This window comes from Coffea arabica, chromosome 5c (assembly GCF_036785885.1).
Source record: "Coffea arabica cultivar ET-39 chromosome 5c, Coffea Arabica ET-39 HiFi, whole genome shotgun sequence".
NCBI classification, from domain to species: Eukaryota; Viridiplantae; Streptophyta; class Magnoliopsida; order Gentianales; family Rubiaceae; genus Coffea; species Coffea arabica.
In genome coordinates, this window is record NC_092319.1 from 35371846 (window position 1) to 35443236 (window position 71391).

At 33.8% G+C, this 71391-nt stretch overlaps 6 protein-coding genes across 20 annotated transcripts; 2 read left to right on the forward strand and 4 right to left on the reverse strand.

Annotated features, from left to right (window-relative positions):
* Positions 1-6442: 6442 nt before the first annotated feature.
* LOC140007714 (uncharacterized) lies at positions 6443-19174 on the reverse strand. 2 transcript variants are annotated; one of them, XM_072050800.1, is made up of 10 exons: positions 18816-19174; positions 16975-17128; positions 15382-15556; positions 14505-14620; positions 12554-12613; positions 10885-11032; positions 10379-10445; positions 7797-7868; positions 7603-7668; positions 6443-6861 (listed from the first exon to the last, which is right to left on the reverse strand). In XM_072050800.1, the coding sequence occupies exons 1-10, from the start codon at positions 19041-19043 to the stop codon at positions 6727-6729; spliced, it is 1221 nt and encodes a 406-aa protein (XP_071906901.1). In that variant the 5' UTR covers positions 19044-19174; the 3' UTR covers positions 6443-6726. The 2 variants fall into 2 exon arrangements, with proteins under 2 accessions (XP_071906901.1, XP_071906902.1); XM_072050801.1 differs by lacking the exon at positions 15382-15556 and having other exon boundaries at positions 14505-14555.
* Positions 19175-22368: 3194 nt separating this feature from the next.
* Positions 22369-30299, forward strand: LOC113720135 (BTB/POZ domain-containing protein At5g17580-like). Of its 5 annotated transcripts, none has more exons than XM_072050803.1 (4): positions 22369-22676; positions 28099-28241; positions 28319-28388; positions 28542-30299. In XM_072050803.1, exons 2-4 carry the CDS (start codon positions 28207-28209, stop codon positions 30162-30164), a joined length of 1728 nt encoding a protein of 575 aa, XP_071906904.1. In that variant the 5' UTR covers positions 22369-22676; positions 28099-28206; the 3' UTR covers positions 30165-30299. The 5 variants fall into 5 exon arrangements, with proteins under 5 accessions (XP_071906904.1, XP_027100898.1, XP_027100897.1 ...); XM_027245097.2 differs by having other exon boundaries at positions 28115-28241; XM_027245096.2 differs by having other exon boundaries at positions 28136-28241.
* A 1690-nt stretch (positions 30300-31989) lies between these two features.
* Positions 31990-44722, reverse strand: LOC113720134 (uncharacterized). 2 transcript variants are annotated; one of them, XM_027245092.2, is made up of 10 exons: positions 44357-44722; positions 42517-42670; positions 40924-41098; positions 40049-40164; positions 38098-38157; positions 36429-36576; positions 35923-35989; positions 33344-33415; positions 33150-33215; positions 31990-32408 (listed from the first exon to the last, which is right to left on the reverse strand). In XM_027245092.2, exons 1-10 carry the CDS (start codon positions 44582-44584, stop codon positions 32274-32276), a joined length of 1221 nt encoding a protein of 406 aa, XP_027100893.2. In that variant the 5' UTR covers positions 44585-44722; the 3' UTR covers positions 31990-32273. The 2 variants fall into 2 exon arrangements, with proteins under 2 accessions (XP_027100893.2, XP_027100894.2); XM_027245093.2 differs by lacking the exon at positions 40924-41098 and having other exon boundaries at positions 40049-40099; positions 44357-44715.
* Positions 44723-47905: 3183 nt separating this feature from the next.
* LOC140007289 (uncharacterized) lies at positions 47906-49924 on the reverse strand. The gene has a single exon (XM_072050003.1). The coding sequence runs from the start codon at positions 49922-49924 to the stop codon at positions 47906-47908; it is 2019 nt and encodes a 672-aa protein (XP_071906104.1).
* Positions 49925-57410: 7486 nt separating this feature from the next.
* On the reverse strand, positions 57411-65860 carry LOC140004274 (probable plastidic glucose transporter 1). 9 transcript variants are annotated; one of them, XR_011815078.1, is made up of 13 exons: positions 65536-65857; positions 65325-65448; positions 64905-65105; positions 62027-62126; positions 61355-61467; positions 60515-60608; positions 60276-60432; positions 59615-59761; positions 59418-59491; positions 58976-59064; positions 58454-58568; positions 57784-58145; positions 57411-57631 (listed from the first exon to the last, which is right to left on the reverse strand). XR_011815078.1 is itself a non-coding variant. In XM_072050805.1 (12 exons), exons 1-12 carry the CDS (start codon positions 65795-65797, stop codon positions 57948-57950), a joined length of 1674 nt encoding a protein of 557 aa, XP_071906906.1. In that variant the 5' UTR covers positions 65798-65857; the 3' UTR covers positions 57527-57947. The 9 variants fall into 9 exon arrangements, 7 of the variants coding, with proteins under 7 accessions (XP_071906906.1, XP_071906907.1, XP_071906913.1 ...); XR_011815077.1 differs by having other exon boundaries at positions 57755-58145; XM_072050805.1 differs by having other exon boundaries at positions 57527-58145.
* Positions 65861-68776: 2916 nt separating this feature from the next.
* Positions 68777-70884, forward strand: LOC140007715 (BTB/POZ domain-containing protein At5g17580-like). Its single transcript, XM_072050813.1, has 3 exons — positions 68777-68826; positions 68904-68973; positions 69127-70884. The coding sequence occupies exons 1-3, from the start codon at positions 68792-68794 to the stop codon at positions 70747-70749; spliced, it is 1728 nt and encodes a 575-aa protein (XP_071906914.1). The 5' UTR covers positions 68777-68791; the 3' UTR covers positions 70750-70884.
* Positions 70885-71391: the final 507 nt, after the last annotated feature.

Genomic DNA, 71391 nt, shown 5'->3' on the forward strand with positions numbered 1-71391 from the left:
AGGAAAATATAAAACAAATAAATAAGAAACAAAAAAACCAAATCTTTTTTCACTACAAATATCATTATAGGTTTTTAAACCAAACCTTTAATAGTATTTTCTATTTCTTATCTATCTAATTTTTTATGTTTTGAGGAAAAAAAAAAAAGAAGTAATGAATGGGTAAAATTTTCAATTTATTAGCTTGATTTTGATTTTTTACTATTGACTGTTAGTTTTAATGAAAAAAAACTAACAGTGACACATTAACCTAAACACTGAAAGGATTATATATAAATTTTTAAATTATAGGAAGTTTATGCCGTAAATATCCACCCATAGGGGGATAAAAAATAATTTACCCAACATCTTAATAAGAATTACAATCCTCAATATCCCTCCTATACTTTTATCATTTTATCCTACATTTAGATGAATGTAGCATTTGTCATTGAAGGTTGATGGCCATGATTTAGCCAAAAAAAAATGTAAAAATCAGATCATATTTTATATATCGATTTTAACATCATGTATGAATCCATAAAATTTTGTTTCATAGTTATAAATTATTGAAAATGAGTTACATTTTAAAACAATTGAAATTACACCCTGTTGAATTGGACAAAAACAATCAGAAGCGATTTTTTTTATGACTATCGTGCCCTTAGTCCTTTCTGCTCATATTCTCTTCTTATAGTTTAATAATAGGGATAATTTCACAAACCTCCCCTGAGGTTTCTGACACTTGCACTGAGGCCCCTCCAAGTTTTAAAACTTTCACCTAGCTCCCTTGGCAGAGTATTGGGTTCCATTGCTGACATGCAGAGCTCTGAAATGACCTATTTGTCCTCAGAGGATGGTTTAGATGACTGACGTTAACTAAATTGACAAATGCATTTGGAGGTTGGTAATTACATTTAACTAGAATAATCAAAATTTAATGTCTAATAAAGGTGATTAAAAAACCATTACTCCTAGGCAAAACATATTACAATATCTGCCAGTTTCCTATAAAGAGTTGATATGTTATGGACAATTTATTTTTTTTTTAACTTTCACATATTTAATTTATGTTAAATACAAAATTTAATAGTTTTCCTTTGGGCGCTATTTAACTAATTTTTTTCATAAAGAAGTGGTATGTTTTCCATAAAGAATTGATACAAAACATACTACAAAACCTGCTAGTTTCCCATAAAGACATGGTATGTTATGAGCAATTTTTTTTTTTAACTTTCACATATTTAATATATATTAAATACAAAACATACCAGTTTTCCTTTGAGCGGTATTTAATCAATTTTTTTCATAAAGAGCTGGTATATTTCCCATAAAGAGCTGGTACAAAACATACTACAAAACTTGCCAGTTTCCCATAACGAGCTGGCATGTTATGGGCAATTTCTTTTCTTTTTTTTTTTTTTAACTTTCACATATTTAATTTATGTTAAATACAAAACACACTAGTTTTTCTTTTGACGCTATTTAACCAATTTTTCCCATAAAGAGTTGGTATGTTTCCCATAATAAACCGGTACAGAGTATGCTACAAAACCTGTCAGTTTCCCATATAGACTTGGTATGTTATGGGTAATTTCTTTTTTTCTTTTAACTTTTAAATATTTAATTTATGTAAAATACAAAACATACTAGTTTTCTTTTGAGCTGTATTTAACCAATTTTTTTCATAAAGAGCTTGTATGTTTTCCAAAAAGAGCGGGTACAAAACATATTATAAAACCTGTCAATTTCCCATAAAGAGCTGGTATATTATGGGCAATTTCTTTTCTTTTCTTTTTTTTTAAACTTTCACATATTTAATTTATGTTAAATACAAAACATACTAGTTTTCTTTTGAACTGTATTTAACCAATTTTTTTCATAAAGAGCTTGTATGTTTTCCAAAAAGAGCTGGTACAAAACATATTATAAAACCTGTCAGTTTCTCATAAAGAGTTGGTATATTATGGGCAATTTCTTTTATTTTTTTTTTAAACTTTCACATATTTAATTTATGTTAAATACAAAACATACTAGTTTTCCTTTGGGCGCTATTTAACCAATTTTTTCCATAAAGAACTGGTATGTTTCCTATAAAGAGTTGGTACAAAATATATTATAACTTTGATAATCATCTCTACCTTTTTATTAACAAGCAATTTTGTACTAATATAGGGAGGAAGAGGGTATTCATGGAATATAAATGTCATCTCTATCATGATAGTAATATTTTAATCCTAATTGGACTGAATTGTTACCAAAATTTGAAAAGCAAGGGAGCTAGGTGAAATTTTTAAAACCTGGAGGAGTCTCAGTACAAGTGTTAGAAACCTCAGGGGAGGTTTGTGAAATTATCCCTTAATAATATTAGTAAATATAGGACAAAACATCTTCCAATTAGGTAAAAAAAATGGAGTACATTTACAAGTACTACATGGTACCATAGACTAGTTGTTCCCAAAAGTAAGCTATAGCCTACAAAATCAACATTGAGATGTCATTGAGGTGAAAAATCAACCTCTTCTGCAAATTGATTGTACAGCATTATTTCAAGACAACAGTCAAGAAGGGACCATTCACCTTTCAATTAATATCTTGGCAAATCATTAACTGAACTCCTGACAAAGTTCTGATTCATTTGTTCCAACTCTTCTCGAAATGCAAAGCGAACAATTTAGCACGGTACTTGAGAAGTTGGCATAGGGTCCCCCATCATCATAAATTCGTGTCCCTTTTGAACACTTTCATGCAAATTAGAAAAGGGTAATTTCTTAAACATCTTCTAAGGTTTGTAGCAATATCATTCAGGACCTTTCAAGTTTTTAAAATTTTATTGACCTCTCTTATCAACTTGATAAGATTAAATATTCTTATCAAAGGTCATAAATTAACAACATTACCCTTGCTCTTAATAACTATTTAATCAAAAAGCCAAAAGAAAATAAAACTTTAAAAGCAAAAAAATGTAAATTCAAAAACAAATTGCTAACTAATAATGGTCTATATTTTTAATCTTAGGGTTATGCTGAGATATCAAAGGACGTGGATAAATTAAATCTAATCAAAATCAACCACTTAAGAGAATTTTGGAGAGTAATTAAGACTTTAAAAAATTTCATGCACAGTTAAAATTAACGAAGTCAAGATGTTTTTTTGGAGAAATATATTTTAATTCATGGTGTAGTTTAAGTTATATTAAAAATTAAAATAATCTCTTCATATGTGTGAATTTGCAAGGTATAAATTTTGCTTTTGTTTCAACACATCTAAAATAAATAGTTTACGTCAATAAATTTACACCTTATAAAAATTTAAACTTATCTTATTCTTTATTGTTGTTATAAATTCCATAAATATGATAACATAAGGTTAGTATTGGAACAAAAGTTTTATCTTTCTTGTATTTTCTCCAAAGGGTTTAAAATGTTATAAGAAATGTCAATTTAGGGGAAATAAGTGAGATTTTAAAAACTTCAAAGGATCTGAGTGGTATTATGAAAAATCTCGGAGGAGGTTTCTGAAATTATCCCATTAGAAAATCATATACACTAGATTGAAAGTCTCATATGAGATTCTTTTGAAAATAATTGCGCACAGACGGTCCCTCACATTTGTAGATTACTCTTTTTCAGTCATTATATGTAGATTAATATATTTTGGTCCACCACATATTTAAGATACTTAGAATGACCAAACATTTTGGTATTCCACGAACAAGTTTAGGCAATTCTTGACTTAAATTGACCTTGGGGTAATATCTTTAATATTTTTTAATGCAATAATTACCCAAAGTGTAAAGCAAATAAAGCAATTTAAAATTCTTAAGATATAAATTTGGGTTAATTTCAGTTCGTTATTAAATGTTGGGACTTGGGAGTAATTCTACTATTCATGCTAAGCCGTTTAACCCTAAACTATAAATCACATACTATGAGGAAAGAGTAACTATGACTTTGAAATTTACAATTTGCTATAAAGTATAAAGAAAGAACTATAGGTACTTTGCTTGTGAAACTCCAATATACACTCTAACCACGCTATCCTATGACTAGAAAAATAAGGTCCCGTTTACATTGCTATTTTAGTAGTTTTGTAGAGAAATGTGTTGTGACTATTTGATGCATGTGAAGTAAAAAAATAATTAAAAAATGTGTTCATAAAAATATAAAACTTTTTTATTCAAAATACCACATAAGTTAATTTTGAACCTCTTGCAAGATGCAAGCTCCATCACATAAACTGAATAAATAAAATTTTTTGTTCAAAAAATAATCTTATCAATAAAATACAAGACATCAATACATTCATCCTAACTGTATTAAAAAAAATACTAACTGTATAAAAAATTCACTAACAATTACGAGAATGTAACCAAGTAAACAAATTAAAAAAAAAAACAATTAGGAGAAAACCTAGTTGATATTTCTTGCAAATTAGTTTTCACAGTGAATATTGGTTCTTTCTTTGTGATGGTTAAAATAAAACATATATAGGCAATCCGTACGAGGCCCTTCAAAGGTTTCATTTATTATTTGCCAAAACTTTCATAAAAGCAGAAGCGTGTAGATAAAGTAATTAAAGTTGGTTCCCCTTTAAAATGTTATTTGATCCCTAGGAGGGGCTTTTGACTGCTGTGCAGCAGCTCAGTTGACGTTGATGGAAATTGAAACCATGCCTTTAAGGCTTTGGTGGGGTGGGAGCCTCCATCAAATTGCCTATTCAAAAAAATTTAGACCGTGTATTGATTCGATGATGGTTCTGTCCCATCGATTTCCTGTAGGTCCAATTAGACTGTCCCATAGTTAGATTAGAATAAAATAGAAGTAGGAATGACGATTGACAAAAAAAAAAAAAAAAAAAAACTCCCAGGTTTCCCAGCAGTTTGGCTAAACTGGCTTGGCTTCCGTTACATTTGGTATCAGGACCTTCTAAGTTCTAACTCCATTTGATTACTCCTTCCATCCCAATTTGTTTATCTAAACTACTGTCTCAGTGCACCATTCGCCTGATTTCCTCTTCTAGTAATGTCATGACTAATATTTTAGAAAAAATATCACAAACATTTTGGGATGGAGGGAGTATTATTTTAGAATTTCTAATTTAGTTTTTGAGATTGCATATTCTTTATAATCATTTTAAAGGCAAGAAGCTAGAATAAAGAGCATTGCAAATGATCTTTGTGCCTGTAATTTACACTCAAATTAATATCTTAATATACATGTTTATATTTGTTGCTTGACGTTGTTTGAGACACCTTTTGCTTTCACTTGACAAAATAACTATAACACTTGAAATCATATTAATGGTTGCCACTAAACACTCTTGGTGACTAAACAAATTCTTAAAAAAAAAAAAACAGAAACAAAGAAATACGTGAAACCTTAAAAGGGAAAAAAAAAAAATCAAGAGTGCTGATTTTTTTCCGTAAGTGAAAAGATTTGAATATAAGATTTCTTACTTACAATTCCTCCTATCTTACCACTCAATTCTTTCCCAGTGCTGATTATCTTCTAGGTGGGTAGCAGATTATGGCAAGCAAACTTGAATGATGCCCCCTTTATTTAAAAAAAAAAAAAAAAATCTTTAAAGATGACCGGTTTGTCAAGAGTGCCGGTATGCATTTTTATATAGAATATATTACTAAATGGTATCATCTACCATGCGGTATACCACATTTGTGGTATCTCATGGGATGTACAGCTATATATACCCAAAAAAAAAGGTACACTTTTTGCAAAAGTCAGTACAAATGGCCTTTGCAGAAAAGAGCCAAAATATGGCATCCAAGCGAACCTTTGCCACAAAGATTTCTGTTTACTTCTCATGCGTATGTACCTCGTTTTGTATTTCTTAATTTCAGCAGCATTTTTGAACAATTGACTAACCATAATATATTTCAAAACATACTTTTTTAATTTATGGTTTTCTAATATTTTCATTATCAATTAACACTGTAGTCGAAATATTGGCACTCAACATTGTAACAGACCTCTCATTATCATTGCCGATTTTTTGACCGAGTTTTTTTCCCCTTCTTTTGGTGGAATAATTCGATGAATTAATTGCTTTGGCGTCATATATCCCAACTTAGCTTTGTTGAACTGATGGGAATACTGAGAATCTTATTTTAGATGAATTAACTTCAATAAGAATTGCCCAAACAAATTGTATGTTATTGTAAATTGGTTTCTCTGACAAAATGAAGCATAGCAAAGGATTGTTACTGCATACGCTTTATCTAGAGAAGAGGCAAACTCATCAAATCTTATTTTAGATGAACATCAGATTGAAGATTTCTTGGTGCTCAATATATATGTATATGTGTGTATATATATATATATAGACATGTATAGACACACATCATGATTCCAACATTAATGGAAATTCTCGACAAAGAAACAGCATCTTTATATTTTTTGACTCTTAAAAAATCGTTTTGAATTAGGACAAGAAGATGCAAAAATGAGCAAGCAGCAAAATTAGCACGTTGTTAAGCTGTTGCCTGCAAAACTCCCCCCAGAGTAAAAAAAATACAAGATGGTCACAAATTCTATAGTACAGTCTATATTGATATCCTTGTCATCTCTATTTTGCACAATAAAGCTGTCGCTGATACGCAGGTAGGAGCTGTAAAGTCACAGGTGGTATTGAAACCCTTTTGGCATGAAGGCAAGCACAAAAGAGTCTTTTCTGCACCGAATTGGGGTGAATATATCCTCGACAGATTGAGTTCAACAACAAAATGTTTCAATCAACCTCTTTTTCGGGTCCAACGTACATAGTACAACATGCTGAAATCAAGATAAGTGTACAGCCAACTAGTCTACCAAATGTTGGAACTATTCTAGATAAGCTCATTCCAAGCAATTGAGTTGAAGCAGCCTAATAACAACACCAAGGAGAAGGAAAGAGGATGCAATTAGCAAGAGATATTGTGTTAGGTTTCAAATGCAGTCGTGTAACTAGCATGAAATTAGGATATCAATTCAGCAACTATAATAATTATACAAGAGCCCAACAAATTCCAAATTCCAAACTCCATCTAACTGCTAACAACAGGGCCTTTAACTGCTACACTGTTAATCGTGGTGTTTGAACTAACTAACAACTTCCTATTAGCTAACACTTCTTTCCCGGCTTGTAAATTGCGGAGCGGATTAGAAATCTAACACTTCCATAAGACACTATCACAAACATGAAAGCATACAACTGCATATTTTTCCCTTTCAAGGATTCTCGTAGATATGAATCTCGAGTATATGTGGAGGCATATGGAAAAACTCATTAAGTCAGTGTTATTACATACTGTCAGTACAACTGATCAAATGTTGCATACTGTCATTAAGTCAAAGTTATTATCCAAAAAATAAGAAAAAAATCATTAAGTCAATGTGATCACATAACTACTTACAGATACAGGAGAACTCCCACAATAATAGGCCAGTTTGTTTCCACCTTTTTTTAATATATAAATTACCAAAGCCATAAAATGTATCATGACATCATCAGAAAGACACTGCATGTTCCTAACTGAATGTTACCACATAGAGAGTGAGACAGCTGGTATAAAAGAACTGCATCATATCCAGACTAAATGGTACAGTATGAAGCACTACATAACACCTGAAGATACAGAATATTCACAACTTTGCTGGTTTTCTCAAGCTGAAGTGCACGTGCTACAGTTATCTGAAGAGAGAAAAAAGTGTCAATGGGCATCCAAGAAATAGTTATGATCAATATTCAGCCACAATTCGTTTTCAGATCAAAATTTGAAATTCAAACAATGTGAAAGGATTAGAGCTTCAGAGAGTGACCTCTGCCAAGAAAGCTAATGAACCAAGTATCACCATCAGAAGAAGAGTATAAAAACCAGGAAGCACAAAACCCTACATGAGTACACGAAAAAGAAATAGTTGTAAGAAAGCAAGATAAAAAATGATACATCATGTAGTTGGTAAACAGCAGATGTCTTTTAAATCAGTGCAATGTCTAAAACACGCAAAAGAAGCACACATCAGACGATCATTTACATACTTTTGTCCATGCCATTCGAAGCAAAAGATTACAAATTACAATCTTTATTCAACAAAAGAACCTAAACCAAGAGATATGATTAAAAGCTCGTGTCATCTTAATGCTTAATTCACTTAGAGAATAGAAAGGCTACAGCATTTACCTACTGAGTAAATATATATGGCCAAAAGACTCCACTTGTACATTGGATCTGACCTTTTACATTTTCTTGCACATAAAAGGACCTTCTAAACAATTTTCACAAGATTAAAATGTGCCCATAGGTATATCTATCTCAGGATGACAATCGACAAGCAACAATAGATTCTGCTGTTCGAGGTTAACCCGTGACCATGTAAGAATTACAACTCCAACAATCTACCTTTTTTTTCTTTTATTTGCACTTGCATTTTCTAATCTTTTATGTGGCAGTATATGTTGGCTTTCTAAATTACATTCAGTAACAAAACCATCCCATTAGTACCTTATACAATTTGATTTTCTAGTCAAGTTGTTGATTATATTTGAACTCCAACTTTCATATTAGCTTTATCAGTAAACAAAGGCATAAGATTATCTGCTGATAAACTTCCTTAGAATTTTGCTTTTACTTGAGTAGTTTATGCCAATAAAACTAAATAAGTTTGAAATTGCTATAATCTGTTAGGCAAAAAGGAAAAAATAGACTACCAAGCAAAGCCACAATAAAACCAAGTAGATCCAATGCACTCATCAGACAACCATAGTAGAAGCAACATTTTTTGTATGATTTATTGGGGTCAGGATTCTATAAAAAGAAAGTAAAAAAGGAAAAAAGCTCTTGTGTAATTCTTCTCCTTATTTCTGTCCTTGTGATGGCAAGATATAAGCTGCATAGTTGAAAGGAAAAACTCCGGCATTCAGGTCCGTTGAAAAGTTAATAATATTGTTATTACCACTGCTTGAGGCACACTCCATTTGTGTGCTACACAAGGGTGTGCTAAATAAGCAGAGAGAATGTAATTGTTGATTTAGGAGGTGATATATAGTCAATCTAGTAACTCAAAACCAGTTAGGAATTTTTTGAAACCACAAAAAATGACATGACACTAGTCTATCTTCAGGCTATAGATAGAGTAAGAGAAGATTATTGAAAGGAAAAGTCTACAATAAGTCTTTTTAATGAGATTGTATGTCCTAAACCTAAATGAAACATGAGATTGCATGTCTTCACAAAAGCACAGAATCTTTTTGAGGATGACGGCAGATAGGAGTAATTATCCCAAACTCTATGCCCAAGCCAAGAAAGTGTATATTTTGGACAAAAGAAACTACATGAGCAATAAAAGTGAAGGGGACTGAGTCTTGTTATGCAGGAGACTAAACAGACTAATCCTTCTCTCTTACAGATACCTTAGTCTCTTTTTTTCCACGAGGGGGATGAAGGGGGTTAACATACTGAGCTATCCCTTCTCTATCATTTTTTTGTGAGTTCTGAGCTCCTAAGCACCTTGCTATAAAGTTCTTAGGGCTGTTTAAAGTAGCTTCCATTCGCTCATTGTTATTTCCTAATGCCTTTAGTGCATGGACTGATATTATACAAAAAGCAAAAGAAAAACAGTACTTCCCTAATGAGAGCCCCAACTAGAATACAGTGGTGACCAAAATATCATACAAAAAGCAAAAGAAACTTGCAAAAGCATATAAGAAATAAATAGTATCTATAAACAGCTTGAAACCAATGATGAATTACCTTTACTTTTCAGTTTTAACATTAAAAAGGCATGGGCACATTGTAAGACAAGATAAATGGAGAAAGATAAAGATACTCAGTTGAATATTTTTTTTTTTTAAATGCGTTTTAGGAGATATCAGTTCAAATGAAACCTGAAAATTGTCAGCAACTAATGGCACAGAATAATCACTTAAAAGTTTAACTCATCCAAATGAAATTGTGTTAAACAACATATATGAGAAAGTTATACACCCTCATTACACAAAAAGGAACTACATTTCTAGCAGCCGTCACAATTACAAATCACGCATTAGAGCACATTGGTAACATTAAAAAGGGAGTAGAAGCACCTTAGATCTCTTGAAATTTCATATGAAAAGACTTGCACCACATTCACCACCTACCCAGTCCCCAAGTGATTTAAGTCTCGATAAAAAAAATTTTTTTTTTTTTGACAGTCACAACAAGTCATGGTGCAACTAGATGCAATAGCTTTCAGATAAGCAAATAATTGCAACCCTTTTCAATTTAATTTGGAAAACATCATCATTTCAAATATCCATAAACTTGCATGTAATAACACATCTAGGCAATAGCTCATAAAGAAACATGAAATGAATGATACAAACATACAGCAATAAGAAATTTTAACTCAAATTGCAATCTTACTTCAAAGATGAATGCACATATTGCTGCAGCAGGAGTGGCAAATAAGCCAAATGCAAAGACAGTGAGTCTGAAACATCAAAAGAAAACTATCAGAAAAATTGGGAACAGATAAAAAGGCCAATTATGACATACCCACTCATGTAATTTGTATACTTCAAAGGTGTCCAAGATGAAAACTAACATCACAATTTGTTTGGATGAATATCACTGGTCTATCTGATTAAAGCCTCAAACCAAAAAGACAAATAACAGTTCTCAATGTCATAGGAAAGCAACTCTAGTATATTTATTAATGTAAGAAGACAACCAAAGGAGCAAAATATACATTGATAAATAGGACCAAAAGTTTTAGAAATGTAACTTTATTAAATGGGGTAAACCAAAGTTCTTTTCTCCCTCCATTTCCCCACTAGTCAACTATACTCATCCCACCCATCTTCTGAAGTGTAGGAAGTAAATATGTACAAATCAATCAATGAACCAGACAAGCAAACCATTGATCTTACAAAGGTTGATCAGCTGCCTTAGCTCCAGCCCTTATAAAGCAGTAGCTAACTCCGCCAACTGTTGATGAAACTAAACCAACTAGAACTGCATATAAATGATTACTTCCCTTGACATAAGAAATATTTGCTTCTCCAGCTTCAGTTGAGCCTGCCACAAAAAGTTGGACAAATGACACTAATAACAAACAATTCAGTAATGCTAAAGCAGGACATAAGGTATCTGATTATACTATTAGAACATCAGAGGGTGCAGAAAAATTTTATCACTCCTCTTATTTATGATCCCAAGGAAAATAGTAGAGGACAATGAAAATCCTTAAATGGTTTTATGCCTATGGTGGTAAAACTTATTTTAGAAGGCTTTAAGATATTAAAAATTTAGGAACTTGCTAACTAGTTAAAAAGTATAGATGGAAATAGTGCTCTTACAAATATAAATAATAACAGCAACCAGAAAACTAGAATTTTGAGAGAAGCTTTGCAGGATAGTTGCTAATTAACAGGGAGATCCTGGGTAATTTCTGATTTTACAGCATTTCAGATCATTGTACTACTAATTAGAGTATAGATTTCTCTTGCATAGTAGCATAGACCTTTAAAATTTCCATGAATACCATAGAAAAAACTAATGCTTTCTTGACCTTTCATGGGTCAACTACCAGAGAATACATGGCAATCCTCTGCATAGCTTTCAAAATGAAATGACAAATGACAGCTCTTCTAAGTGTTGTGGCAAAATATCAGTCAGGAAATTGTAAGCTAGGAAAAATAATCACCGATTATCCGCTGCTTTAGCAAAATTAATGGTTTGGAATTGAATTCAAACAGGAATCCTTTGGAGCAAACATGCCGAATATATTCCTAACCCTGAAAACATTTACATAAGGATTAAGGACAGCCTAAGCTAGATTAGCTTCAGCTGGGTAATGTTATCTTTCTTCTCTTTTAAAGGTAGTTCACTTGCAACAATTCAGAAAGGAGATTTGTGATCTTAGTGGTACTCTAGTAACTGAACATGGACAAATGGAGACTGTATAAGCATTTGAGCTGTGTAAAGAGATGCACTGGCAAGTTAGGACAGTGCCATAGAAGTATCTATTACTTCTTGCATTTAGTATCCCAGTTTCACGCTAAAGTTTGTCAAATCTTGATAACAGCTTGAACTTTTTTTATTTCTTTCTCTAGAACTATTTCCAAGATCCAGCTTATTCTTATTTTTAATTAAAAAGCAATTAAATATCTAGCTTCCTTGAACTCTTGGATGCTAAATTTGAGGAATAAAATGGAATTACCCATGTCAAAGATGCATAAGGATTGCATAGCTAGAAATATTTTGTATTCTGATAAGTTGGCATTAAGATAAGGTTTGAAGATCCATGCACTAAGTACACTAAGCTTTTAATATGTCATCAGGCTTTTACACTAGGCAGAAATGACAGCTGCAAATATATCTTTCCATATATTTAGAGAAATATGCTTACTTGACTCAGTTTAACAGGTTGTGTTCTGTATAATGTGATCATTGTTATAGAAGTTGAAACAAACATAAGGAAAATGAAAATGCAGGTACATGGGAATATCGATACTCAAAATTAATAAGTTGCATTCCTTCTTCAAGAAGCCAGTCTCATAGAATTACATAAGAAGCTCCACAAACTCGCTTGTTTACCTTGTATGTTGAGCACTGGCCGGAAGATAAAAAGTACGCCAAAGAAACTGCAAGCAAGACCTGTAGAGTGGGTCAAAGTAAACACAAAATGAACAAAAAAGAGGAATACAAAATAAAAAGAATATTTATATTTAAGGGACACAACAAGCAAAATGAAAGATAAGATATAGCTGGAACAGAAGATAGAAAACTTGAAACCTCTTTACACCCAAAGGTGAAGTAAAAATTGGAAATGACGAACTTGTCTCCTACAGTCTTCCAAATGACCCAACTAACTAGTAAACACTTCTAATGCACTGTGATCTTCAGATTCAACATAGGCAACAAGGATATGGTTAGACATCAAATTCGGAATGAAAAAGCAGCAATGTGAGCTTGTCCCTAATTATGCTCATTCCTTCCCTAATTAAACACCCCACTGTTGCATCAATAATGATCTTACTAACAAAACTTCTAAAACTTCTTGGCATTCATGGTGTATTTTCTGAGCATTAAGGTAACATTGACCTATTTTATCTTCCAATTTGCTTGTCCCTGTGGAATGGCTCTTACAAGAAACGAGATCTTGAACCATTTGTCCAATGAAAAGAATCTTTGGGGCATGCTTTAGATTCCTATATAACAAGAGGACCAGCTTTCTGATTAGAGGCAAGCAACATGGGAAAGCATATATTGGTGAGTTTGATGATTCAGCCTAAGTAGGAGGATTAATGAATGATGAATTATCTGTTAGAGGCCCAGTTGTTAAAAATCTAGTAATTCAGCTGCTTGATGCTAAAGCTGGTTCGGGAGTTGAAATAAGGAATCCTACAGAAACTTGTCCTCAAGGTGCCTCCCTGGAAACAACGGACGCTGAGCCTTAATGAGAGTTCTTATTGGAGAATACTGCATCACATGTCAATAAGCAGAAGACCTGCATCTGCTGCCCTTTGCTCTTAAGAATGTTTTTCGTTTGGTTTTAGCCACTAGAAATCAAGTCTTCTATAATCAACAGAATGAAGCAATAAATTTAAGGAAGAGTAAGTTTACTGCAAACATTGGCTAACTTCAAAAAAAACCATGTTCAGAGATTGGAAACAGTTTTGGGTTATGTAATGCTGTCACAGTATATTAATGATTCCTCTAGCATTGAGCATGGTTTCCAATATAACTGCATCAAAGATATTTCAGAAATTTTGGAAGTACTTTTTATGTATTTTTTAGGTTTGGCATGTAGTCCACTTGGATTAGGTTTTAAAAGCGCAAATATATTTGGGGTTGGAATCAAGTCCTATCAGCAATCGATAAAACACCAAGGATAACTTGTTGCTAAGGCACAAAAGTCAACCTCAATCAGATTTAGCTGGTCTCAACAATATTTCTCTGTATAGTATCTGATGCCAATGTCCCAAGGTAGGGCATCCCAAATGCTCCAATTAACGATGACCCTTCTTGTAGCTATAATTCAAGCTTTGCAGCCATTCTTTTAGAGTGTATGATGTTATTACAAGCCTAATGTCTTTAGTATTTAGGTCAAACTTCGCACTTACCTGTTCTTTAGAGCTAATTCAAAGCTTCATTTTCCTCTTTTACCAGAAGAATTTCAATACTCAGAAATCCGATATTCCTTAATCTTAACCAATGAAGATTGCATAATTTCCTTAACCAACTTCGTTTTTCAATTAGACCGTCTAAGTCGTACTAAGTAGTACTTGAAAACTTTTCTCAATGCGTCTTCAGGAAATTTTCTACTTCATGGAGAACTTGTAAACTTTTCTCCTTTTCTCTTCAAAAGACCTAGTTGTGTCCAAGGCCTACTAAGCAGTACTTCTAGACTTTTATCCTTATCTCTTCAGATTACCTTCTACTTCCAACAGACTGATAATTGCAAATAGGTTTGCAGTACATGTAATAGTTGCCTAAATTACAGATATATTGTCACTGTAGAATGTCTAATAACAAAGAAAATTACCTCCTATTTCTGCAATTTTTAACTTCTCATGCAATATGACTCTTGCAGCAACTGCAGCCACAATTGGAGTAGTAAAGTTCAACATGATTGCCTGAGAAAGAGGTACTCTTTGAATGCTGAAAAGGAAATTAGCTCACACATTGTCACAAGTAAATCATCAAAGTCCACAAACATAACTCACCAAAAAAGAAAAACCAAACGCATGGAACAGCAGAGTAAAATAAAAGAACAAAATATTTAATTATGCAAATGAGAACATCAACCCCCCTCCCCTCCCCCCCCCCCCCCCCCCCAAAAAAAAAGAACTAGCTCTGACGAACAACCCAAAAAATAGAAGAGAAAAGAAATTATATAACGGCTAAAAATGCTGCAAATGAGTTCCTTAGAAAGTCAAAGAATAGAACATGAGCAGATTTATTATCATTCCAACTGCCAATAAGGGTGATCTAAGTGCTACTTGAAAAACTGAAAGCAGCGTTGTAACAGATACAGTTTTTGCATAGTGGTGTGTAATATTGTGTAAGCTCAAAAGCTGTATTTGACAAAACAAAATAATTTAGCATGTGTACATCTAGAAAATGTTTAAGAACCAGAAAGTAAAAATGTAAGATAGATAAAAATATAGTGGCTTTATACACAATCTCAAAAGCACTCTAAGTTCTGCAGACAAGACTTAAAAGAAGCACTTCTGTAGCAACAGAGTATAGATACAATCTGTAATAAGTCCTCGGAAAAGGCTAAATCATGCTTCCACTTATTAAAATGATGTATAAACTGCATGGAAGAGAAATTTACAATAAACAAGATCAGCAGCTGAGCTTACTAAGTTGTTAGTCTGACCAAATGCAACTCAATTGGTTCAAGCATTAGAACTCACCAATAAATAAAACTCAACAATGACAGGTATCCCATGAATGCACTTAGAACCAATAGTTTTCTGACACTTGATGTACCAAATATTGGCTGTCTGCTTCTTTTCAACCATACAAACGACAAAATCAAAATAACTGTACATCTGGTAAATGCCATCTCAAAAAGAGGAATTGATTGAGCTGTCATTAAGGATGAGCAAAACGATTTATTCCATTAGAATGGGCACAACTTGAAGCATGGGAAGAGACAAGACATTACATGCCCTGAATGAAAAGATTACCCTGTCATTTTAATGACGAAAGATGAAAGTATAAAAGGACCCATTTCAATTAGAGATTCATATCAAAGTAAATAAAGGGGTAATCACGAAAACTCAGAACGAATGCTACATAATATACTTCTAAGATTTACCAAAAACCACCATTCTAACATCTAACTCTTTGCTCTGATTAAAAATCTGTATTGAGTTTCAAGATGGACATTATCGTGGTTGAAGCTAATATTGCAGAGCTGACCAAGCACTAAAAACAGAAAAATCTGTAACATGGTGACTTATAGAGCCAGGGCACCGTAAATCTTGCAGATCCATGGTCCAATTTTAAATGGAAAGCAGCATATTGAACTTGAAACATTTCTCACAATTCTCAAATATGTAAATAGTTGTTCAGCTTTAGCTGAAATGCCCACATTTGCATTAATTAAGCAGAAAAAAGAAAAGGATGTATTCAGACTTCTAAACAAAATAAATTAACTAGTAAAAAAAGAAACATTGCAATTATAGAGGAAAAAAGAGTAATATCCAGTCAATTCACCAAAGAATTGTCAATCAGTTAATTACATTTACTAAGACAAAAATTTAATGATTTATTACTTCATGAAAACATCTAAATATCATCTCTTCATATAATGGTTCAACTTTATATTTCTAATTGGATATTTTACCATCCAATTACTCTATGTATTATGGTCATCAAAGGACTGGAGAATCCATTAGTTTTGACAAACCAAAAAAGGATTTAACTGAAGGAAATCTCAACGTAAAGGAGATAAGAGGAAATCTCTGGCATAATTAAGCTTATATATGCCTTAAATGTCTTTGACTCTTTGACTCCTAAGACCACTATTTGACATCACCATAATTTAAAGCTATGCATACAATATTTTCCATGGTCGAGTGGGGGACATAGTCAAAGAAAATACAGCCAGTCATGGAGGAGAGGAGGGAAGCTCCCATATTTGAAAGATAAGGAACCTTCAAGCCCGAATCATGTACTCCACCTTTTCAATTGAAGGCCCAAATTTTCATCTACATAGTTCGGAAGGATTAGCTTTCACTCCTTACATTGATCACATAAAGTTATTAATGAGAGGACAAATCTTCACCAATCTCTTTCTCGTAAAGGAAGATGTAATTGGCCTCATGTTTATTCACACCAAGAAAAAAGATGATAACTAAATAAATCACACAAAGCTTATAATTGAAACCACAGAAATAAAGATCTCTCTTCAAAGTGCTAAGCAACTAACAACTTGTTCAAAATAACTTTTTGTTTGATTGAGAGCTATTATTCGTAAATTGAATCAGTGAGTTACTTACCAGTGAAAACATCTGAAAGAACTTCCATGATACAGTAGATAATAGATGATAAGGCCATGCATAGCATACCAGAGTACCTAGAACCATCCCATATCCAAACGGTAAACTGCACGAATGGTGATGTCTCTGTTTCAGCCAATCTTGTTATTTGCTCCTGTAAGATACTAAAAGTAAGAAATATAATAGCCTTTCCTATGTTTAACCAACATATTTGAAGCAGAACAAGCATAAGTGATTCATACCAATAAAACTATGGCCAGAAACAGTTTACTTCTCTGGGAAACCAAATTAGCACATGAAATACTAGCCATCAACCAGATAACAAATTCTACCCACTGATGCATTCTGAACAAGACTAGAAATTTTTTTTCTTGATATATGTGTGTAAATTGGAATAAAACACAAGAATCAAGCAGCAGTACAATGCCTTTACATGAGAATCCCAACTCAAGAAAATTAAAAGACAATAAAAACTAGACAGCCAAAACAAAGACTTTTGAAGCTTCAATTTAATCATAATGATCAGCCAACCACTAAATACTCATCCTACTGCAAGAATTGATACTTCCTATTTCAGACAGATGTAACTTTGACTCATCATATTTTCAAACAACATCAGAAAACTATAAAAAAAAAAAAAAAAATCAAAGGAAAACAGTAACAGATACAAAAGAGCTACTTATAGCATTCAATTAAATTTAAGGAGAAAGAGCAATATCCCAAATCCACTAGAAATCTAACACCAGTCATGTAAAACAAAGAGAATGATATTTCAGTAGGTAATCAAGTTCTTTTAAGTTATGTAGAAATAAGTGGCAAATAATGCCGTTACTCCCCTTTTCCAGTAAGGGTTTTGGTCAGTGAATTGTAATTAGTGTTTAGAGTTAACTACAGTAAACAATCACCAGCAATGACAGAATAGTCTATTTGCCCCTTCAAGAGTACTAACAGAATTAAACAGCTGGGACAAGATTAAAAGAAATTCAGATACTTGGGCTTCCATCTGAGGAGGTTAACCGTCATTAATGTTTTCTCTCCCACTTAGAAATTGTCAATTATGCTTCCTAAAGTATTGGAAGAAAACCAATAAAGTGAACAAGTTCCATGGAATTTCCAATGGGAAGAATATAAACCATCTCATCTTCATCAATTTCTCAGCTCAATCTTCAGCAATTCCTGATAATCTATCAAACTTAGAATCACTTGGCCATAAAATCCATCTTACTAAACCATCCACCGATCCAGCATTTGATACTACCAGATATTCATCGTCTTTCAAACAGGTAAAGTACTGGATCTAAAACCATTCCCTTTCAAATAATAATCAACCCTTTTTTTCAAACAATCAACCTTATAATAGCACAAAACTTTGATCGCCAGCTCAACACAACTAACCAAAAATCGAAAATTAAGTAGCTTATATTCAAAGCTTTGAAATTTCATCCTTTATCACAAATAAATAACTATTACATATATTTTCCTATTCATAAGTAGTTTCTCAAGAAATATAATTGACAGTGATCACCCAACAACAAAAAGAATACGATTCCAGTATAAGCAAAGTCAAGTCTATGCAATTTTAAGGAGTGAAGTTCAACTTAGATTAGAAACATATCCGAATTTCAAATACTAGCTCCAAAAATCTACTATACTAAGCTCGGCTTGATCAAATAAATAAACATTTTTTTCCGTTTGAGTAATTAACTATCTATAGAACATTATTTCTACTGTAAATTACACAAATAAACAAATGTTTGAAGCCAAAAAAAAAAATTCTCCATAAATACTTGAAATGAACAGACAAAATGTTGAAATTTTGCAAGATTTTCAGCGAAATTCACCTTAACAGGCCTTCTTCTGGAGTGAGAAACGGAGAAGATGTTGACTCTAGGTCTTTGTGATTGATTCAACAATGGAGTAATATGTTCATCGGAAATTGAAATCGCGTCCTCCATAGGAGAAGAAGAAGGTGATAATGATTCTGTTGCGGCGGTTGCGGTCATCTCCACTGCCACTCCACCACCGTGCTCAATGTCTTCTCCTCCGCTGTTGTCTGCCGGCGAAGCCATGGCTTCTTCTGCAAAATTTTGAGCTAAAATTTTTTGGGAATTTGAAATTTTAATTTTTGATCCACGGATGAATAAAATATATATAATAAGTCGTGGAAAGTATTGGGAGGCTTTTGGTCAAAAGTTTGAAAGTGAGGTATGTGCCACAGTGAATTAATTGCTCTTATATTCCAACAAAATTCTTTTAAGGTTTAATTATATTTAGCCCCCTGTAATTAATGATCAGTTGCAATTAACCCCTTACATTTATGAAATCTATAAATTACCTTTGATAACTAATAATCCAATTTATAATTCTCAAATGACACTTCTTCTTATTCTATTCTTTCTCGTTTATCCTATGCTTAGATATTTTTTCTTCACTTTCACTACTTTAATCATATGCATATATGAAAATTTCAAAATAATCTATTGGAGAATTTCTTCTCACAGTTCAATATGTATAATAATTTTAATAGAAAATACTCGTAGTAACAAATTTAAAATTTATGTATTTGGTAAAAAAAAAAATGTAAGCATTTTCTTTGTTAGTTATTACATCAACCAACTTTGTTTGTCAATTTTGTTCATATTTGAAATCCAACTTCCAAATCCATAGTATTCTAATTGCTTATCACGAAGATTATTGCCTATTTGTTAGGATGTTGAAGTTGATTGAGAGCTAAACTAACACAATATTTGGTCTAATATGTGAGAGTGGCAAAAGTTATTGCGTTGTTTGAATTGCGAGTTTTCGTACAAAAATTCTCTCAACACATTTTTAAATTGCATTTTTTCCTACCTCGTATATATCACATTGCTAAACAAAGAAAAAGAATGATAGAAATGGGATGGAAATTATTGATAGCCATAGACGAATCTGCCTACAATACATTCATGTCCCTATTCATTGTTTGTATAAAATACTACTATGTATTATTTTGATGGGAAAACATGAATAACTAAGCAAAGAGATTGACTAGACTATTAAACGACTAAATTCATTGGAGAAAAAAAAAATTGATCCTCTCTGTTCATTGGAGTTTGTGTTAAAATTAAACCTCCTTTTAATTTTTAACCACCATTTTATGTTGTATAAAAAATTGCTACTTGAATCAAGAAGGATCATTCCATTAAAAAATTGAGCCCCTTTGTACAATCTTTAGAACAATGGCAGATGAACAAACAGGTATTTCTTGAAGTAACTTTTTATCATTAACCCATCCAGCTCACTATTTTTGCAGAAATTTCCTATCAAGATTAACACTTAAGTACATAATTAAAACAATCAGAAGAATCCATCTATATGAACAAACTACTGTACAATTCATAAGAATACCTTTTTTTTGCATGTCTACTGAGACAACAAAATTAGAAGTTGCAGGAGGATCAAGCAGCCAAAACCAAGAACACATGAATCAATTTTAGAAACATGGTGGAGAGTGAAGCCATTTTACATAAACATAAATTTGTCTCTCTCTTTGTTTTCCTCAATGGATTAGGCAGTATCACTTATTCCTACCCTGGAAATTGGGTTTTAATGACAACCTGATTTCTTCAAGAGATCAGCCTTTAGTTTCAGCTGTAAAGTAATAAGCAAATGTTTGCTGCAATCAAGGAAAATCTGCTGAAGCCTGCATAAACTGGAGCCACACCAAATTTCTTCACCAGTTCAAGCAAAAATAGACACACCAAAACGTTGCATACCTGATCAATCATCACGAAAGCAGAATAACTCAGATGGGGTATAAAACTAAGATGGAGAATCAAGTAGCACAAAAGCACATAGATTTTTCTCTTTATGTTATATGAGAGCTTATTAGAGAAAACACCTCAACTCCCTTAGATTCAACTGTTTAGTCACTATTGTGGATATTCCAACAAGCCGGCAGTATAGCTTGGTGGACAAATTGAATACAAAAACCATGATTTCACTGACAAATACTTTTAAACATCTGAAATATTGCAGGATGAAATAAACAGCAACACCAACAGAGTCCATAGGAAAGCAATTACCTGATGATTGCACCAAGAACAAGAGGTATTGTGTCTACTTGAAAACCAACTTTATCCACAAGAAGACCAGACCTTATGCTTCCGATAAATGCACCACCAATAAATGTACTAACGACAAGTTCCTGGAGAAAGGAATTTCCTTCAGAACCAAGTTCACAATAGATACAATAGGACCATTCATCACTCTGCACTAGACAACCAAGAAAGTTAAAAGCAAACATACAATCTAAGAAAATCAGTACCTCAATAAATGTTAGATTGTTCATGACTCAGATAACAACAAACATGGGTATGTATTTATTTTTGAGTAAAACAAGATTATGTATAACAGTAATTTTTTTACCAACTTTAGCACATGTAATTGAGAGAGAGTGATGCGGATAAGGGTGTGCAATAACTTCAACCTTGGGTCAAGGATCCTTTGGTCAACATTGATGGTCCGATGACAAGATCAAGATCCAAGAAGGTGAAGGAAGCTTTAAGAGCCTTGATCATTCACCATACAAGCAAGGAGCAGGCTAAGTTTGAAGAATTAATGGACCATGAAGTTACCTTGCTCACTTGTACATTTGAAGTGCAAGAATGATCTCCTACTTGGTAGATTAGTTAGTTGTTTTAAAGCTGCCTAGTTTAGTAGTTGTTAGGCGTTGAGTATTTTATTACTTATTGCACAGATACTCACATATCTGATCACTTAATCGAGAAAGCAGCTTCTGCTCTTCCTGCTGCTCTTGCTGTTCTTGCTGCTGTTTTCTGGTGGCTGAAACTTGAAGTCGCTTCTTGTAGTCTGAGCAAGAAAGGGAATGGAAACATGGGCTCTGCTTGGATTAGCTATTTTTAGGGTTGTTTTTCAAAAACAGCACTGTAGCATTTCGTTTTTCAAATACAAGTCCGTTTGAATTAGTTGTTTTTGTAATTATTTTTCAAAAACTATATTCCAAACTTCTACTATAAATGTTTTATGGATTATTTTTTGATGTATTTTTAAAACATATTTTCGAGTATTTTTATAATTTATAATTTTTATATTTTTATAACAATATACATTTATACATTTATAATATATTTATAAATAAATATATTTATATAAAAATATATAAATGTATTATATTACATAATATAAATATATTTATAAATGTATAAATAGGGGTGCAAACGAATCGAGTTGCTCGCGAGCAGTTCGGTCAACGCTCGACTCGAGCTTAGTCAATATCGAGTTCGAACTAGTTTGTTTATAATACGAGTCGAGTTCGAGCCTCGCGAGCCGTGTAAAATTACATAAATACCCCTACTTATTTAACTAATTACTAAACTAGAAACTAGATACAATTTCTCCGAGGACTAAGGACCAAGAGTCCAAGACAGCGGACACCCCTAACACAAACACGCCTCTTTCTTCTTCCCACTCGGCTGTTCCGCTGTCGGCAACTCGGCATTCCTCTTTCCCCAAATCAAAAGCAAACCCTAGCCGCCGCTACCACTGTTTTCACCACTCACCAGTTGGCCACTTCTGCCACCACCACTGCCGTCCTTCAATTGAAGAGCCCTTTCTCTCCGAGTCCCAGTTTGTTGGCCAACGTTAGACTCAGCTACGGTAGACATTTCATCAGCTCCATTGGTGGAGGGCCTCGCGAACAGGTAATCCATCACTCTTATTCCCTTATTCTCTGTTTTTGTTGCTGTATAATGATGCTTGGTGGTAGAATAAGTGATTGTTTCCTGTCATTAAAGCCAGATCGACTTCTTCACCTCGTTCCTGTTGTAGAATGTATAGATGTAAAATTATTACTATTAATTTCCTCTTTCCTGTTAATGGCGACGGAGCTGGAGCTCTCGTTAGACTTAGATCTCCTCTTCCTTCCCATTTCCGTCCCCAATTTCAATCAATTAGCCGAAAAAAAAAATTTGTCTCTTCTCAGGTATTCGGTGAATTAAGATTGTACTGATATTGATTGGAAGTTGGAACAAGCGTTTTTGTCTATGTATTTTTTTCTCCTTATTTTTTTTTTTTTTTTTGAGTTTGGATTTAGGACGGTTTTTGAAGATTGGTAAGAACGTTGGGTTTCTTTTTTTAACTTCTTACATACATTTTCATGGAATATACCTTCTGTTTGATTGAAATAATTTTGGTTTGTAGTTTTTGATTGTTCACTTTTTATTTTCTCATTCTGGGGTAATTTTTAGCTTGTCCTGTTAGAAAATGCAAGCTGGATTGCGTTTAGAAATTATGTGCTTAGTGAACTTAATCAATGTTAAAGTATAAATGGCCTTTTCGGCTGCTGGTGATAGGAGAAAGTATAAATGTTAAAGATATGACAGATTTGTGCACTAAGAGTAAATGGAATGACTTTGATGATATTTAGTCAAGGGTAAGAGTAAATATGCAAAACTCAACTAAGAAGGTAATTAAACATAATCTTTGATATGATTTTTTTTATTTTACATAATCTTGGCTTATGTTACGATTGGATTTGCGTTGCACTAAATTTAATATTCCAAACCTGGGAAAACAGGAGTTTATAGACATTAGGAAAAGAGTTTACTAGCTGCAATTTGGGTTTTTTTGCTGTTTATGTTTTAGGCTCAGTTTTGTATGCTTCAGGATGTTCATTTTGCTTAGAAGTTGTTTCATACTTTCTCAACAGAGTTAATCGTGTGGAGCACTTTGTATGCTTCAGGATGTTCCTTTTTCTTTCATTTCTGTTATATTTCTGTTACTAGATGGGCTGTTATTGAAAAAAAAATTGATCTCATTTATTGGACAATGAAAAACTTGTTTGTTGTTACTTTTAATTCATGTTTGGAATTGTTATATTCAAGTTTGCAAGGCATTGAATAGGTTAAAACGTGCTATTGGAGTCAGGTTAAATAAAGCTGGTTATGTTTAGTGATAGAAATTTTTGAGCTGAATTCGAGCCATTTCGAGCTCTTGTCGAGTTGAGTAAATCGAGCCTTATCGAGTCGAACTCGAGCCAGTTTCTTATTTAGTCGAGTCTAGCTCGATAAGTTCAATGTTTGACTCGGTTCGGCTCGTTTGCACCCCTATGTATAAATTATAAATGAATATTATATAAATGTATAAATTATAATTTATAGTTTATAATTTTTATATTTTTATACATTTATGCATTTATAATAAATTTATAAATAAATATATAAATGTATTATAAATGTATAAATGTATATTATTATAAATGTGTATAAATTATAAATGAATATTATATAAATGTATAAATGTATAAATTATAAATTATAAATTTTATATTTTTATATTTATATACATTTATGCATTTATAATACATTTATAAATATTTATAAATAAATATATTTATTTATAATACATATAAATATATATATAATAAATATATTATATATAATACATAATATAAATATATTTATAAATGTATAAATGTGTATAAATTATAAATGAATATTATATAAATGTATAAATTAATATATTATAAATATATGTTAATATTATGTATAAATGTATTAATATATTAAATATAAATGTATAAATATATTATAAATGTATTATATTATATATAATACATTATATAAAAGTATATTATAAATATACATAAATATATATATTATGTATAAATGTACATTTATATAAATGTATAATATATATAATATATATTATGTATATATCAAATATATATAATATATAATATTTATATAAATGTATAATTACATATTATTATATATCATTTATATAATTTATAATATATAATATTTATATAAATATATTATAAATATATAAAAATATATTTTATCCAATATATATTTATTTATAAAATAAAATATTTATAATATGTATAAATAAATATATTTAAATTAATATTATATATATATATATCATATACATAATTGAAATATACAAATTGAAATAAACATATTAAATATTTATTTGGAGTTGTTTTTGATATATTGTTTGGATATGGTGTTTTTGGAGTTGTTTTTGAAACACACATTTACTGTAGCATTTGGAATGTGAAAAACAGTTTTTCAAAAACAGTCCCAAAAACAAGCTATCCAAACAGACCCATGGGTTTTTCCTCTTTTTAGAGATGGATAAATTATAGTTGTGAATGACAAGTGCTGGGGTGGATTTGGCTGTTGAAAGAAGAGGGAAATTTTGGTGTTGATGTAGAGCAGAAGTTGTGGTAGTTTCTAACATTGAAATACAAAGGGTAGTGAAACAGAGAGAGTTTGGGTGCGTTTGGATCAAGAAGGAACCATATAAAATTATAAACTACCAAAATTACCATGCTATATTCGCCACAAAAAAAAATAAAACAAAATAAAATAAAATAAATCATGGAAGTCAATTTCATTTTTTGTTTTCTTTTCTTGGAAAAAAAATAAGAATCTTTGTGGTCACATTTTCAAGTTTGTGTCCAACCACATTAATATTTTGTTGGTGATAATTGGTGGATATATCAATTTTGCAAGAAAATTAGTTTGTTAATTATATTTCGGAAAATAACTTAATTTTTTTTTTAAATCTAGCTAACGTTCTAGTATGGCTTGTAGAACTTTTCTTGCTTCATTTCTTATTTTCTTCTTGGTTTTATCCATCTAAATCTTTCAGAGATTTGAAAATAACAGAAAGGGATAATTTCAGAAACCTCCCCTGAGGTTTATAACAGTTTCACTGCCCTCCCTTGAAGTTTTCAAAATATCATTAACCTCCCTTAAAACTAATGTTCTTGTAACAAATTAGTCTAATTCAAAAAATCAACAATAAAAAAATGATTTCAAGAGTAAGAAGAATATTTCATACCAAAAATACCCCTTAACTTATTACTAATTGGTTATCAAAAGGAAGTATTAGTTAAAAATAGATAATAAAGACTAAACCCTAGCATGAATGTAATAGAATTTAGTAATAATAACCATTTTCATAGTACTATATAAAATAACAAAATCAAAGTATTGGAGAGGAAAACTTATTAATTTGGAATCAAGATTTATGCAAAAATTTTCTAAACTCTTATAACTAGTTTGGGAGCTGCGATTTGATGAAAAAAAATGTGATAAAAAAGACACTCTTTCTAGTATTTGGGAGTTTTTAAAGAACAGCAAAGGATGAAAAGCGTCTAATTTGGACGAATGAGCTCCCATTGTTATGACTACCAAAGTTTTCCGCCCAAATGCAGGCGGAAAGCATTACAAAAGCCAAGAATGCCTAATAAAATTTTTCTAAATGCCAATTTTGTCCTCAAGGGTATACTAAACAAATTTTTATTGACATATATACCCAAAATCATGCCTTTTCCTACTTTAATTCTCAAACAATATTAAAAACTCTTCTCTTCTTTTCTTTCATAACTTAACATTTCCCATGTTTTTTTTTCTAAGCTAAACATTCAAACTAGCTATTAGTATCAAAATTTGAAAGATTTTGAAAAGGAATTGAACAAAACAAGTATGGCCTTTATAAGAAAAAAATCACTATAGATGGCAAATGATAAAAAATATGAGTAACTCTTATATATACTAACAGTGTATACACTATCACGGTTCGATGAATGATATTTGCGCAAAATTTGGGTTTCAAATTTAGATTCAGATTATGTGTCGTGCATCCAATGGTAAAAATGCATATACTGTTAGTGTATAGAAAATGAATAGAAATTTCCATCATTTGTAATTTAAAAAAAATACAACTCTCAAGTAACGTTTGGATTAATAAAAGGGTATGATTTTAATGGAAAAGCAAATAAATCAAAGTAGAAAAAAATTTTTCTAACCATTTTGTTTGGATTACTTATACAAAGAAAATAAAAGAAAGACCAAATATTTTGGAAAAGAAGGGAAAGAATAGATTATGTGCAGTTACATTTTATCCATAACTTAATAAAATCTAATTGTAAACATATTTAATACTTTACCCTCTTTTGTGTATTTTCATATTCATCTTGTTTTTCTTATGAAAAAATTATGAAATAATAATATTTAATCAGAATTTTAATCTTTGTTTAGGAGAAAGAAATTATAAGAACTACTAAAATATAGAAAAAGAATTTTAAAATGCTAGCAATTATCGTTATAAAATTTAGTATTCAAGATTTTCAATTTTTTTATATTCAAAATCATGGTTAATTTAGTACAAGTAACTAAATTGTTTCTCTCCATATAAATACGTAATATTTCCTAAGTTGTAAGGATAGTATAGTCATGTCACCATTTATGAGATAAGCATTGGGTTCCAAATGACTAATAGGGGAGGTAAGTGGTATTTTCAAAACTTCAAGAGAGGGCAATGCAATTATCAGAAACCTCAAGGAGATTTCTGAAATTATCCCTAACAGAAATCCTGATTTTTGGGTTGAACGTTGGAAGAGTCAAACAGTAGGATAAACATTCACATGTTATATGTTCATCTACACTTATATGTCTAGTAACAATGAAGAGAATTCTCAGCTTTCACAAAATATGCAAAACTTTTGTGTTGCTGCTGGATCTAGTACTAAGGTGAAAAAGCCCTTCAAGAAGGTACTACCATTATTTTCCACACCTTTATTACTTCACTATTTTCCAAAATTTTCCTCTAGTTTACCAATTTGTCTTTTTAAAACGTGGTTTTGGGGAAGTTTTACAGTGCATTTTGATGTCTATTATGACACGCATGTTTTATTGGTTATATTTTTTGCTGGTGCAATTATTGGAATTGAATCACAAGTTGCAATGGTCTTTTAGTGTGAGTGATGATCATACTTGGCTTTAATTTGACTGAGTTACACATTAGGCTGCCTATAGCCATTGAAAACTGTTCTTTACATCATCTACAGGATCTTTGTTGTTCAAAATAAGCACTAAATTTCATGATTATGTAGCTAAAAAGTTTATACCGTATTCAATGTAACACTGATACCAGAAGTTATTTAAGTTTCAATTGAGCATCTGTTGATTGAAGTATGGGCTGGAAAACTTAAGTTATGGTTACTGCATTACATATCACCTCAGATGCACTGTTGTTGCTTCACAAATATCTGTATATTATTGCAAATGAACCAAGTTAAGAACATACTAATTTGTTGTATTACTGGAGAATAATTTGATCTCAGGGTTTCAAGATTTTTGTCTAGCTTACAGATTTGAATAATCATCATCTCCTTGTTCTGGAACCAATTTGTTGTATCACTGGAAGCTATATATAATGGCCACCGGGCAGTTTATAGATTCTGCAACCAGGTAATAAGTTAAGGACCATACCCTTCTTTGTTAATCTAGGAATCAATTCTGTAAACCATTTTTTCTTCTTTGATCAGGAAGTCAAAATCTAAAGCATCATCAGAAGTGCAACTTTGTGTTGATGGTGTACCTTTTACACTAGACAGGGTAAGAACATCCTCTAGATGCAGCCATTTCGCTTCCCATTTTTTTCATCCTCTAATTGGTTAAGGAAATCTTGTCTTTTAAAGGCCCTGATTTAGATATCCCTTCTGCTTTGTTTAAAGTTTATATAAATCTGATAGTTGTTAACTGTATTAGGAACTTCTGGCTTCTAAATCATCAAAGCTAGCTGTGTTGCTCAAAGATCATCCAAGTGAGGATCTCACAAATGTTCTTAGAGATGCCCCTGCTGACCCAGAAACATTTGAGCTAGTTGCAAGATTCTGCCATGGTTACGAAATCAACCTGTCAACCGAAAATGTCACGCATGTTGCTTGCCTAGCCCACTACCTTGGAATGACTGAGAGCCACTGCACCAATAATTTGTTCAGCAAGGCTCTGGACTTCTTTGAACACCAAGTTGTTTCTAGTTGGAACAAATCCATTAGAGCCCTCAAGGCCGCAGAGGATATTCTTCAACAAGCAGCGGATCTTGGCCTGGTTGGTGCCTGTGTCGAATCAATAATCTTAAAGGCTTTGGAACATCCACATCTTCTTGGAGAATCATTCAAGGACTTGACCTCCAATGATGAAGGAGAGGACAATGAAAATTACTTCAGGCCAAATGTGCGGAGGAAACTCTTTGCTTTGGAATGGAAATCTGAAGATTTGTCAATATTGTCTCTCAGGCTCTATGAGCCCATCATTGGTGCAATGATTGAGCGGGAAATCCCAGCAGAATACATAGCTGCAGCTGTATGTCAGTATGCAAAAAAGTGGGTACTTTTCAGCATGAAAGAAGGGGATGATGGTTCAATTTACAAGAAAAGTATCCAGAGAGAGATAATTGAAGCAGTGGAGAGAATGTTACCAAATGCAAGAGGACTAATACCCTGCGCATTACTATTTGAAATGCTACGGTCTGCAATAGCCTTGGATGCTAGTAACGAGTGTAGAAATGGATTTGAAATCAGGATTGGGAAGCAATTAGACCAGGCGACTGTGAAAGATCTCCTGATACCTTCTCAAGGATATGCCAAGGAAGAACGGTATGACACAGAATGCGTGAGGAGGCTCATGAAGAATTTCTATCGCAATTATACTGGAAAAGATGGACATGAATTGATCACAGTGGCAGAACTTATTGAGAACTTTCTGATTGAAATTGCTAGTGACATAGACTTAAAGATGAGCACATTTATATCACTTGCTGACTTTTCACTTGCAGCATCTAGAGGAATTCTACAAAATTCAGATGGAATGTACAGGGCTATAGATATCTACTTAGACAAGCATAGATATCTGACAGAATCTGAGAGAGAAGAGGTATGCCACCTGTTGGATTGCAGCAAGATGTCTCCAGAAGCTTGCTTACATGCTTCAAGGAATGAAAGATTGCCTGTGAGAGTAATGGTGCAAGTGCTATTTGCAGTTCAGTTGCAAATGCGAGAGACTATGCCAAAGGAAATCAAGGGATCAGAGGAGGGGAGATTATTTTTAAAAGGGGCAGAGGAAGAGGAAGAGGAAGAGGAAGCAGCAACAAGGGGTTGCAACAGCGAAGAAGAAGTGATCAAGGCAGAGATGGAAAAGATGAGCAGCAAAGTGTTGGAACTGGAAAGAGAATGCGATATGATGAGAAGGGAAATCCTGAATGGTAGCTGCAGGAAAGCTAGAAAAGGAAAAGTGAACATGTGGAAAGAAATGAAGAGGAAGTTAGGATGCATAACCAGCATGCATGATTGCAACTGCCATGTCAAGAAGAAGAAGGTCCATCCAAAATAGGAATGCAAATATCAGCTTTCTTTCTTTGTACTCTTTTTCCTTATTCTTTTGTTTTTTTGACTTGAATATGTCTGATAGGATATTTCTGGAGATTGCTTATTAATTGATGGGACGACTATGAATGTTCTGCTCTAACTAGACCTTGATCTTTTGGCAGTTCTAGTTTAAGTGGTTCTCATTTCAAGTTTCATTTTTTCAATTATTTGTTGCTAAGTCAAAAGTTATTTTCTACTTCTTAGATTATGTTGGAAAGTGAAACTATGTAATTTTCCATAGTACGGCACAGCACCTGTGATGATACAGATTTTTGTTGGTTATCATTTCCTGCATCAAATGTGAATGCAGAATTAAGTTCTTTTCTTCTAGTGTTAAGGATGGTTGGTGGCAATAGAAAAACCAAATGAAGCCATGATCTGAGTTTCAAGCAAATTGTGCTACCTGTTCTGCAATATTGCACCAAGTTTTTTTCCATTGATATTTTATGTAGCGTTAATCATGCTTTGCCCTCTCAACGCAATACGGAATCACCCTTTATCATTCCAATATTGGATATATCCACTTTGTTCCCCACCTCCTGCCTTTTCTTTCTCTTTTGGATCTAACGTCAACAATCTATTCTACTCTTATGCTAGAGGGGAGAGCGTAATTAGACTTGTACGAGATTGGAGGTGAGTTTTTAAACCAGACAAGTGTATTAATGCATTTTCTAAATCTTATGACGAAAGGAAGTATTATACTTCCCGCTAATGCACGAGGGAGGGCAGACCAAAGCCCAATGGTTGCATGTATACACTTTGTCACCTCACTTGGGCAAATTTTTAGAAATAATGTAAAAAAAAGTCACAAATTTAGGGGGAAATGCACACCATTTCTTCATATAGGGTCACTGCAATTGAGCTATGCAGCACCTTGACATATCATTTCCTTTTTCATTTTTTTCAACACCATTTGCAAACTTTTGCATTCGAATCCCAAAAAGAATTTTTTTTTTTTAAAATGGTGTCCTAGATGTGGCGACACTGTTAATTGATAATTTGTGGTATCTCATGGGATGTACAGCTATATATACCCAAAAAAAAAAGGTACGCTTTTTGCAAAAGTCAATACAAATGGCCTTTGCAGTAAAGAGCCAAAATTTGCCATCCAAGCGAACCTTTGCCACAAAGATTTCTATTTACTTCTCTTGCGTATGTACCTCATTTTGTATTTCATAATTTCAGCAGCATTTTTGAACAATTGACTAACCATAATATATTTCAAAACATACTTTTTAAATTTATGATTTTCTAATATTTTCATTATCAATTAACACTGTAGTCGAAATATTGGCACTCAGCATTGTAACAGACCTCTCATTATCATTGCCGATTTTTTGACCGAATTTTTTTCCCCTTCTTTTGGTGGAATAATTCGATGAATTAATTGCTTTGGCGTTATTTATCCCAACTTAGCTTTGTTGAACTGATGGGAATACTGAGAATCTTATTTTAGATGAATTAACTTCAATAAGAATTGCCCAAACAAATTGTATGTTATTGTAAATTGGTTTCTCTGACAAAATGAAGCATAGCAAAGGATTGTTACTGCATACGCTTTATCTAGAGAAGAGGCAAACTCATCTAATCTTATTTTAGATGAACATCAGATTGAAGATTTCTTGGTGCTCAATATATATGTATATGTGTGTATATATATATATATATAGACATGTATAGACACACATCATGATTCCAACATTAATGGAAATTCTCGACAAAGAAACAACATCTTTATATTTTTTGACCCTTAAAAAATCGTTTTGAATTAGGACAAGAAGATGCAAAAATGAGCAAGCAGCAAAATTAGCACGTTGTTAAGCTGTTGCCTGCAAAACTCCCCCCAGAGTAAAAAAAATACAAGATGGTCACAAATTCTATAGTACAGTCTATATTGATATCCTTGTCATCTCTATTTTGCACAATAAAGCTGTCGCTGATACGCAGGTAGGAGCTGTAAAGTCACAGGTGGTATTGAAACCCTTTTGGCATGAAGGCAAGCACAAAAGAGTCTTTTCTGCACCGAATTGGGGTGAATATATCCTCGACAGATTGAGTTCAACAACAAAATGTTTCAATCAACCTCTTTTTCGGGTCCAACGTACATAGTACAACATGCTGAAATCAAGATAAGTGTACAGCCAACTAGTCTACCAAATGTTGGAACTATTCTAGATAAGCTCATTCCAAGCAATTGAGTTGAAGCAGCCTAATAACAACACCAAGGAGAAGGAAAGAGGATGCAATTAGCAAGAGATATTGTGTTAGGTTTCAAATGCAGTCGTGTAACTAGCATGAAATTAGGATATCAATTCAGCAACTATAATAATTATACAAGAGCCCAACAAATTCCAAATTCCAAACTCCATCTAACTGCTAACAACAGGGCCTTTAACTGCTACACTGTTAATCGTGGTGTTTGAACTAACTAACAACTTCCTATTAGCTAACACTTCTTTCCCGGCTTGTAAATTGCGGAGCGGATTAGAAATCTAACACTTCCATAAGACACTATCACAAACATGAAAGCATACAACTGCATATTTTTCCCTTTCAAGGATTCTCGTAGATATGAATCTCGAGTATATGTGGAGGCATATGGAAAAACTCATTAAGTCAGTGTTATTACATACTGTCAGTACAACTGATCAAATGTTGCATACTGTCATTAAGTCAAAGTTATTATCCAAAAAATAAGAAAAAAATCATTAAGTCAATGTGATCACATAACTACTTACAGATACAGGAGAACTCCCACAATAATAGGCCAGTTTGTTTCCACCTTTTTTTAATATATAAATTACCAAAGCCATAAAATGTATCATGACATCATCAGAAAGACACTGCATGTTCCTAACTGAATGTTACCACATAGAGAGTGAGACAGCTGGTATAAAAGAACTGCATCATATCCAGACTAAATGGTACAGTATGAAGCACTACATAATACCTGAAGATACAGAATATTCACAACTTTGCTGGTTTTCTCAAGCTGAAGTGCACGTGCTACAGTTATCTGAAGAGAGAAAAATGTGTCAATGGGCATCCAAGAAATAGTTATGATCAATATTCAGCCACAATTCGTTTTCAGATCAAATTTTGAAATTCAAACAATGTGAAAGGATTAGAGCTTCAGAGAGTGACCTCTGCCAAGAAAGCTAATGAACCAAGTATCACCATCAGAAGAAGAGTATAAAAACCAGGAAGCACAAAACCCTACATGAGTACACGAAAAAGAAATAGTTGTAAGAAAGCAAGATAAAAAATGATACATCATGTAGTTGGTAAACAGCAGATGTCTTTTAAATCAGTGCAATGTCTAAAACACGCAAAAGAAGCACACATCAGACGATCATTTACATACTTTTGTCCATGCCATTCGAAGCAAAAGATTACAAATTACAATCTTTATTCAACAAAAGAACCTAAACCAAGAGATATGATTAAAAGCTCGTGTCATCTTAATGCTTAATTCACTTAGAGAATAGAAAGGCTACAGCATTTACCTACGGAGTAAATATATATGGCCAAAAGACTCCACTTGTACATTGGATCTGACCTTTTACATTTTCTTGCACATAAAAGGACCTTCTAAACAATTTTCACAAGATTAAAATGTGCCCATAGGTATATCTATCTCAGGATGACAATCGACAAGCAACAATAGATTCTGCTGTTCGAGGTTAACCCGTGACCATGTAAGAATTACAACTCCAACAATCTACCTTTTTTTTCTTTTATTTGCACTTGCATTTTCTAATCTTTTATGTGGCAGTATATGTTGGCTTTCTAAATTACATTCAGTAACAAAACCATCCCATTAGTACCTTATACAATTTGATTTTCTAGTCAAGTTGTTGATTATATTTGAACTCCAACTTTCATATTAGCTTTATCAGTAAACAAAGGCATAAGATTATCTGCTGATAAACTTCCTTAGAATTTTGCTTTTACTTGAGTAGTTTATGCCAATAAAACTAAATAAGTTTGAAATTGCTATAATCTGTTAGGCAAAAAGGAAAAAATAGACTACCAAGCAAAGCCACAATAAAACCAAGTAGATCCAATGCACTCATCAGACAACCATAGTAGAAGCAACATTTTTTGTATGATTTATTGGGGTCAGGATTCTATAAAAAGAAAGTAAAAAAGGAAAAAAGCTCTTTTGTAATTCTTCTCCTTATTTCTGTCCTTGTGATGGCAAGATATAAGCTGCATAGTTGAAAGGAAAAACGCCGGCATTCAGGTCTGTTGAAAAGTTAATAATATTGTTATTACCACTGCTTGAGGCACACTCCATTTGTGTGCTACACAAGGGTGTGCTAAATAAGCAGAGAGAATGTAATTGTTGATTTAGGAGGTGATATATAGTCAATCTAGTAACTCAAAACCAGTAAGGAATTTTTTGAAACCACAAAAAATGACATGACACTAGTCTATCTTCAGGCTATAGATAGAGTAAGAGAAGATTATTGAAAGGAAAAGTCTACAATAAGTCTTTTTAATGAGATTGTATGTCCTAAACCTAAATGAAACATGAGATTGCATGTCTTCACAAAAGCACAGAATCTTTTTGAGGATGACGGCAGATAGGAGTAATCATCCCAAACTCTATGCCCAAGCCAAGAAAGTGTATATTTTGGACAAAAGAAACTACATGAGCAATAAAAGTGAAGGGGACTGAGTCTTGTTATGCAGGAGACTAAACAGACTATTCCTTCTCTCTTACAGATACCTTAGTCTCTTTTTTTCCACGAAGGGGATGAAGGGGGTTAACATACCGAGCTATCCCTTCTCTATCATTTTTTTGTGAGTTCTGAGCTCCTAAGCACCTTGCTATAAAGTTCTTAGGGCTGTTTAAAGTAGCTTCCATTCGCTCATTGTTATTTCCTAATGCCTTTAGTGCATGGACTGATATTATACAAAAAGCAAAAGAAAAACAGTACTTCCCTAATGAGAGCCCCAACTAGAATACAGTGGTGACCAAAATATCATAAAAAAAGCAAAAGAAACTTGCAAAAGCATATAATAAATAAATAGTATCTATAAACAGCTTGAAACCAATAATGAATTACCTCTACTTTTCAGTTTTAACATTAAAAAAGGCATGGGCACATTGTAAAACAAGACAAATGGAGAAAGATAAAGATACTCAGTTGAATATTTTTTTTTTAAATGCGTTTTAGGAGATATCAGTTCAAATGAAACCTGAAAATTGTCAGCAACTAATGGCACAGAATAATCACTTAAAAGTTTAACTCATCCAAACGAAATTGTGTTAAACAACATATATGAGAAAGTTATACACCCTCATTACACAAAAAGGAACTACATTTCTAGCAGCCGTCACAATTACAAATCACGCACTAGAGCACATTGGTAACATTAAAAAGGGAGTAGAAGCACCTTAGATCTCTTGAAATTTCATATGAAAAGACTTGCACCACATTCACCACCTACCCAGTCCCCAAGTGATTTAAGTCTCAATAATTTTTTTTTTTTTTTTTGACAGTCACAACAAGTCATGGCGCAACTAGATGCAATAGCTTTCAGATAAGCAAATAATTGCAACCCTTTTCAATTTAATTTGGAAAACATCATCATTTCAAATATCCATAAACTTGCATGTAATAACACATCTAGGCAATAGCTCATAAAGAAACATGAAATGAATGATACAAACATACAGCAATAAGAAATTTTAACTCAAATTGCAATCTTACTTCAAAGATGAATGCACATATTGCTGCAGCAGGAGTGGCAAATAAGCCAAATGCAAAGACAGTGAGTCTGAAACATCAAAAGAAAACTATCAGAAAAATTGGGAACAGATAAAAAGGCCAATTATGACATACCCACTCATGTAATTTGTATACTTCAAAGGTGTCCAAGATGAAAACTAACATCACAATTTGTTTGGATGAATATCACTGGTCTATCTGATTAAAGCCTCAAACCAAAAAGACAAATAACAGTTCTCAATGTCATAGGAAAGCAACTCTAGTATATTTATTAATGTAAGAAGACAACCAAAGGAGCAAAATATACATTGATAAATAGGACCAAAAGTTTTAGAAATGTAACTTTATTAAATGGGGTAAACCAAAGTTCTTTTCTCCCTCCATTTCCCCACTAGTCAACTATACTCATCCCACCCATCTTCTGAAGTGTAGGAAGTAAATATGTACAAATCAATCAATGAACCAGACAAGCAAACCATTGATCTTACAAAGGTTGATCAGCTGCCTTAGCTCCAGCCCTTATAAAGCAGTAGCTAACTCCGCCAACTGTTGATGAAACTAAACCAACTAGAACTGCATATAAATGATTACTTCCCTTGACATAAGAAATATTTGCTTCTCCAGCTTCAGTTGAGCCTGCCACAAAAAGTTGGACAAATGACACTAATAACAAACAATTCAGTAATGCTAAAGCAGGACATAAGGTATCTGATTATACTATTAGAACATCAGAGGGTGCAGAAAAATTTTATCACTCCTCTTATTTATGATCCCAAGGAAAATAGTAGAGGACAATGAAAATCCTTAAATGGTTTTATGCCTATGGTGGTAAAACTTATTTTAGAAGGCTTTAAGATATTAAAAATTTAGGAACTTGCTAACTAGTTAAAAAGTATAGATGGAAATAGTGCTCTTACAAATATAAATAATAACAGCAACCAGAAAACTAGAATTTTGAGAGAAGCTTTGCAGGATAGTTGCTAATTAACAGGGAGATCCTGGGTAATTTCTGATTTTACAGCATTTCAGATCATTGTACTACTAATTAGAGTATAGATTTCTCTTGCATAGTAGCATAGACCTTTAAAATTTCCATGAATACCATAGAAAAAACTAATGCTTTCTTGACCTTTCATGGGTCAACTACCAGAGAATACATGGCAATCCTCTGCATAGCTTTCAAAATGAAATGACAAATGACAGCTCTTCTAAGTGTTGTGGCAAAATATCAGTCAGGAAATTGTAAGCTAGGAAAAATAATCACCGATTATCCGCTGCTTTAGCAAAATTAATGGTTTGGAATTGAATTCAAACAGGAATCCTTTGGAGCAAACATGCCGAATATATTCCTAACCCTGAAAACATTTACATAAGGATTAAGGACAGCCTAAGCTAGATTAGCTTCAGCTGGGTAATGTTATCTTTCTTCTCTTTTAAAGGTAGTTCACTTGCAACAATTCAGAAAGGAGATTTGTGATCTTAGTGGTACTCTAGTAACTGAACATGGACAAATGGAGACTGTATAAGCATTTGAGCTGTGTAAAGAGATGCACTGGCAAGTTAGGACAGTGCCATAGAAGTATCTATTACTTCTTGCATTTAGTATCCCAGTTTCACGCTAAAGTTTGTCAAATCTTGATAACAGCTTGAACTTTTTTTATTTCTTTCTCTAGAACTATTTCCAAGATCCAGCTTATTCTTATTTTTAATTAAAAAGCAATTAAATATCTAGCTTCCTTGAACTCTTGGATGCTAAATTTGAGGAATAAAATGGAATTACCCATGTCAAAGATGCATAAGGATTGCATAGCTAGAAATATTTTGTATTCTGATAAGTTGGCATTAAGATAAGGTTTGAAGATCCATGCACTAAGTACACTAAGCTTTTAATATGTCATCAGGCTTTTACACTAGGCAGAAATGACAGCTGCAAATATATCTTTCCATATATTTAGAGAAATATGCTTACTTGACTCAGTTTAACAGGTTGTGTTCTGTATAATGTGATCATTGTTATAGAAGTTGAAACAAACATAAGGAAAATGAAAATGCAGGTACATGGGAATATCGATACTCAAAATTAATAAGTTGCATTCCTTCTTCAAGAAGCCAGTCTCATAGAATTACATAAGAAGCTCCACAAACTCGCTTGTTTACCTTGTATGTTGAGCACTGGCCGGAAGATAAAAAGTACGCCAAAGAAACTGCAAGCAAGACCTGTAGAGTGGGTCAAAGTAAACACAAAATGAACAAAAAAGAGGAATACAAAATAAAAAGAATATTTATATTTAAGGGACACAACAAGCAAAATGAAAGATAAGATATAGCTGGAACAGAAGATAGAAAACTTGAAACCTCTTTACACCCAAAGGTGAAGTAAAAATTGGAAATGACGAACTTGTCTCCTACAGTCTTCCAAATGACCCAACTAACTAGTAAACACTTCTAATGCACTGTGATCTTCAGATTCAACATAGGCAACAAGGATATGGTTAGACATCAAATTCGGAATGAAAAAGCAGCAATGTGAGCTTGTCCCTAATTATGCTCATTCCTTCCCTAATTAAACACCCCACTGTTGCATCAATAATGATCTTACTAACAAAACTTCTAAAACTTCTTGGCATTCATGGTGTATTTTCTGAGCATTAAGGTAACATTGACCTATTTTATCTTCCAATTTGCTTGTCCCTGTGGAATGGCTCTTACAAGAAACGAGATCTTGAACCATTTGTCCAATGAAAAGAATCTTTGGGGCATGCTTTAGATTCCTATATAACAAGAGGACCAGCTTTCTGATTAGAGGCAAGCAACATGGGAAAGCATATATTGGTGAGTTTGATGATTCAGCCTAAGTAGGAGGATTAATGAATGATGAATTATCTGTTAGAGGCCCAGTTGTTAAAAATCTAGTAATTCAGCTGCTTGATGCTAAAGCTGGTTCGGGAGTTGAAATAAGGAATCCTACAGAAACTTGTCCTCAAGGTGCCTCCCTGGAAACAACGGACGCTGAGCCTTAATGAGAGTTCTTATTGGAGAATACTGCATCACATGTCAATAAGCAGAAGACCTGCATCTGCTGCCCTTTGCTCTTAAGAATGTTTTTCGTTTGGTTTTAGCCACTAGAAATCAAGTCTTCTATAATCAACAGAATGAAGCAATAAATTTAAGGAAGAGTAAGTTTACTGCAAACATTGGCTAACTTCAAAAAAAACCATGTTCAGAGATTGGAAACAGTTTTGGGTTATGTAATGCTGTCACAGTATATTAATGATTCCTCTAGCATTGAGCATGGTTTCCAATATAACTGCATCAAAGATATTTCAGAAATTTTGGAAGTACTTTTTATGTATTTTTTAGGTTTGGCATGTAGTCCACTTGGATTAGGTTTTAAAAGCGCAAATATATTTGGGGTTGGAATCAAGTCCTATCAGCAATCGATAAAACACCAAGGATAACTTGTTGCTAAGGCACAAAAGTCAACCTCAATCAGATTTAGCTGGTCTCAACAATATTTCTCTGTATAGTATCTGATGCCAATGTCCCAAGGTAGGGCATCCCAAATGCTCCAATTAACGATGACCCTTCTTGTAGCTATAATTCAAGCTTTGCAGCCATTCTTTTAGAGTGTATGATGTTATTACAAGCCTAATGTCTTTAGTATTTAGGTCAAACTTCGCACTTACCTGTTCTTTAGAGCTAATTCAAAGCTTCATTTTCCTCTTTTACCAGAAGAATTTCAATACTCAGAAATCCGATATTCCTTAATCTTAACCAATGAAGATTGCATAATTTCCTTAACCAACTTCGTTTTTCAATTAGACCGTCTAAGTCGTACTAAGTAGTACTTGAAAACTTTTCTCAATGCGTCTTCAGGAAATTTTCTACTTCATGGAGAACTTGTAAACTTTTCTCCTTTTCTCTTCAAAAGACCTAGTTGTGTCCAAGGCCTACTAAGCAGTACTTCTAGACTTTTATCCTTATCTCTTCAGATTACCTTCTACTTCCAACAGACTGATAATTGCAAATAGGTTTGCAGTACATGTAATAGTTGCCTAAATTACAGATATATTGTCACTGTAGAATGTCTAATAACAAAGAAAATTACCTCCTATTTCTGCAATTTTTAACTTCTCATGCAATATGACTCTTGCAGCAACTGCAGCCACAATTGGAGTAGTAAAGTTCAACATGATTGCCTGAGAAAGAGGTACTCTTTGAATGCTGAAAAGGAAATTAGCTCACACATTGTCACAAGTAAATCATCAAAGTCCACAAACATAACTCACCAAAAAAGAAAAACCAAACGCATGGAACAGCAGAGTAAAATAAAAGAACAAAATATTTAATTATGCAAATGAGAACATCAACCCCCCTCCCCTCCCCCCCCCCCCCCCCCAAAAAAAAAGAACTAGCTCTGACGAACAACCCAAAAAATAGAAGAGAAAAGAAATTATATAACGGCTAAAAATGCTGCAAATGAGTTCCTTAGAAAGTCAAAGAATAGAACATGAGCAGATTTATTATCATTCCAACTGCCAATAAGGGTGATCTAAGTGCTACTTGAAAAACTGAAAGCAGCGTTGTAACAGATACAGTTTTTGCATAGTGGTGTGTAATATTGTGTAAGCTCAAAAGCTGTATTTGACAAAACAAAATAATTTAGCATGTGTACATCTAGAAAATGTTTAAGAACCAGAAAGTAAAAATGTAAGATAGATAAAAATATAGTGGCTTTATACACAATCTCAAAAGCACTCTAAGTTCTGCAGACAAGACTTAAAAGAAGCACTTCTGTAGCAACAGAGTATAGATACAATCTGTAATAAGTCCTCGGAAAAGGCTAAATCATGCTTCCACTTATTAAAATGATGTATAAACTGCATGGAAGAGAAATTTACAATAAACAAGATCAGCAGCTGAGCTTACTAAGTTGTTAGTCTGACCAAATGCAACTCAATTGGTTCAAGCATTAGAACTCACCAATAAATAAAACTCAACAATGAGAGGTATCCCATGAATGCTCTTAGAACCAATAGTTTTCTGACACTTGATGTACCAAATATTGGCTGTCTGCTTCTTTTCAACCATACAAACGACAAAATCAAAATAACTGTACATCTGGTAAATGCCATCTCAAAAAGAGGAATTGATTGAGCTGTCATTAAGGATGAGCAAAACGATTTATTCCATTAGAATGGGCACAACTTGAAGCATGGGAAGAGACAAGACATTACATGCCCTGAATGAAAAGATTACCCTGTCATTTTAATGACGAAAGATGAAAGTATAAAAGGACCCATTTCAATTAGAGATTCATATCAAAGTAAATAAAGGGGTAATCACGAAAACTCAGAACGAATGCTACATAATATACTTCTAAGATTTACCAAAAACCACCATTCTAACATCTAACTCTTTGCTCTGATTAAAAATCTGTATTGAGTTTCAAGATGGACATTATCGTGGTTGAAGCTAATATTGCAGAGCTGACCAAGCACTAAAAACAGAAAAATCTGTAACATGGTGACTTATAGAGCCAGGGCACCGTAAATCTTGCAGATCCATGGTCCAATTTTAAATGGAAAGCAGCATATTGAACTTGAAACATTTCTCACAATTCTCAAATATGTAAATAGTTGTTCAGCTTTAGCTGAAATGCCCACATTTGCATTAATTAAGCAGAAAAAAGAAAAGGATGTATTCAGACTTCTAAACAAAATAAATTAACTAGTAAAAAAAGAAACATTGCAATTATAGAGGAAAAAAGAGTAATATCCAGTCAATTCACCAAAGAATTGTCAATCAGTTAATTACATTTACTAAGACAAAAATTTAATGATTTATTACTTCATGAAAACATCTAAATATCATCTCTTCATATAATGGTTCAACTTTATATTTCTAATTGGATATTTTACCATCCAATTACTCTATGTATTATGGTCATCAAAGGACTGGAGAATCCATTAGTTTTGACAAACCAAAAAAGGATTTAACTGAAGGAAATCTCAACGTAAAGGAGATAAGAGGAAATCTCTGGCATAATTAAGCTTATATATGCCTTAAATGTCTTTGACTCTTTGACTCCTAAGACCACTATTTGACATCACCATAATTTAAAGCTATGCATACAATATTTTCCATGGTCGAGTGGGGGACATAGTCAAAGAAAATACAGCCAGTCATGGAGGAGAGGAGGGAAGCTCCCACATTTGAAAGATAAGGAACCTTCAAGCCCGAATCATGTACTCCACCTTTTCAATTGAAGGCCCAAATTTTCATCTACATAGTTCGGAAGGATTAGCTTTCACTCCTTACATTGATCACATAAAGTTATTAATGAGAGGACAAATCTTCACCAATCTCTTTCTCGTAAAGGAAGATGTAATTGGCCTCATGTTTATTCACACCAAGAAAAAAGATGATAACTAAATAAATCACACAAAGCTTATAATTGAAACCACAGAAATAAAGATCTCTCTTCAAAGTGCTAAGCAACTAACAACTTGTTCAAAATAACTTTTTGTTTGATTGAGAGCTATTATTCGTAAATTGAATCAGTGAGTTACTTACCAGTGAAAACATCTGAAAGAACTTCCATGATACAGTAGATAATAGATGATAAGGCCATGCATAGCATACCAGAGTACCTAGAACCATCCCATATCCAAACGGTAAACTGCACGAATGGTGATGTCTCTGTTTCAGCCAATCTTGTTATTTGCTCCTGTAAGATACTAAAAGTAAGAAATATAATAGCCTTTCCTATGTTTAACCAACATATTTGAAGCAGAACAAGCATAAGTGATTCATACCAATAAAACTATGGCCAGAAACAGTTTACTTCTCTGGGAAACCAAATTAGCACATGAAATACTAGCCATCAACCAGATAACAAATTCTACCCACTGATGCATTCTGAACAAGACTAGAAATTTTTTTTCTTGATATATGTGTGTAAATTGGAATAAAACACAAGAATCAAGCAGCAGTACAATGCCTTTACATGAGAATCCCAACTCAAGAAAATTAAAAGACAATAAAAACTAGACAGCCAAAACAAAGACTTTTGAAGCTTCAATTTAATCATAATGATCAGCCAACCACTAAATACTCATCCTACTGCAAGAATTGATACTTCCTATTTCAGACAGATGTAACTTTGACTCATCATATTTTCAAACAACATCAGAAAACTATAAAAAAAAAAAAAAAAATCAAAGGAAAACAGTAACAGATACAAAAGAGCTACTTATAGCATTCAATTAAATTTAAGGAGAAAGAGCAATATCCCAAATCCACTAGAAATCTAACACCAGTCATGTAAAACAAAGAGAATGATATTTCAGTAGGTAATCAAGTTCTTTTAAGTTATGTAGAAATAAGTGGCAAATAATGCCGTTACTCCCCTTTTCCAGTAAGGGTTTTGGTCAGTGAATTGTAATTAGTGTTTAGAGTTAACTACAGTAAACAATCACCAGCAATGACAGAATAGTCTATTTGCCCCTTCAAGAGTACTAACAGAATTAAACAGCTGGGACAAGATTAAAAGAAATTCAGATACTTGGGCTTCCATCTGAGGAGGTTAACTGTCATTAATGTTCTCTCCCACTTAGAAATTGTCAATTATGCTTCCTAAAGTATTGGAAGAAAACCAATAAAGTGAACAAGTTCCATGGAATTTCCAATGGGAAGAATATAAACCATCTCATCTTCATCAATTTCTCAGCTCAATCTTCAGCAATTCCTGATAATCTATCAAACTTAGAATCACTTGGCCATAAAATCCATCTTACTAAACCATCCACCGATCCAGCATTTGATACTACCAGATATTCATCGTCTTTCAAACAGGTAAAGTACTGGATCTAAAACCATTCCCTTTCAAATAATAATCAACCCTTTTTTTCAAACAATCAACCTTATAATAGCACAAAACTTTGATCGCCAGCTCAACACAACTAACCAAAAATCGAAAATTAAGTAGCTTATATTCAAAGCTTTGAAATTTCATCCTTTATCACAAATAAATAACTATTACATATATTTTCCTATTCATAAGTAGTTTCTCAAGAAATATAATTGACAGTGATCACCCAACAACAAAAAGAATACGATTCCAGTATAAGCAAAGTCAAGTCTATGCAATTTTAAGGAGTGAAGTTCAACTTAGATTAGAAACATATCCGAATTTCAAATACTAGCTCCAAAAATCTACTATACTAAGCTCGGCTTGATCAAATAAATAAACATTTTTTTCCGTTTGAGTAATTAACTATCTATAGAACATTATTTCTACTGTAAATTACACAAATAAACAAATGTTTGAAGCCAAAAAAAAAAAATTCTCCATAAATACTTGAAATGAACAGACAAAATGTTGAAATTTTGCAAGATTTTCAGCGAAATTCACCTTAACAGGCCTTCTTCTGGAGTGAGAAACGGAGAAGATGTTGACTCTAGGTCTTTGTGATTGATTCAACAATGGAGTAATATGTTCATCGGAAATTGAAATCGCGTCCTCCATAGGAGAAGAAGAAGGTGATAATGATTCTGTTGCGGCGGTTGCGGTCATCTCCACTGCCACTCCACCACCGTGCTCAATGTCTTCTCCTCCGCTGTTGTCTGCCGGCGAAGCCATGGCTTCTTCTGCAAAATTTTGAGCTAAAATTTTTTGGGAATTTGAAATTTTAATTTTTGATCCACGGATGAATAAAATATATATAATAAGTCGTGGAAAGTATTGGGAGGCTTTTGGTCAAAAGTTTGAAAGTGAGGTATGTGCCACAGTGAATTAATTGCTCTTATATTCCAACAAAATTCTTTTAAGGTTTAATTATATTTAGCCCCCTGTAATTAATGATCAGTTGCAATTAACCCCTTACATTTATGAAATCTATAAATTACCTTTGATAACTAATAATCCAATTTATAATTCTCAAATGACACTTCTTCTTATTCTATTCTTTCTCGTTTATCCTATGCTTAGATATTTTTTCTTCACTTTCACTACTTTAATCATATGCATATATGAAAATTTCAAAATAATCTATTGGAGAATTTCTTCTCACAGTTCAATATGTATAATAATTTTAATAGAAAATACTCGTAGTAACAAATTTAAAATTTATGTATTTGGTAAAAAAAAAATGTAAGCATTTTCTTTGTTAGTTATTACATCAACCAACTTTGTTTGTCAATTTTGTTCATATTTGAAATCCAACTTCCAAATCCATAGTATTCTAATTGCTTATCACGAAGATTATTGCCTATTTGTTGGGATGTTGAAGTTGATTGAGAGCTAAACTAACACAATATTTGGTCTAATATGTGAGAGTGGCAAAAGTTATTGCGTTGTTTGGATTGCGAGTTTTCGTACAAAAATTCTCTCAACACATTTTTAAATTGCATTTTTTCCTACCTCGTATATATCACATTGCTAAACAAAGAAAAAGAATGATAGAAATGGGATGGAAATTATTGATAGCCATAGACGAATCTGCCTACAATACATTCATGTCCCTATTCATTGTTTGTATAAAATACTACTATGTATTATTTTGATGGGAAAACATGAATAACTAAGCAAAGAGATTGACTAGACTATTAAACGACTAAATTCATTGGAGAAAAAAAAAATTGATCCTCTCTGTTCATTGGAGTTTGTGTTAAAATTAAACCTCCTTTTAATTTTTAACCACCATTTTATGTTGTATAAAAAATTGCTACTTGAATCAAGAAGGATCATTCCATTAAAAAATTGAGCCCCTTTGTACAATCTTTAGAACAATGGCAGATGAACAAACAGGTATTTCTTGAAGTAACTTTTTATCATTAACCCATCCAGCTCACTATTTTTGCAGAAATTTCCTATCAAGATTAACACTTAAGTACATAATTAAAACAATCAGAAGAATCCATCTATATGAACAAACTACTGTACAATTCATAAGAATACCTTTTTTTTGCATGTCTACTGAGACAACAAAATTAGAAGTTGCAGGAGGATCAAGCAGCCAAAACCAAGAACACATGAATCAATTTTAGAAACCATGGTGGAGAGTGAAGCCATTTTACATAAACATAAATTTGTCTCTCTCTTTGTTTTCCTCAATGGATTAGGCAGTATCACTTATTCCTACCCTGGAAATTGGGTTTTAATGACAACCTGATTTCTTCAAGAGATCAGCCTTTAGTTTCAGCTGTAAAGTAATAAGCAAATGTTTGCTGCAATCAAGGAAAATCTGCTGAAGCCTGCATAAACTGGAGCCACACCAAATTTCTCCACCAGTTCAAGCAAAAATAGACACACGAAAACGTTGCATACCTGATCAATCATCACGAAAGCAGAATAACTCAGATGGGGTATAAAACTAAGATGGAGAATCAAGTAGTACAAAAGCACAGAGATTTTTCTCTTTATGTTATATGAGAGCTTATTAGAGAAAACACCTCAACTCCCTTAGATTCAACTGTTTAGTCACTATTGTGGATATTCCAACAAGCCGACAGTATAGCTTGGTGGACAAATTGAATACAAAAACCATGATTTCACAGACAAATACTTTTAAACATCTGAAATATTGCAGGATGAAATAAACAGCAACACCAACAGAGTCCATAGGAAAGCAATTACCTGATGATTGCACCAAGAACAAGAGGTATTGTGTCTACTTGAAAACCAACTTTATCCACAAGAAAACCAGACCTTATGCTTCCGATAAATGCACCACCAATAAATGTACTAATGACAAGTTCCTGGAGAAAGGAATTTCCTTCAGAACCAAGTTCACAATAGATACAATAGGACCATTCATCACTCTGCACTAGACAACCAAGAAAGTTAAAAGCAAACATACAATCTAAGAAAATCAGTACCTCAATAATTGTTAGATTGTTCATGACTCAGATAACAACAAACATGGGTATATATTTATTTTTGAGTAAAACAAGATTATGTATAACAGTAATTTTTTTACCAATTTTAGCACATGTGATTGAGAGAGAGAGAGAGAGAGAGAGAGAGAGAGACTTACCCGATGTGATATCCAAAGAGAAAGTTGGAGACAGAAGCAACCAATGCATGAGAAAAAGCAGGTAACCACCCCAACTCAGTTGCTTTATCCGAACCATTTTCTAGAATTGACTTTTTTTCAATCCCTGTTTAACTCCAGAAACATATTAAAGAAAAAGATTCAACCTTTCACAAATACACAAAAACCCACAAATATTTGCACAAATACTCTCATTTCTGATCATTTAATCCCGGAAAGTAGCTCCTGCCACTCTTGCTGCTGTTTTCTGGTGGCTGAAGCTTGACATAGCTTCTTGTAGTGTGAGCAAGAAATGGAAGGGAAACATGGGGACTTCTTCCCCCGTTTTTAACTATTCGGTCATCTAAGTCATTAGCAAATCGATACTAATAAACTTATAAATATGGTTAAAATCAAATGAATGAATCCTAATTGTATACCAGTTCAAGAGAAGTCATTCTTTGTTGCAGTCAAATAGCATTTGGAACCATAATGTCAGTGTCTTTCTTTGGTGGAGTATCAATGCACTTTGATTATCATAAGGATAAGGTATGCAATTACTATTCCAAGTTTTGCCGTAGAATGTAGACATGATGCTTCAACTCAATACCGCATTTTTTGAAGGCAAAATCTATCTTAATGGACTTGGTTAATCTACATATATCATCCAGACCTCCCAAACAAAGAGAAAATAGAGAAGCCTTGAGCAAAAGAGCTACTCCCTAAAGTAGTAGGTATTCTGCAAGCAAATTCTACTTGCTGATTTAAGTGAAGTGAGAAACAATAATGATTGCTATTCCTATAATACATACAAGGACTGAGGAACAAAGCTAATCTTAGCATCATAAGTATAAAATTTCATGAATTTATCCTTAAAATACTCTACTGATCAAGATGTCCTAGAATTTATATATTTGGAATTCGAAGAATCAATGGAACTTTAGCACTCCAGATTGATAGAAAGTTAAACTATTTATGCCTTCCCCTACTAGATGTTGGACTGTAGGGTCATGCATCAAGGCCTCCTGCTTTGTAGCCCACTCCAAGACGATGAGCACATCTTGTTGGGCCAATTCTTTGTTTTCGGGTACATGCATCGCAATGTAGCAGAGGAGAATGAGTGAAGGTATCTGAACCATTTGTTCACCAAAATAAATCAAGGGGATGAGGTGCTTCGCCCCTCCAGCCTCAATAATTGCCTTGCAGTGATTCACATGCAGGAAATTGTCAGTGCAAGCAAACTTGGTTAGAGCAATTGCCGCCTCACAAATGATCTCGGGTTCCCTGTCATCAAGAAGCCGTACCAGTGGCCCGATGATTCTAGTTTCTGTAGCCCGGAATGTCCTGGCCAAATTCCCAATAGATTTGAGGCTGGGGATGAGGAGGTCTTGGTCTTCTTTCTCAATGATTCTCAGAAATTGGTCTATAACTGCTCTCGCAGCTGGAGCAGTAGGCTTGAAAGCCGAGCGTCTCAAATCTGCATTTTCTTCTGCTACTGCCGTGATCTCCATCAGTGCCATCGCTGAATTATACTGAACTTCATCAGGACCTTTCTCTAACAAAACTGCAAAGCATAAGAGGGCTCTGGATTCTGTAATACTTCGACAGACGCTAATGTTTCCCGTACAGAGATGCCAAAGAGCTCTGGCAGACATTGCTTTCATTGCTGTCTTAGTAGCAGGATCCTCTAACTCCCTCCCCTTGATGCTGGATCCAGCTAATGCAACGTGGCGGGCTTGATGGTGGTGTTGATGCTGATGTTGTTGGTTACTCTGGTGCTTTAAGTTATTGTTGTGATTGATCACGGCATTGTTATCCTGTGCTTGCTGGGTTTTGGGAAATGCAGTGGATTTCATGGCCATAGTGTTGGTAATCACGTTATGCATTTGGCTGGGCGTGTCACTTCCTAGCGGATGTGATATTTGACCGTGAAGATATTCATCATCAGCAGTAGCACTAGCAGGTCCCTTCATATTGATATTATTATTATTATTGCGGTGGATTTGGATGGCGTTATTGGAGCTAGAATTAGCCATTACGACGGTGTGAATGGACATGGCTTGTTTGCTAGCAATGGCATACTTGCTGTGCTCTTGAATGGTCTCAAACGCAAGATGACTGACCAGCAGCCGAATAATATTGTTCTGAGCAAAATGATCTTGACAATCTGGGTGATTTGCGGCCAGCTCCGAGATAGCCCAAGCCACCATGACTTGGACCTTCATGTGACCCTCCTTGAGGATTTTAGCAAACACCGAAGAAACACCCGCATTCACAATCTGTTCGACGCTTTCGGGATCACGGCCCAGAAGTCCAATAGCCCTTGCTGCATTCTCCTGTCCCTCCATTCGACCTTCCTTAGCCAGCTTCAGCAACGGTGCAACCCCACCTTCCTCTATGATCAGCTTCCCATATCGATCGTTATCCCGGGCCAAGGAAACCAGAGACGTAGCCGCGTCCGCGCGTTCTTCCAGGGTACCAGAGCACAGGATGGCAATCTGCTCCCATATCAAGCACAGGATGGGCTCGTTTGCAGCAATCGGAGGAAGCCCGAGATATTCGTCATCGCGATCATCCGCCGGGGTGGATACCCGGAGGAGCCATGACACGTCCCCCATAGAATTCTCGAGTTGTTGGGAGATTTTTCTGAAAGCCGCTGCGGGAATGATGGTAAAGACCCGTTTCAAGCCATTGGCCCTGCACTTGAATATGAGGGTGAGGGCCTTGTCGAGGACTTGCTCCGTCTCATAAATGATGCGGCGGGTGGGGCGTTCGTACAATTCGCTGCTGGCACGGGCAGCCTGCCTCAGCAGCCCCGCCAGCTTCTCCGTCTTGGTCTTGATCTCCAAACATTCTTGCCTGAAAGAGCTGGTATCATCCGCGGATTTCGTCACCTGGTCCGCCAACTGTATTGGTTTTGCTAGGATTTGTTTAACGATGTCTGCCATCGCCGCAGCGGACCATTGTTCTCAAAAGGATATAATAATCCACAAAAAACTCTCTATCTAATTTCTAAATGAAAACCAAAGTATATATATGATATATATACTGACCTTTTACATCTAGACTAACACAAATCTACAAAAGGCCATGATTCTTGAGAAAGGAAGGACGCAAATAGAAAAATGGAGTAGTAATTAATAGAAACAAATTCTTGAGGCTTTTGGTCTACACTGGCATTTAACTAGTAACGTTTGTATGATCAGATGAAAAGATATCCTATGTACCCTTGTATTATCATTTACTAAGGTGGGGTTTAGAGGAATTATTGTGCAGGTGGTGTTGGGGCAATAGTGTTTCAAGAGAAGTTGGGTGATTACCGGAGGAGGAGGTGGTGATGCATGGCAAGTGCAGCCGTGGCTAGGACGGTGGTAGTGGTGACAGGAGATTGAGGATGGGAAGTGCAATGGCCAAACGCAATTGTCTCTTTTTGGTTTTCTCTGGCAAGTTAATTTTGTAAGATTTTCTAATTTTTAGATTTCTTTTTTTTTTAGCTTCCTATTTGTTTGGGTCTTTGTTGTTGCTGTTATTGTCTCTTTGCTGTTGTGTTCACCCAAGAATAATGTTAACGACAGTTACAAGCTTATTTCTAGGAAGTGCATTGCATTGGGTGGACAGTTACAAAAAAAAGCCATATGTAGAGTGATGAAGGGAAACTCCTGACCTCATAATGCCTTCAATCATAGTAATAGTTAATCCACCAATGGATGATAGGTGCTTTTTTTGTGCTTGTACTTTTAATTTACTCCCTCCGTCCCATTGTTAATGTCATGTTTCACCTTTTTCATTGTCCCAAAATTAGAGTCATGCTAAAATTTTTTCCTTCCAGGATTCCATTCTTACCCTTGTTGTGCACATGTAAAAAAGTCCCAAAAAATTTAATAGGACCCACCATTTATTCCCATTTAGAGAAGTTCGAAGTGTGTGCTGGACAACTCCCAATTTATGAGGCCACTATTGATACGTGTCCTTTACGTATGAAAAGATGCATTTGATTGAAGTGGGACCCACAGAATTATGACTCTTTAAAAAACACAAACTTCAGTTGACTAATGTACTTCCAGCAGGGTAAATTTGGAAGTAAAGCCTCGGTTGACAATCATAGTTCACGGTGCATAAAAAGTGCTATTCCCGAAAAACGTCCTTCCATTTTGGGACGGAGGGAGTACTATTTTAGCTTTTATTTGTTTTTGACACCATAATAGTAATAGCCTTTTTTTTTTGACACGGTGAGTATCTAGATCTATACCCGACTAATCTCACAGCGCCCAGACAGAACGGACTCAACTGATGTCCAAGACGGTAACAACTAGGACTCGAACTAGAGATCTTAGAGTAAAGATCCTGAGCAGAAATCGGTTGAACTACCCCAGTGCGGGCTAGTAATAGCCTTATTTATTAACGTCTATTCTACAAAAATCATGTTTGTTACAAGATTTTAAGGCTGTTCAAACCGAGCTGGACAAAAAAATTCAAGAAAATCGACCCAACCCAACCTGAAAATTTCGAGTACCAGGTTTGCATTTGAGAGCGGGACTAGTCATGGTTCAGGTTAGTAACCAATTAGGTCGGGTTGTGGTTCACATGTTTGTAGAACCGTGCGGCTTCATTTGTAAGATTTTTTTTTTTTTTTGCTTTTTATATGTGAGGTTAAATATATAAATTTATTTATCAAAACTAATATAATAGGAAAGGTCTAATCATTGTTCACAAATATTTTTATCTTGGAGATGATGCATTTTTGTTATTTCAAGAATATAACAATGTTAACTTTTTTTAAAGTTAAACTTATCAATTATTATAACGTTTCATGTTTTGTTATTGTAATAAATATTATTTATAATTTTTTTAAGATGAACATATGCGGGATGATGGTTATGTGATGATTATTAATTTTAATGATGAAACAAATAATAAAATTCTAAAAATTTAGTTAATTTTTAATTATTTATTATTAAATTTTATTTTTTTAAAACATAGATACCTGGTCGGGTACTCGCGAGTACTTGAAACAGTGTGCTAGGTACCCTTGTGGCCGTTGGGCAGCTACAGTTCGATAAAGTTCTCTTTAAGTTGTTATGGTATAATTGTACTTCTTATTCTTATGCTACTATTTCTGATGTACATATCTTGATTTAATTTAAATAATTGTCTTTACGGTTGGCAATGCTTAATAATTTGAGACAGGACATATGGATCATATCTTTAGATGCAATGTATATTCTCGTATAACTAAACAGATTTTGTGTGAAATTCAGATGCGCTTGAAGTTGTGAATTCGTTATGCAATGCAAAAACATGATAAACAGTAGAAAAGGCAAAAAAAATTTTGATTTTATTTTCTCCAGGAAATGATAAAAGCAACTCTCCTTTAAATTAAATCAAGGGGCTCCTTTAAGTTCAATTTTGGAATTTATAGTACTAAAAAATGTAATTTCTAAGTTGAAAATGTGAAATGAAACATGTAATTATAAGGCATAATTTCACAAACCTCCCTTGAGGTTTCTCACAATTACAAAGAGCTACTCTCAATTTTAAAAATTACATATATCTCCCCTACTTTTACTGCTTAGTAACAGTGTAAGTCCAAGAATATAGATTTTCTTTCAAAAATCCTGAATTGCCTTTTTTGCAAAACTAAGAAAGAAAAATACAGTATATTTAATCATTTTCTTCCACACTTTGCATAAATCAATAAGTCAAATCCCTAACAACCATCCAACCATAAGTTTTAAAATCAAGTAACCATCCAAAAGATCTTAAATTGTATATACCATATCAATACTTGCCATAATAAAAAATACACACACAAAACTCCATTGACAACCAATTTCATACCCCCAAATTGTCTACTAAGTGGAGGGCATTATATGTGTTTCACTATGTCAAGAGAGGTAAGTGTAATTTCTTAAACTTGAGGGGAGTCGAGTGAAATTGTCAGAAGGGAGGTTTCTAAAATTATCCCTAATTATAATGATGCATATTATTCTGATTTAATCACACTTAAGCCCCATATAATTAGTTTAGTAGTTTATCGTCCCGTTCTCTTACTTTTTCAATTCTATTTTTTCCTCATCTTGAAGGCCATCACTTATTTCTATAGAGTATTATGATTTATATACTCTATTCGGGAGAAAGGAGAACTAAACCCAAAATCTTTCATTCTTGATCTCAACCTTTTTATTTAATCTCAACCTTATGACATACTCGCAATACATTATTGATTTGTTTTACCAAACTCAAGACCAAGATCTCCTTTACAAATTTGAATACTTGCAATACATCATCAATTGTTGCACCTTATCCTTTTTATCTCATTATGTTTGTAATTCTATATATTTCACTATTACTAACTTATTCATCACTAGTGCTTAAGGCACACTCTAACATGTGTGCAATTAACAAAAAATATATTTATCACAATTATCTCTTTAAAAAGTTTTTTAATGGATCTATTGGTCAAATTCCATTATAATGTAGATAATCATACACGAGACAAAGATGACGGAAGTAGAGAAGAATATGTAGGAGTTCGAAGTTAGCATGAGGAAGTTATAGTTAATTGATAACTGAATAGATAATCACCTTCTGATTCAAAAACTATCTGCAATTGAGACAAATTTGTCCTTATAATTAAGGTTACATTAGGAATTTTAAAGAATGACATTGTGTATTTAAACAATCAGTGATGCTTTCCCTTTATATATTGTATACATAAGGGTTAATGGATAATAGAGATAAGGCTAAATTTGAAAATACACAAAATTAACATCAAGTTAATTACCTACACAGGCTTTATTTAAATGAGTTTTGATTTAAAGAAATCTCTTCCCAATATAAAATAAAATCAAACATTAGCAATAAGGCAGGACTTATAAAAGCATATTCAAATTGACTGGCTAATTTTTTAATTTTTTGCATCATAGATACGTTTTCAATAACTATTTGATTTTTTAATCACCTTTCTATATCACGTACATGAAATCACAAAAAGTATTGTAGTATTCTAATTTGTTTTTCAAATAATCTTTTATCTAAAGACACCTAAATCTAACTTTTTTTTCTTTCAAGTACTTCAAATGAAGATTTTTAGTGAAATAATTATTTTGCATAGAAAATTTTTTAAAACTCTATTAATACTTTTTTTGTACCTCCAATTTTAATTTAAGATCTTTTATTTGTTTCACATATGTCACACAATAAAATGTGTTACATTAAATAAAAATATTTTCACAAATATCCTGCAATTTAATCACACTCAGTAGTTTTCAATTAGTATTATACATGCTAGCATCAATTACTTTCATAAAACTCTATGTGTTAATCAAGGTGTACATTTATGAAATTATAGAACGAATCATGCGAAGATGAGTAATCACAAATTTAGAAAAAATGTACCTAATAGACCTCCTGTTTCGACAAAAAAAAAAAAAGGTACCTAATAGGCACTTGTAAGGACACCTAAATATACATAATTTAGTATGTGAATACACATACTAACAATTATTACTTCACCTTGCATTTATAAGTTTTTCTTATTTAACTTTTATATTTCCAAAATATTGAACCTGAATTGGTTACTGTAAAAAAAAAAAAAGATGGGAAGTTCACCCTTTTTTTCCAATGCTGACTCGAAGAGCTCTGTGTTATGTATAAATAAATTTTTGGATTTGAGAAAAGAAAAAAACCAACAACTTTGTTAACAATTACATATTTTTGTCAAAAAAGTTCTCTTAATATCATAACCTAGCATTAGTTTAGCCATTTTTTGGATATGAACAAAGAAGAGAGGATAGACCCATAATTACATTTATAAAAAAAATATATGAGACTTTATCCTAATTCTAATTCTAAGTAATTGGGTGCGAGGCCAAATGAATTACATTTTAGTGAGTGCTTTAAAAGCACTCATTAGATGGCCCCTTAGGAGCATAATAATTATAGGGAAAATAGTTCAAAAATCTCTCTCATTTCGCCTAATGATTTTTTCATAACTCACTTTGAAAATGGTAGCTTTACGTCCCTTATAAAATCAAGTCAATAAAATTTAGTCCTAACCTTGGTTTTCAACAATTTTTTAGCCCAAATTTGCATGTGATCCATACATGGTCATTGTTTATGAACAGAAAGGTCAGATCCTATTTATAGTTAAACAAATGACTTGATTCATATTTATTTTTGCCCTTAAAAAAATAGGATCTAACAGAATCATATGTATTTTTTTCCTCAAGAAAATAAGATCAGACCCAATCTATACTTATTTTCGTCACTAAAAAGTAGAATTTGACTCTTTTTGTACATGAAAAATGACTGCATGTGAGTCACGTAGTGTTTTAAGGCTAAAAAGTTATTGAAAACTGAGAATACAACTAAATTTTGCTAACTTAAATTTGTAAGAGATGTAGAGTTTACGTTTTAAAAGTCAAGGTTGAAAAAATTAATTTGGTGAAATATGAGGATAGTTTTGAAATAATTATGATTGTATACATTTATATAATTAATTTAGTGTCATCTAGTAGTAAGAAAAATCAATTATTAAAAATGTTGACAAAGCCTTTCATATTTTAAGAAGTGATTTATTAATGGATCTGTTTGACACGCGTTTTTTTGCGCGTTTTCAATAGACAAAGTTATATTACAATTTTAACTATAGAAACTTAATAAGACACTCAAATTTTATAAAAATATTCTAAAATACCAGTAAACACACCTCAAAATACTAAAAAAATAAGTCCCCTTCTGTCTTCAACCACCACCTCCCACCACCATCATCCCACCTCTGCCAACACTACTGCCAACCACCACCTTCCCCCCCCTGCTTCCGCCACCACCATCTCCCCCTTTCCCCCTCCACCCCCTCACCTCCTTCATTCCCTCTCCACTCCTCTCTTCCCCTCTTTCCCCGCTAGCCCCCTCTACTTTCTCTTCTCTTCCATTTCCCTCCCCGTCTTTCCCCGCCACCCTTCCCCCTTCTCCTCTCTTTCTCCACCCCCACCCACGTCCCTGCCCCCCTCTCTAGGTGAGACCAGACCTATTCCCATATGTTCTCATATAGATGAGACTTTATTGCCTGTTACCATTAGTTTAATGACCCATCAGCAAAACAAGAATAACTAGGCAAAGAAATTGACTAAGGGCCTGTTTGATAACATAAAAAAGTGTTGAAACTGAACTTTTTCAGATATTCAGATGTTTTGAATGTTTGATAAATGAAAATTCATTTGCTGAACTTGTTATGCAGTGCTGAACTTGTATGTATTTTTTTCAGCACAAGAATTCTAAATGAATGCTTAATTCTATAAGAATCAATATAATTACTTCAACTACCTTATACAAGTTTTTAGCAAACACTTTTTTGGCCAAGTTTGTCTTCTACGAGTTTTTTAAAAACTTTAGCTATAGTAATCTCAAAAAACTCCTCAAAGTTTTTAAACTATATATTTCAAAATACTCAAAAATTTACATACTTCAAAAATTTTTCCTACAACTTTTAAAGTAAACTACAGTAAAATTTTAAACAAACACCCAAAAAACTCATTTGCCAAATGGGACCATATTATTAAATAATATTACAACTTAAATTCTTTTGACACAAGATTCAATGAATATGGTAGCTATCAAGACCACGTTCCATTCACCTTAGTTTTCTTGACAAGACATAATATATTTAGTAATATGAGTAATTTTTAATCAATCAAATATTTCCTTTTCCTTATTTCAATCAACTAATTATCATATTATCTTTTTCTTATAATATTATTTTGTCCAAAATAAAGTTTCCAAATTGTAGCATGCGATTTATATACCAAAATCACAAAACCTAAACCCTATTTTCATACGATACATAGTGAGATTGAAGATGAGAATAAGAAAGTATCCACGATAGGGCCTTGCTAGGGAAAGTGAATGAATGAGAAGATGAAGTAACTAGATTGGCTACTACCATGCAAGTGACGCTCTTAGATTTTCATTCTTTTATTCATTTTATAAAGTCAATTCAGATTTTAAGATTTATCATGCCTACTTTAGTCTATGAATTTTAGTAGAACTAACTGGACCTCGAAACTTTAGAAATTTGTCGATTAAATCACTAAGTCCCTAATAGTTCATGTTGTGTGTAATCAATTGAATGTTCTTTGACCAATCTGTTAATAGTAATTAATAAAGGAGGTACTGATCCCTTAAGAGGTTGTTTTGGTCTGTGAGTTTATTAGATAGCAACTCATATATGATTAGTCATACTTTATGCACATCGGTTTTCCTTGTTTTACCGTGCGCATGTTATTAGATGATGATTAATGTCGATTACACTTCCAAGTAGATGTCGGTATCACAAGAGCAAGTAACCTTTCAGCTAGTTCTGACCGAAGCAAGATTCATTGGTATCTTAGTATGCTCGGGAAGAATTCAAGAATGAAGAACAACTTGCTATGATTTTCATGAATGATGTTACTGGTGACAACTACCATTGAGAATAGTAATGTGATCATTTGGTGTTTCACAGCCGAACTTTACAATTGTTACACTACTATTACTTGGAGCTGTCTCAATTCGCTTTAAAGCTAATTTTTAAACCTTTAATGTACTAAAATTGCAACTAGTTTACAGCAACAATTGCAATTGTTTTCAGCCCCTCTGTACAACCTCTAGAATATCTGAAACAAACAATAGCATTTCTTGGAGTTACTTTTTGTCATTAAACCATCCAGCTCCCTCTTTTTGCACAAGTATCCAATAAAGATTAACAGTAAAATAAATTAAAGCATTGAGAAGAATACCTATTAAGCACCTATAAAATTCAGAACACCTTTTTTGCCTGTCTACTGAGACAACTTCACCAAATTAGAAGTTGTAGGAGGATCAAGCAGCCAAAACCACGAACTTGTGAATCAATTTTAGAGACCATGGAGGAGAATGGAGCCCTTTTACATGGAACAGATGTTCCCCTTTTCCGCACTGGATTAGACAGTATCACTTATTCCCGCCAAGGAAATTGGGATTTAATGACATCTCGATTTCTTCAAGAGATCGGCCTTTAGTTTCAACTGTAAAGTAATAACCAAATGTTGCTGCCATCAAGGAAAATCCACCGAAGCCTGCATAAACTGAAGCCACACCAAATTTTTCCGCCAGTTCCAGAAAAAATTGTCCCACCAAGAAGTTGCATACCTGATCATCACGCAAAGCAGAACAACTTGGAGTATAAGATTACGAATGAAATGCAATCTTAACAAGGACCGGCCAGATTGCAAAAGATGGAGAATCAAGTAGCACATAAGCACAGAGATTTCTTCTTTTTCCTACAAGAGCTTATTAGCCAATTTACCCTCCAAACAAGGGAAGAAGGAAGAAGAGACACTGGATGAACGCATCACAACACTATCCCTAAACTCAACTGATTAGTCACTAATCTGGTTTTAGAAATAGACGATGACTGCTCATTTATATCTGTAGAAAAAGGAGATTGCAGTGCAAACCCAGTGAACGGCAAGACTGAAGCTCATGATCTTTCCTCGTGTCCTGGTGCTGCTAAGCTCTGGTATAATAAGACCAGTTACTGGCCCGGCTCCAGAGGCAAAAAAGAATATGTACCTATTAACGGAGCACAAAGTGGGAGATCTGGTAAAATTCTCTCAGATGCAAGTCATATAGGCGAGAAGAAACCAAGGAGATAGTCATATACACAGCAGAGAGAGCATAAGCAAAATCGCCATTATAATGTCATAAAATGAGCAAATAATAGGCTTTAACATACATTACTAGATAAAACATTAAATGAAAAAAGGTGTCTCCAGAAAACAAATAAAGCAATCTGATTACAAGCTGCCAACCTAAGTTATGCAGGGATGAAAATGTCATTTTGCAATCCAAATTATTTAAATCTGCAGCACACTAACAAATAAATAGCAGTCAGAAAAATTAAAAATGAGCTGGGACAAAGGATTATATGGCTCTTTAGCATGTGTATAATATGTACATTTTAAAGTGTGGAAGCATACATGGTAGTTCCTAGAACAGATAAGGTGTTGCCAATGTCCTTCTCTACTGGCAAGCTGATGGCAGACACTACAAGCAACATCGACGCAGTCTGTAGAAGGATCAATGAACAGAGAAGTTAAAACCATATCCTAAGCTGCAATGAAAAATGAAAGGGTTTAAAGATAATTCCACGCATGCTACCATAAAGAACAAAAATGGCATACAACTATATTGGTCTTTCAATGGATCCTGTTCTGCATGCCCCGAGAGATGATGTCTAACAGTCTCCTCTACATTGAACCGATAAAAGAAAAAAGAATGAAGAAATCCATAATGTTTAGCTCACTGATACTTCTTTTTCATGCAAACCTGACCAACATTTTTTTCAATGGCAGCTAGGTTCTTTGGTATAAAAAGGACATGTTTCCTTGTGATTTGCAACAAGAATTAGTTATCACTCACCATTCCCAAGTAGCTTCCTATCAGAAGGCTTTTCCTTCCCTGCTTTTCCATCAAGTATGTAGCGTTGAGTGCCCCTGGAGATTACCACACATCATGAGAGAATGGAGAGAATGGAGAATGTTAATAACCAACACATTAGCTCCAATAATTGATAAAGCATGTCCGTGTAAATATACTTGTCACATCAAATACTTAACCTGCAAGGTCAGTAAATCCAACACATAAGCTTGCTAGAGCACTGTTTGTGATTCCAACGTCAGCAAAAGTCAATGATGAAAAGAAGAGAACTCCATTTACGCCAGCAAATTGTTGAAGCAGAAAAAGGGCACCACCAATGAATGCAACTGCCAGTGTAAGGACCCCAAAAAAAAAAAATACTGTCATTGCTGAAACATTAAAACTGAAGTTGTAAGCGGATCGTGCATGAAGTGCTAAGTTAGAACTTTACATAATTAAAGATAGCAATGACATGGTACTAATGACCTAACACTTTACAGACCCTATTGATATTCAAATACAGGATTAGAAAACAGAAGTTGATAAATAATACATGATACATCTCGTAATCATGAAAGAACAGATCAGGAAAGGCATTTCAAAATTTTCTGATTGCATTAGGACCAATGGGCAAATTAACTAATTGCATTCACTTGCATACTCTAATAAACATTTTCACTATTTAACGGTTGAAGCAGTACATAACGACTATCAAACACTTTTCTACTGTCAAAAAGTTCTGGCTGCTCTCAAGAAACAGAAAGAGTAGATTGCATCAATCTACATAAGCCAATATCTGCTCCTTAAAGTTTCAGATCCTAGATATCCAATCAGACAACAAAAAGACCACCTTAATACAACCTCTAGAATGTGGCTCCTCTAAGAGTTCCAACCAACTGGTGTCCAGATCAGCTCCATCACTCCTAATGACAGACTGAATATTTTCAATAGCTCTGTTGACTTCTGATGGCCCCCAGAGTTTCTTGATAACTTCTATTGCCTCATCAGATCTCCCAGCCTAATAATTCGTCAACTGATTTTAGAACCATAAAATAAATAGTAAGTGCATGTATGTGCCAAGGAACAGAATCAAAGAGCACCTTGCATAGCCAGCGAGGACTTTCTACAGCAAATTGCATTCCAATCGCCAGAATAAACCCGGGGATGCTCGCAATATATAGAATTGTCCGCCACCTTGACAAGGGTGGACCCCAAAAAGTAACCAATTAATTCATTAATGACATGCCAAGGATTAGGCTTCACATCTTATGAGGTTTTCATGTCGTATGCAGCTAGTTGGAAACAAATGGATGATGTAGTATTGATAGGATACCCTCTAGTAACGCTTTTTGCACAATGAAATCAGAAAGCTGGTTTTCCAAAATTTCCGACCTCTCCTAAGTTTCCAGTAGAAGGTGATGTAAGGTAACAAACAGGCAACACACAAAAAGATGCAATGAAATGACAGTCATATTGAAAAAAGAAAAGAAAAAAAAAACTGCTTGCAATTTCAAAGGCCAATCTTCATTGGCAAGCCTTGATTCCCGGTTCTTTCGGGTGGGAAGCAGGCCAGACCCTCATCGGCAGTATTTATCACCAGAGAGATAATCTGGTCGTGAATATCAGGAATTTTGTGTCCATTGTATCACTTGTTCAAGAGCATTTACATTCCAAAACTCATTGGCCTCAAGGTGGCTGGTGTAATACAAATTATCGAAGTCAACTAAGACCATTGGTAGCACTAACCTACCATAACCCTACCACCCAAACTCCACCCCAAAATTGGAAAAAAAAAATTGAACAAGGATAGCGACTGCCATAAGTGTAAAGCAATAGAGACATTAAGGTAGAAAATGTACTGACCACCACATAAACACAAGAAAAGGAAAAAGACTGTCACAATTGAACCTCAGCACAAACAAGGTAGCAAATTATCGCACCAATGGGGATCACTTTCTGAGTGAATTCCCAGGAAAAGTGATGCAATAACTCCAAGGCATGTGCCAATTTGACTCAACGTTCCCAGGAAACCCCGGTACTTTGTTGGAGCAACCTACAAAACAAACATTTAGATGCTCCAATGACAGTGTGAAAGCAACTATCTCCATAGTGCTAGCCTGATATTCTGCAATAGCAGTAATGCAACAAACAATCACAGTACTGACTGCAAGTGTCTTAGAATTTAAAGCAACCAAAATAGTTCATGAGAAACAATTCCCTTCCTCCAGCAAATGAGCTTCATATCTGAAAGGATACAAAATAGAAAAATATAATCACTAGTAATGCTGATTCAAGAGCTACTCCACATGAAGCATGATATCACACTCCATTTTTAGTTAATCTGTCAGAAGCCCTTCTTCTTTAAGCACGACCGGTGGGGTTATCTATTAGCATCTCATAAAGCGAGACCCGATTGCGATGATCTATTCTTACCTTTGAAGTTTAGTTATCATGTACTGTTCGTATGTTGATCTTATTGTCTTGTAGGTACAGAGAAACATTTTTAAAGTTTTCAGGTAAAGAACTCAAGTTTTCAGATGCAATTATTCAATAGTAGAGAACCAGGGTTCCCCATAATCACAAGAGTCAACTTGTTTAAACTAAAGGATTACCTCTGAGATGTAAATAGGAACAAGAACCGTGTTCACACCAACACCAAGGCCAACAAGAAATCTGCCCCACAGTATTTCGTCTAATGAGTGGGCTTGTGCACTGTCACAAGTTTGATAATGGATCTAGATAAGAAAGCAGTATGGCTATAGGAAGGATGCATATCTGAGAGAACTCCAGAACAATGCATTTGAAACAGGATTCACAAAAATAAATTTGCCGCAGCCATAATCTAGGAATAAATCCTTATGCATCAAAGCAGAAAGAATGCAAAGCATGCATACACTCTTTTGCCTGTTTACACATAGTTGTAAATAAGTGCATAATAAGAAAGGAATAGAAAACTTGAGCATAATATCACACAAAGCTTATTAAGCTCTAGTACCCTCTTCTTCAAACTTGAAAAATCTTTAGTATCAGAAGTCCATAGTTTCTAGTGTATTTGCCTTCTCATCATCCCAAAAATTATATCTCACTCCACTTTTTAGTTAACCCAACTGCAGCCCATTTCTAAATGATTGATCCAAAAACATCAAAATCAATTAGGTTGAAGGGGAAATTATGGTCAACAGTTTGATGATTAACACAGTCATATTTCCTGTATTTCTCATTTCTATATAGTGTATGTGCAAAATGTTGTGCTCTGTCTTTAGCTTGAGCTTCTAGTGGCTAATTTCTGGAGTCAAGTTATTCCCAACACAAATAACTTTCAGCCTTCATGTGCTGAAAATATTAGTCATATCTCTTTGCCTCCATGTGGTGGAAAAGTATTTTATAACTGTTTGGTCAAAAGAATGCACCAAACCAGGTACACCATTCTTTAGAGTTCACTCTGTCCAGTTTCCAACGGTCGCCTTTTTGAGAACATCAGATTCTCTAACTTCACAAAACACTGCATGAAAGCACGACATAAACAAAGTGAAAAATGGAAAATAGAGGTTGTAATTAGGAACCGGATAGCTGGCTCTAAGCCCAGATAAGTCAACAGGTCAAGATTGGATGGCTTATCGTCAACTCCACAGAAGAGCTTTCAGTACAGAACAAGGAAAAAGCATGCAGAAATATAAGTTCAAACACAACCAAAACTAATAATCCTTCTGTCTTATTTAATACTGTTATAATTTCTTTTTGGGATGTCCAATTAAAAAGACATCTTAGTAAGAATGGATAGTTTGTTGGGGAAAGCAAAGAAAGAAAGAAAGAAAGAGAGAGAGAGAGAGTGGATAGTTTGTGAAGGCAACTTTCCAACTTCATATACTCAAGTTACACAATATACACTAGAAGACCAAGCTAAATTCTTGCAAGATGTGATTAAAAAAATTGTTCGAAAAGCTAGGTCCTTAAACCTAGTGTCATGGGGTTTGGGCGACAAGACAAATGGGATGCAGGGAGTAGGAAGGGCAGAACAAACACATTAAATCTAGAGTTCACTCTACCTCCTAAAGAACTCTAACTTGAACTCAAACTCAGGGTAGCATGTATAATCATAAGTGATCACAAAAACTTACTTTGTGTTAAGATTACTAAAATATTGTCAGAATTCAGGAGAGGCACCTTGCATGGAAGGAAAAATTTGATTAATTTAGCTAGACCTATCCGGGCCATAAAACTATAGAAATTCAAGGCTCATATATATATGATATGATACTCTTACAGTTAACTACGAACCTCAAAATTGATACAGAATAACCTCCTGATTTGGTTAAGACTCAAATTATACTTCTTTATTTCCACTCGAAGAACTGGCAAGAAAATTCAACACATCAGCTTTTAACTTTGTAGATCATCCAAAGATAGCAACAAAAAGAAATTAGTGTAGCCAAAATTCACAAAAATGTGGCCCAAAATATATCATCAGGGTTTTTAGCTCCGATAGATGTTTACAAAAGGCAATAAGCTAAAGAGTCAGTTTGAATCTGCTAACAACATGTAATGGAGACAATTGAAAACCTGAAATGATAGAGTGGAACAACAATTTAATTAGGTAGAATTTGACCAATAAGCATTGGGAGGAGAAACTTGTAGGTGCATGGTACAATGCTTTCAACAGTCAGGAAGAAAACCAAAAAAATCTTTAAGCGAAAGAAAATTGTAAAGCTCAAAGGTAGTCTAAGGACTAGGGGGCATTGATAATGATTATTCACCCTTATACACTTAGAACACATGCAACTAATAAGATATCACACTAGCTGATTTCAATATATTTTACGTAATGGCCACAAATTTCAATCAATTTGTTGAGTATTAAGCACCTGCAGAAATGCATCACTGTGACAGTAGGTTCTTGGAAAAGGCAGGATAAGCTTAAAGGTATAGTGCAACAAAAGTTTACTTCTTCAAAGTTATCTTATGCATCAAGGTATAGAGAGGTGTGAGGTATGATTATCATATAAAACCCGAGAAAGTCTGTATACTTTTATAGAACGATGCATGTTTATGACTTCAAAAACACACAGATGAAATATGACATATATGCAAGGAGCGATCATTGATTTCGTGCATACTTCTTTCCCATTTGTTTTTACCAGTTGTTACAACTTTTTTGAAGGGTTGTAATCATCTTCTCGAGGTGACAATCTTATTTTTCCAGTAAAGACATGCAAAATACCAACTTAGATACATTCTGGAGAGCATTTAAAGGTGGTCAATCTTGAAAACAATTGAAGCACACCAAAATGCCATTCTTTGGATATTCCAACAAGAAGGCAGTATGGCTTGGTGGACAAATTGAATACAAAAAACAAGAAAACCAAACAAAATCACAGACATAATTTTAAGCAAGAAAATGAATTCGATTATAATAAAGGATTAAATTGGAAATACCCCAGTATATTGCCAGGGTAAAATAAACAGCAACACCAATAGAGCCCATGTAATTACCTGATGATTGCACCAAGAACAAGAGGTATTGTGTCACCTTGAAAGGCTCGCCTACAACCAAGTTTATCCACAAGAAAACCAGAGCTAATGCTTCCAACAAATGCACCACCAATAAATGTACTAACAACAAGTCCCTCGAGAAAGGAATTTCCTTCAAAACCAAGTTCTTTGGCAACAGAGACAATAGGACCATTCATCACTCTGCACTAGACAACCAAGAAAGTTAATAGGAAACATAGAATCTAACATAATCAGTGCCTCAAACAACAATTGTGCAAAAAGGTCAATTGAGTGTGAGATTGACCATTACTCAGACAACAACAAACATGGATATACGTTTATTTTTGAGTAAAACAAGTTTAGATATAACTGTGATTTTTTACCAACTTTAGCACATGAAATTGAGAGACAGAAAATTACCCAATGTGATATCCAAAGAGGAAATTGAACATAGAAGCAAACAATGCATAAGGAAAAGCAGGCAACCACCCTAAATCAGTTGCTTCATCAGAACCATTTTCTTGAAGTGATTTTTTTCCATTCCCTGTTCAACTCCAGAAACAAATTAATGAAAAAGATTCAACCTTTCACAAATACACAAAAACCCACAAGTATTTGCACAGATACTCACATATCTGATCACTTAATCCAGAAAGCAGCTTCTGCTCTTCCTGCTGCTCTTGCTGTTCTTGCTGCTGTTTTCTGGTGGCTGAAACTTGAAGTCGCTTCTTGTAGTCTGAGCAAGAAAGGGAATGGAAACATGGGTTTTTCCTCTTTTTAGAGATGGATAAATTATAGTTGTGAATGACAAGTACTGGGGTGGATTTGGCTGTTGAAAGAAGAGGGAAATTTTGGTGCTGATGTAGAGCAGAAGTTGTAGTAGTTTCTAACATTGAAATACAGAGGGTAGTGAAACAGAGAGAGTTTGGGTGCGTTTGGATCAAGAAGGAACCATATAAACTACCAAAATTACCATGCTATATTCGCCACAAAAAAATAAAACGAAATAAAATAAAATAAATCTTGGAAGTCAATTTCATTTTTTGTTTTCTTTTCTTGGAAAAAGAATAAGAATCTTTGTGGTCACATTTTCAAGTTTGTGTCCAACCACATTAATATTTTGTTAGTGATAATTGGTGGATATATCAATTTTGCAAGAAAATTAGTTTGTTAATTATATTTCGGAAATAACTTAATTTTTTTAAAAATCTAGCTAACGTTCTAGTATGGCTTGTAGAACTTTTCTTGCTTCATTTCTTATTTTCTGCTTGGCTTTATCCATCTAAATCTTTCGAGATTTGAAAATAACAGAAAGGGATAATTTCAGAAACCTCCCCTGAGGTTTATAACAATTTCACTGTTCTCCCTTGAAGTTTTCAAAATATCATTAACCTCCCTTAAAACTAATGTTCTTGTAACAAATTAGTCCAATTCAAAAAAATCAACAATAAAAAAATGATTTCAAGAGTAAGAAGAATATTTCATACCAAAAATACCCCTTAACTTATTACTAATTGGTTATCAAAAGGAAGTATTAGTTAAAAATAGATAATAAAGACTAAACTTTAGCATGAGCGTAATAGAATTTAGTAATAATAACCATTTTCATAGTACCATATAAAATAACAAAATCAAAGTATTGGAGAGGAAAACTTATTAATTCGGAATCAAGATTTATGCAAAAAATTTCTAAACTCTTATAACTAGTTTGGGAGCTGCGATTTGATGAAAAAATGTGATAAAAAAGACACTCTTTCTAGCATTTGGGAGTTTTTAAAGGACGGCAAATGATGAAAAGCGTCTAATTTGGATGAATGAGCTCCTATTGTTATGGCTACCACAGTTTTCCGCCCAAATGCAGGCAGAAAGCATTACAAAAGCCAAGAATGCCTAATAAAATTTTTCTAAATGCCAATTTTGTCCTCAAAGGTATACTAAACAAATTTTTATTGACATATATATCCAAAATCATGCCTTTTCCTACTTTAATTCCCAAACAACATTAAAAACTCTTCTCTTTTTTTCTTTCATAACTTAACATTTCCCATGTTTTTTTTTTCTAAGCTAAACATTCAAACTAGCTATTAGTATCAAAATTTGAAAGATTTTGAAAAGGAATTGAACAAGACAAGTATGGCCTTTATAAGAAATAAATCACAATAGATGGCAAATAATAAAAAATATGAGTAACTCTTATATATATTAACAGTGTATACACTATCACGGTTCGATGTATGATACGTGTGCAAAATTTGGGTTTCAAATTTAGATTCAGATTATGTGTTGTGCATCCAATGGTGAAATGTATATACTGTCAGTGTGTAGAAAATTAATAGATATTTCCATCATTTGTAATTAAAAAAAAATACAACTCTCAAGTTACGCTTGGATTAATAAAAGGGTAAGATTTTAATGGAAAAGCAAATAAATCAAAGTGGAAAATTTTTTTTCTAACCATTTTGTTTGGATAACTTATACAAAGAAAAGAAAAGAAAGACCAAATATTTTGGAAAAGAAAGGAAAGAATAGATTATGCGTAGTTACATTTTATCCATAACTTAATAAAATCTAATTGTAAACATATTTTAATACTTTACCCTCTTTTTGTGTATTTTCATATTCATCTTGTTTTTCTTATGAAATAATAATATTTAATCAGAATTTTAATCATTTTTTAGGAGAAAGAAATTATAAGAACTACTAAAATATAGAAAAAGAATTTCAAAATGCTAACAATTATCATTATAAAATTTAGTATTCAAGATTTTTAATTTTTTTTATATTCAAAATCATGGTTAATTTAGTACAAGTGACTAAATTGTTTCTCTCCATATAAATACGTAATATTTCCTAAGTTGTAAGGATAGTAAAGTCATGTCACCATTTATGAGATAAGCATTGGGTTCCAAATGACTAATAGGGGAGGTAAGTGGTATTTTCAAAACTTCAAGAGAGGGCAATGAAATTATCAGAAACCTCCTTGAGGTTTCTGAAATTATCCCTAACAGAAATCCTGATTTTTGGGTTGAACGTTGGAAGAGTCAAACAGTAGGATAAACATTCACATGTTATATGTTCATCTACACTTATATGTCTAGTAACAATGAAGAGAATTCTCAGCTTTCACAAAATATGCAAAACTTTTGTGTTGCTGCTGGATCTAGTACTAAGGTGAAAAAGCCCTTCAAGAAGGTACTATCATTATTTTCTACACATCTTTATGACTTCACTATTTTCCAAAATTTTCCTCTAATTTACCATTTTGTATTTTCCTCTAGTTTACCAATTTGTCTTTTTAAAACGTGTTTTGGGGAAGTTTTACAGTGCATTTTGATGTCTATTATGACACGCATGTTTTATTGGTTATATTTTTTGCTGGTGCAGTTATTGGAATTGAATCACAAGTTGCAATCGTCTTTTAGTGTGAGTGATGATCATACTTGGCTTTAATTTGACTGAGTTACACATTAGGCTGCCTATAGTCATTGAAAACTGTCCTTTACATCATCTACAGGATCTTTGTTGTTCAAAATAAGCATTAAATTTCATGATTATGTAGCTAAAAAGTTTATACCGTATTCAATGTAACACTGATACCAGAAGTTATTTAAGTTTCAATTGAGCATCCGTTGATTGAAGTATGGGCTGGAAAACTTAAGTTATGGTTACTGCATTACATATCACCTCAGATGCACTGTTGTTGCTTCACAAATATCTGTATATTATTGCAAATAAATTGAACCAAGATAAGAACATACTAATTTGTTGTATTACTGGAGAATAATTTGATCTCAGGGTTTCAAGATTTTTGTCTAGCTTGCAGATTTGAATAATCATCATCTCCTTGTTCTGGAACCAATTTGTTGCATCACTGGAAGCTATATATAATGGCCACCGGGCAGTTTATGGATTCTGCAACCAGGTAATAAGTTAAGGACCATACCCTTCTTTGTTAATCTAGGAATCAATTTTGTAAACCATTTTTTCTTCTTTGATCAGGAAGTCAAAATCTAAAGCATCATCAGAAGTGCAACTTTGTGTTGATGGTGTACCTTTTACACTAGACAGGGTAAGAACATCCTCTAGATGGAGCCATTTCGCTTCCCATTTTTTTCATCCTCTAATTGGTTAAGAAAATCTTGTCTTTTAAAGGCCCTGATTTAGATATCCCTTCTGCTTTGTTTAAAGTTTATATAAATCTGATAGTTGTTAACTGTATTAGGAACTTCTGGCTTCTAAATCATCAAAGCTAGCTGTGTTGCTCAAAGATCATCCAAGTGAGGATCTCACAAATGTTCTTAGAGATGCCCCTGCTGACCCAGAAACATTTGAGCTAGTTGCAAGATTCTGCTATGGCTACGAAATCAACCTGTCAACCGAAAATGTCACGCATGTTGCTTGCCTAGCCCACTACCTTGGAATGACTGAGAGCCACTGCACCAATAATTTGTTCAGCAAGGCTCTGGACTTCTTTGAACACCAAGTTGTTTCTAGTTGGAACAAATCCATTAGAGCCCTCAAGGCCGCAGAGGATATTCTTCAACAAGCAGCGGATCTTGGCCTGGTTGGTGCCTGTGTCGAATCAATAATCTTAAAGGCTTTGGAACATCCGCATCTTCTTGGAGAATCATTCAAGGACTTGACCTCCAATGATGAAGGAGAGGACAATGAAAATTACTTCAGGCCAAATGTTCGGAGGAAACTCTTTGCTTTGGAATGGAAATATGAAGATTTGTCAATATTGTCTCTCAGGCTCTATGAGCCCATCATTGGTGCAATGATTGAGCGGAAAATCCCAGCAGAATACATAGGTGCAGCTGTATGTCAGTATGCAAAAAAGTGGGTACTTTTCAGCATGAAAGAAGGGGATGATGGTTCAATTTACAAGAAAAGTATCCAGAGAGAGATAATTGAAGCAGTGGAGAGAATGTTACCAAATGCAAGAGGACTAATACCCTGTGCATTACTATTTGAAATGCTACGGTCTGCAATAGCCTTCGATGCTAGTAACGAGTGTAGAAATGGATTTGAAATCAGGATTGGGAAGCAATTAGACCAGGCGACTGTGAAAGATCTCCTGATACCTTCTCAAGGATATGCCAAGGAAGAACGGTATGACACAGAATGCGTGAGGAGGCTCATGAAGAATTTCTATCGCAATTATACTGGAAAAGATGGACATGAATTGATCACAGTGGCAGAACTTATTGAGAACTTTCTGATTGAAATTGCTAGTGACATAGACTTAAAGATGAGCACATTTATATCACTTACTGACTTTTCACTTGCAGCATCTAGAGGAATTCTACAAAATTCAGATGGAATGTACAGGGCTATAGATATCTACTTAGACAAGCATAGATATCTGACAGAATCTGAGAGAGAAGAGGTATGCCACCTGTTGGATTGCAGCAAGATGTCTCCAGAAGCTTGCTTACATGCTTCAAGGAATGAAAGATTGCCTGTGAGAGTAATGGTGCAAGTGCTATTTGCAGTTCAGTTGCAAATGCGAGAGACTATGCCAAAGGAAATCAAGGGATCAGAGGAGGGGAGATTATTTTTAAAAGGGGCAGAGGAAGAGGAAGAGGAAGAGGAAGCAGCAACAAGGGGTTGCAACAGCGAAGAAGAAGTGATCAAGGCAGAGATGGAAAAGATGAGCAGCAAAGTGTTGGAACTGGAAAGAGAATGCGATATGATGAGAAGGGAAATCCTGAATGGTAGCTGCAGGAAAGCTAGAAAAGGAAAAGTGAACATGTGGAAAGAAATGAAGAGGAAGTTAGGATGCATAACCAGCATGCATAATTGCAACTGCCATGTCAAGAAGAAGAAGGTCCATCCAAAATAGGAATGCAAATATCAGCTTTCTTTCTTTGTACTCTTTTTCCTTATTCTTTTGTTTTTTTGACTTGAATATGTCTGATAGGATATTTCTGGAGATTGCTTATTAATTGATGGGACGACTATGAATGTTCTGCTCTAACTAGACCTTGATCTTTTGGCAGTTCTAGTTTAAGTGGTTCTCATTTCAAGTTTCATTTTTTCAATTATTTGTTGCTAAGTCAAAAGTTATTTTCTACTTCTTAGATTATGTTGGAAAGTGAAACTATGTAATTTTCCATAGTACAGCACAGCACCTGTGATGATACAGATTTTTGTTGGTTATCATTTCCTGCATCAAATGTGAATGCAGAATTAAGTTCTTTTCTTCTAGTGTTAAGGATGGTTGGTGGCAATAGAAAAACCAAATGAAGCCATGATCTGAGTTTCAAGCAAATTGTGCTACCTGTTCTGCAATATTGCACCAAGTTTTTTCCCATTGATATTTTATGTAGCGTTAATCATGCTTTACCCTCTCAACGCAATACGGAATCACCCTTTATCATTCCAATATTGGATATATCCACTTTGTTCCTCACCTCCTGCATTTTCTTTCTCTTTTGGATCTATCGTCAACAATCTATTCTACTCTTATACTAGAGGGGAGAGC

Coding starts and splice junctions, on each gene's coding strand:
- LOC140007714 (XM_072050800.1), bottom strand. CDS start 19,043: ATGGCTTCGCCGGCAGACAACAGCGGAGGAGAAGACATTGAGCACGGT. Junction 11,033..12,553: donor GCCAGTGCTCAACATACAAG/GTAAACAAGCGA, acceptor TTTTTGTGGCAG/GCTCAACTGAAGCTGGAGAA. Junction 10,446..10,884: donor AAGGCAGCTGATCAACCTTT/GTAAGATCAATG, acceptor TTGATGTTTCAG/ACTCACTGTCTTTGCATTTG.
- LOC113720134 (XM_027245092.2), bottom strand. CDS start 44,584: ATGGCTTCGCCGGCAGACAACAGCGGAGGAGAAGACATTGAGCACGGT. Junction 36,577..38,097: donor GCCAGTGCTCAACATACAAG/GTAAACAAGCGA, acceptor TTTTTGTGGCAG/GCTCAACTGAAGCTGGAGAA. Junction 35,990..36,428: donor AAGGCAGCTGATCAACCTTT/GTAAGATCAATG, acceptor TTGATGTTTCAG/ACTCACTGTCTTTGCATTTG.
- LOC140004274 (XM_072050805.1), bottom strand. CDS start 65,797: ATGTTAGAAACTACTACAACTTCTGCTCTACATCAGCACCAAAATTTC. Junction 61,468..62,026: donor TTCCTATTTACATCTCAGAG/GTAATCCTTTAG, acceptor TTTGTTTTGTAG/GTTGCTCCAACAAAGTACCG. Junction 60,433..60,514: donor GTCCTCGCTGGCTATGCAAG/GTGCTCTTTGAT, acceptor ACGAATTATTAG/GCTGGGAGATCTGATGAGGC.
- LOC113720135 (XM_072050803.1), top strand. CDS start 28,207: ATGGCCACCGGGCAGTTTATAGATTCTGCAACCAG. Junction 28,242..28,318: donor TTTATAGATTCTGCAACCAG/GTAATAAGTTAA, acceptor TTCTTTGATCAG/GAAGTCAAAATCTAAAGCAT. Junction 28,389..28,541: donor TACCTTTTACACTAGACAGG/GTAAGAACATCC, acceptor TAACTGTATTAG/GAACTTCTGGCTTCTAAATC.
- LOC140007715 (XM_072050813.1), top strand. CDS start 68,792: ATGGCCACCGGGCAGTTTATGGATTCTGCAACCAG. Junction 68,827..68,903: donor TTTATGGATTCTGCAACCAG/GTAATAAGTTAA, acceptor TTCTTTGATCAG/GAAGTCAAAATCTAAAGCAT. Junction 68,974..69,126: donor TACCTTTTACACTAGACAGG/GTAAGAACATCC, acceptor TAACTGTATTAG/GAACTTCTGGCTTCTAAATC.
- LOC140007289 (XM_072050003.1), bottom strand. CDS start 49,924: ATGGCAGACATCGTTAAACAAATCCTAGCAAAACCAATACAGTTGGCG.